The sequence below is a fragment of the Chrysemys picta genome, chromosome 17 (genome assembly GCF_011386835.1).
Source record: "Chrysemys picta bellii isolate R12L10 chromosome 17, ASM1138683v2, whole genome shotgun sequence".
Classification (NCBI taxonomy): Eukaryota; Metazoa; Chordata; order Testudines; family Emydidae; genus Chrysemys; species Chrysemys picta.
In genome coordinates, this window is record NC_088807.1 from 7257889 (window position 1) to 7329187 (window position 71299).

General features: G+C 49.6%; 2 protein-coding genes across 7 annotated transcripts in view; both read left to right on the top strand.

Annotated features, from left to right (window-relative positions):
- Positions 1-22515: 22515 nt before the first annotated feature.
- On the top strand, positions 22516-55423 carry NKPD1 (NTPase KAP family P-loop domain containing 1). The gene is made up of 4 exons (XM_005295697.4): positions 22516-22893; positions 29156-29324; positions 45649-45780; positions 53123-55423. The coding sequence occupies exons 1-4, from the start codon at positions 22792-22794 to the stop codon at positions 54820-54822; spliced, it is 2103 nt and encodes a 700-aa protein (XP_005295754.3). The 5' UTR covers positions 22516-22791; the 3' UTR covers positions 54823-55423.
- Positions 55424-63529: 8106 nt separating this feature from the next.
- The window catches only part of LOC103306706 (zinc finger protein 436-like), a 21228-nt gene continuing 13458 nt past the window's right edge, over positions 63530-71299 (top strand). The window contains exons 1-2 of one of the 6 annotated variants that reach the window (XM_065570719.1): positions 63530-63662; positions 71025-71138. In XM_065570719.1, the coding sequence (XP_065426791.1) occupies positions 71060-71138 (79 nt within the window). In that variant the 5' untranslated portion in view covers positions 63530-63662; positions 71025-71059. Of the gene's footprint in view, positions 63663-64806; positions 65114-71024; positions 71139-71299 lie in introns of those variants that run through there. The other 5 variants (XM_065570723.1, XM_065570718.1, XM_065570721.1 and 2 more) reach the window with 5 other exon arrangements.

Genomic DNA, 71299 nt, shown 5'->3' on the forward strand with positions numbered 1-71299 from the left:
TCCCGTAACATTAATTTGTCCACATTGCATATATTGTCTATTAAAGCATACATTTAAACAATGGCGTCATTAAAGATGGAACTGCATAACTTTTCCCCCCGCTATACAGTTCATTGTCAGGCAGGGAAGGAATCAGTCAGTGGCTGCCGCACTGGATCCCCTGCCTGGACAGTTGGGTGAAGGCAAGAAAAATCACACTCCTGCAATAGTCTCTTTAGTCTCACTCATTGCGAGTGAGTGGGGCTCTTTTGGGGGGCAATTCATTTTACCATAGTGTTTAAAATCTCCCCCGAGGGAGGTGAAGGGCATTTGAATCACACATTCCATCTCCCGCATGCAAACTGTTGCAGCTCCTGGCCTCTCCTGGTGCCTGCTTGGGCCTTGCAGTGAAAATAAGCAAGTGAGTGAGGGTGGGGGAGAGCGAGCGAGGGACGGAGGGGGGGGCATGGAGTGAGCAGGGGCGGCGCCTCGGGGAACAGGCGGGGAAGGGGGCAGGGCAAAGGTGTTCAGTTTTCTGCACTTAGAAAGTTGGCAACTCTAGGCTGATGTGGGGTGAGGAGTAACTGCAGTGGGGGCCAAAATCACCTACCAAATACATTTGGGAGAGTGGGCAACACTGAGGGTATGTCTACACTATGAAATTAGGTCAATTGTATAGAAGTCGATTTTTTAGAATTCGATTTTATACAGTCTATTGAGTATGTCCACACTAAGCGCATTAAGTCAGCAGAGTGTATCCTCACTACCGCGGCTAGCATCGACTTACAGAGCGGTGCACTGTGGGTAGCTATCCCACAGTTCCCGCAGTCTCCGCTGTCCATTGGAATTCTGGGTTAAGCTCTCAATACCTGATGGGGCAAAAACTTTGTTGCAGGTGCTTTTGGGTACATGTCGTCAGGCCCCCCCTCCCTCCGTGAAAGCAACGGCAGACAATCGTTTCATGCCTTTTTTCCGGGGTCCCGTCTGCCAGACCTGCTCAGCCCACTGCCTGCCTGGATGATCGGAACCCCAGGCAGGCAGCGGGCTGAGCGGGGCTGGCGGACGGAGCCCCAGACCGACAGTGGGCTGAGCGGCTCAGCACGCTGCCAGTCTGGGGCTCCGTCCGCCGGCTCCTGCCAACCGGGGTCCCGCTCAGCCCCGCTCAGCTGGCAGACCTCGGTGAAGTCGATCAGGGGCGCCTGGACAGACATGGCTATCCTCCTCTTAGAGCACCGAATGGGAGTGACTCCAGGTCATTCTCTTCTTTAAGTTTTGTCTCATGGAGATTCAGTCCTGCCTGTAATATCATGCGAGCTGGAGGCTTCTGCCTCAGGCTGCTCTCCCAGCTGGCAGCACCACGCAATCACACCTACCCCAGCCTGCCCCTTGCTCCCAGGGCTCATGAAGCCTGGACAGTAGTAAGGAGCAGTTCAACTTGTGGAATGACAAATCCAGAACGAAGGATTGCACTCTATGGGCCACGTTGAGATTATTTCAGAGTCCTAGATAGCATTTAGTCCCTATAAAAGGCTTCATGAAAATTTTCCCCCGCCCCTAACAAAAATGTTAATTTATCAGAGCAGCTGAAAGGGTAAGGAACCCGGAACTATGACTTAGAGAGAGCTTCCATATTATTTAACTCATAATTGATATAATTCGAAGTAAAATTTCACAGCGCGGTCTGTTCTAAGACTAAAAATGCAGGAGGGGAGTCAGAAAAAGGAACAGTGACCTGTTTCCGCCTGGTTTCAAACCAGGGATGTTTTGCATGTTAGGTGAATGGGATAACCACTATACTATGAGGCTTTTGTATGTTCAGTGAATGTGATAACCACTACACTATGGGGCTTCTCTTTTTTTGCCACAGACTTTGCCGAATGCACAGGAATGTTTTCTCTAGCTACAGAAGCTACCTAATGCAACGTCTATATCTATGGCCTTCCTGCTCACAAAGCGGTCATGCCCCTGCCCAAGGCTGACACAGCGTGGAGTGCATGTGACACAGCGACCTGGCTCAGGCCTCACTAGCGAGGCATGATACTTTTGCCGTTAAGCAAACACAGCAATTCTTTCCTGGCCTCTGTCACTGAATGCCTCCATGCATAATACTGTACCCTATCAATGCGGGAGGACTGCATGAGCTCGGAAAACATGTCATCGCGAGTGCGTTTTTTTCGCCTTCTAATCTGCGATAACCTCAGGGATGGAGATGATAGGGGGAGCGTAGAAACATTCTAGGGGGACTGCATGGTCACTTGTGCTGCTGAGTGCTGCTGAGTTCGCCACGCTGGCCAAACAGGAAATGAAATTCAAAAGTTCCCGGGGCTTTTCCTGTGTACCTGGCTAATGCATCTGAGTTCAAAGTGCTGTCCAGAGTGGTCACAATGGAGCACTCTGGGATAGCTCCTGGAGGCCAATACCATCGAATTGCGTCCACACTACCCCAAATTCAATCTGGCGATGTCTATTTCAGCACTAATCCCCTCGTCGGGGAGGAATACAGAAATCGACTTTAAGAGCCCTTTAAGTCAACAAAAATGGCTTCGTTGTGTGGACGGGTGCAGGGTTAAATCGATCTAACACTGCTAAATTCGACCTAAACTCGTAGTGTAGACCAGGGCTGAGTGTCTCACACACACTGGGGGGAGTTCAACAATCAAAAGACAGACCAAAAAACACAATGTAATCTTTCCTTAAAAAGTCTCAAGATTCAGGGGTCAATCTTGTGATTTTCTGGGAGTCTGACTCATGGTTTTTGAACCTTTGCTTTGGCCAACCGGTTATATGAACTAGGATTTATCTGCTCAACACACGTAGCTTGCTTCCAAGTTCATGATTTGTCCTAAGGCAATAGCTTGATCTTGTCAGTGTCTCCTAAGAACATAAGAACGGCCATACTGAGTCAGACCAATGGTACATCTAGCCCAGTGTCCTGTCTTCCGACAATGGCTGGTGCCAGATGCTTCAGAGGGAATGCACAGAACAGGACAATTTATCGAGTGATCCAGCCCTTGTCATCCAGTTCCAACTTCTGGCAGTCAGAGGTTTAGGGATACCTGGAGCTTGAGGTTGCATCCCTGACCATCTTGTCTAATAGCCATTGATGGACCTGTCCTCCAGGAACATATCTGATTCTTTTTTAACCCAGTTATACTTTTGGCCTTCACAACGTTCCCCTGACAACAACTTTCACAGGTTGACTGAGTGTTGTGTGAAGAAGTACTTCCGTTTGTTTTAAACCTGCTGCCTGTTAATTTTATTGGGTGACCCCTGGTTCTTGTGTTATATGAAGGAATAGATAACACTTCTTTATTCACTTTCTCCACACCAGTCATGATTTTATAGATCACTATCATATCTCCTCTTAGTCACCTCTTTTCTAAAGGTACGTCTACACTACTCGCCGGATTGGCGGGTAGTGATCGATCTATCGGGGATCGATTGATCGCATCTAGTGTAGATGCAATAAATTGATCCCCGATCGCTCTGCCATCGACTCCTGTACTCCATCGCAGCGAGAGGCAGAAGCGGAATCAACGGGGGAACGGCAGCAGTCGACCCCGCGCCGTGAGGATGCGAGGTAAGTCAACTTAAGATACGTCTACTTCTGCTACGCTATTCTCCTCCCCCCACCCCCAGTGTAGACCAGGCCTTAGACAAACAGTTTGCTTTTTGACTGCTACTGCACACTGAGCAGATGTTTTCAGAGAACTAGCCATGATGACTCCAAGGTCACTTTCTTGAGTGGTAACAGCTAACTTAAACCCCATCATTTTGTATGTATAGTTGGGATTATGTTTTCCAATGTGCATCATTTTGCACTTATCAACATTGAATTTCATCTGCCATTTTGTTGCCCAGTCACCCAGTTTTGTGAGATCCCTTTTGTAACTCTTCGCCGTCTGCTTTGGACATAACTATCTTGAATAGTTTTGCATCGTTTACAAATGTTGCCACCTAACTCTTTATCCCCCTTTCCAGATTGTTTATGAATATGTTGAATAGCCACTGGTCCCAGTACAGATCCTTGGGGGACCTCACTATTTACCTCTCGCCACTGTGAAAACTGACCATTTATTCTTATCTTTTAACCAGTTATTGATCCATGAAAGGACCTTCCCTCTTATCCCATGATTGATTACTGTGCTTACGAGCCTTTGGTGAGGGACCTTGTCAAAGACCTTCTGAAACTCCAAGAATGCTATATCAACTGAATTACCCTTGTTCAAATGCTTGTTGACTTCCTCAAAGAGCTCTTGTGCACTCACATAAGACCCTGAACTCAGGGGAATGTAACATTCCCGGGCATTGCCAGATGGTGCTATTATATATGGTCTTTCATTCACCCCTTTAAGAGCTTCAAAAGAAGGTGAATGAAACATGAAATCATCAGGCCTTGTGGGATTGCAGCTATTGCATGGAGTGCAGATATCGATTGCCAAGGAGGACTGTTGATAGCAGTAGGACTTAAATCATACTGGCCTGCTCCAGAACATTGTTCTGGCACTTTCGGGGGGAAGAGTGCTCGTACCAGAAGTGTGTTCCTGCACTTCTTTTTATAGTACTCACATGTTGGATGCCAAGCTATATGCCCGTGCTCTAGCGACAAAGGAGAAAAGTTAATTCCAGACAAATGCATCTTGTATTTCAGCTACATACACGCAGCCAAGAGCTCAGCCTAAAGAGGCTGCAATCCCTGAGATAAGAGCACCTGAAAATAAGAACGATCTTTGAAAAAATACCAGGGGCAGCTACTTACCATGCCAGGTTTAGACTATGCCTTGCAGAGTTTGGTCCACACTGAGAAACTGCCCAGACACTCCACGTTTCAAAGGGACTCCTTGCTAAAGGTGGGCGAAATTTCTTGGCTGAATAGTTTATTTGCTAACAATGTAGTTTGGGGATGATTGAAGCGGCTCGTGAATTTGTGTTGAATTAGTTGACCGAACCGAGAAAGGAAAAGGAGGAGGTAGCGCTGGCAGCACCCTTGTAACGCCAGTGGCTGCTAAGACATAGGAGATCCATGTTCAATTCCCCGCCCCGTTCTGCTAGAGCTGGAAAGTGGTTTTGAGCATGGGTCTCCTGCATTGCATGAGTGTGCCCTAACCAGTGGGCTCTGGGATATTCACAGCCAGGGCCTTCCCTACCCGTATGCAAAGTACACCACTACGACTACATTTCCTGGTGCCCCCACTGCCCTGTGCAGCTGTGTGCTGCTCCAGACCCTGCTCTCCCTCTTCCCCAGGGCCTCCGCCCCTGCTCTGCCCCAGCCCCGCCCCCACTCCCCTGAGGAGTGCAGCAGGGGGCAGGCACCCTGCACTCAGCCTGCTCCATTCCCCTGGCTCCCAGCCGCACTACTGGTGAGTGCTGGGAGGCGGTTCCCCCCTGCCCCCCAAGTCCCAAGGCTGGGAGTCAGGGGAGCAGAGAGGAGCGGGTTGGGGCCGAGTCACTCCACTTCCCGCCGCCCTGTGAGTGTGGGGTCGGGCCTGCCCTGGAATCACCGGGCGGCAGGACGTGGAGTGACCCGGCCCCAACCTGCTCCACCGGCTTGTGCTGGGGGGTGGTTCCCTCCTGCCCCCCAAGACAGTCCCCCCCACGGAGGCCTGGGGCCAGCCCCCCACCCCACCCCGCGGAGGCCTGGGATCCCACACAGCCCCCTCTGCAGGGGGGGCTGTGTAGGGCACCAAAATGGCCAGGGACAGCCCTGTTCACACTGGTGCTTTCTCAATCTCTTCTCTAGAAGGTGTGCTGTGTTTCATAAATAATTAGATCGGGGAGCAGGGCCTTGCACTTTAGTCTCCCATAGCCCAGGGGAGGGTCCTGACTATCCCACTGGAGGGTCATGCTCACTCCTGCCCTGCTCCAGTGGCTATCCGTTGCTGTTCAGAATGGCAAGTCACGTTAATGTGGACTCGACCTTTTTTTTTGACTTTTCAATTCACCAGAATATTTCAAACTACGTTGGTTTTGGTTTAACCCGCAACAATTTATTTTTCTGGGCTTTTTGGAATTAACAGTGAACTGAAAAAGCCGTTGCAACAGCCCACAAGTATCTTTGGGAGACCACAGTGTCTAAAATTTACAAATGGTTTATAGACCTGGGATTGTATGCAATTCCAGTGGGGGAGGGTTCCCACATCTCCTCCAGGAACTCAGAACAACCGGGGTTAATGAAGGCTAGTTGCTGAAACTGGAAACAATCCTAGAGAGGTCCCGCCTTTGCGGGTGATTTGCATGTATTGGTTCAAGTTGGGTGTTCAGAGACCAACAGACAGAGGAAGTACTTTCGGTATGAAAAGGCTGAGTTTAAATTGACACAAGGCCTTCTTTTGATTCAGCATAGGGCCAGAATTTTCTGTCCGGGGGGGGGGGCGGGCAGTCCCTCAAGGAGGGTTGGAAAAACTTTGGCTTACTATGGCCCCATAAGACTGATGGGAATGTTTATTGTTTTTTGTATGTTTTTTTTCTATAATGGTTTTACCCTAAGGATAACTGTATTAATGCCTACATCTGTAACTTTCACTCCATGCATCTGAAGAAGTGAGGTTTTTTACCCACAAAAGCTTATGCCCAAATAAATCTGTTAGTCTTTAAGGTGCCACTGGACTCCTGGTTGTTTTTGTGGATAGACTAACACGGCTACCCCCTGATACTTGTATTTTGCTTTGTGAAGGCTGGTTGGTAACTGGTGTACACTGTTGTAGCCCTTCGAGAAAGGTTACTCACAGGTGCTGGGCCCCAGTCAGACCTGTTGGGACCATCACAGTGAGATGAAGAGGGGGCCCCAAGCCTAAACCCACACTCCTGAGGGAGAGAGATGCAGATCTCTGCCTAAGAGGTGACATCTGGGAAGCCCAAAACCTTTAAGTGGGTGCCCTCAAGGAAGATCCCAGCTCTGGTAGTCCCTCCATGGGTAGCGGCTCTCTGTCCCATTCAGTCTCCAGGGTCAACTTGTCCTCAGCAGGGCCGGCTCTAACTTTTTTGCCGCCCCAGGCGAAAAAGAAGAGCGCCCCCCCGCCATACCCCCCCCCATGAGCGACGCACAGCTGAACCCGCCCCCACCAGCGCCGCCGAAATCCCCCACCCCTCCCAGCACCACGCCGCCCAAAGCCCTGCCCCCTGAGCGCCATGCAAGCCCCCGCCCCCCCAGCGCCGCACCGCCCGAAGCCCTGCCCCCTCCAAGTGCCGCGCCGCGCCCCTGCCCCCCCGAGTGACGCGCCATGTCAAGCCCCTGCCCTGCCTCTGAGCGCCATGCCAAGCCCCCGCCCCTCCGAGCGCCGTGCTGCCCGAAGCCCCACCCCCCAAGCGCCGCGCAAGCCCCCACCCCCCCCAGCGCCGCGCCGCCTGAAGCCCCGCCCCTCCAAGCACCACGCCGCCCGAAGCCCCCGCCGCCCGAAGCCCCTGCCCCCCTCCAAGCACCGTGCCCCCGCCCCCTCCAAGCGCCGTGCCAAGCCCCCGCCCCCACAGTGCCGTGCCGCGCCCCACCCCCTCCAAGCGCCACGCCACCCGAAGCCCCCGCCCCCCTCCGAGCGCCGCGCCCCACACCCCCCCTCCGAGCGACGCGCCGTGCCAAGCCCCTGCCCCCCCTCCGAGCGCCGCGCCAAGCCCCTGCCCCCCAAGCGCCCCACTGCCGAACCAAAATAAATAAATAAATAAATAAATACAAATCCTAGCGCCGCCCCGCTCCAAGGTGCCGCCCCAATCACGTGCTTGGTCGGCTGGTGCCTGGAGCCGGCCCTGGTCCTCAGCGGTTTGGAGCTCCAGAGGATTTCTGGGAGGAGCTGCAGCGTATGTCTCCTGGGTTGCCAGAACAATTTCTATAGTGGGGGTGCTGAGAGCCATTGAACCAAACTGTAAACCCTGGATATGATGGAAACCACTTTAAGGCAGGGGGTGTGGGAGCACCCCTGGTTCCAGCACCTGCGATGTCTGCTGTCCTCCTCGGCCAGCCCAGACTGAGTGGAGTTGCTTCCTTTTATATGCTCCCTCCACCTGGAGCATGCCCAGCAAGGGTGAGGGAGTGTGGCCTCTTGGGCCTAAAGAAATTGGTTAACCCCCACCTGACCAGTGCGGGGTTGGTACACCTCATCACGTCATGTTATAAGGTAATATTTAAGTGTTTGCTCTGTAACTATACAAATATTTGCTAGGACCAGTCAGGGAAGAAACATTAGCAAATGTGAAATACTTGTTTACCACAAGAGGCGTCATCTCCTGCCCAACAAAAGTAGCCCTAAAGACACCAGACAAGCCACTGTGGAAGATCAGTGGACAAAAGACTTGTAGATTGCTTCCCCCCAAACCCATGAAAGGGATATGTGTACAAGCCCTCACACCCTCACAGCTTGAGCACTGGGAGAAGGGACTAAAAATCCCTGTCAAGAAAATGCTGCTCTGAATTTGGAGAGGGCAATATTTCTAAGCATAAGTGATCTCCAAGCTGCTCGGCTTGGGTTAGCCCTAAAGGACATATAGAGCTCGCATATTATTGCAGAAACGATCACCTTTTGGAACCTAAGACTGTTTCTCATTTGCGTGTGTCTGTTGACCTGCTTTAATCTCATGAATAGCTCTCATAGCTTTTTCTTAGGGTATGTCTACACCCAGCCGCTAATTCGGCGGCTGGCAATCGAAGTTCTGGGTTCGACTTATCGCGTCTTGTCTGGACGCGATAAGTCGAACCAGGAAGTGCTCGCCGTCGACTGCGGTACTCCAGCTAGACGAGAGGAGTACCGCGGAGTCGACGGGGGGAGACTTCCTGCCGCGTGTGGACCGAGGTAAGTTCGAACTAAGGTACTTCGAACTTCAGCTACGTTATTCACATAGCTGAAGTTGCGTACCTTAGTTCGATTTGGGGGTTTAGTGTAGACCAAGCCTAAGTTAATAAATCTTTAGTTAGTGTTATCAGATTGGCTATAAAAAGCATTGTCTTTGGTTTGAGATCTGAAATACCCTTGACCTGGGGTACGTGACTGGGCCTTTGGGACTGGGAGTAACCTGAGTGTTGTTATCATTTTTGGTGGTCAGGAGCATCTATCACAAAGGCAGCTTTGTCTGGGTGGCAAGATAGACAGGAGTGCCCGAGGGGAGTGTCTGCGACTCCCTGGTAAGGCTGTTATCGTGCTTTAGGAGTTCATACTTGTTACTTGGTTGGTGAAATCTAATTCTAGACCATACCACCAGTTTGGGGTTCGTGCCCTGTTCCTTGTCAGTCTGCCCTGAGGTTATCACGCACACTCATGAGCTACTCTAGACAGCTGAAAAACAATGCAGAGAAAGACAGCTCCGCACAGCTAGTGACCTGCTATACTCTGAGGACCAGAAAAGGAATGATGGTCCAGGATCCCAGGAACCATCCAGCCCACTGGCAGAGAGTACAGCAGGTGGGGGGACTCTTGGAGACACTTCCTTAGATGGGTGCAGGGGAGAGGCTGAACAGATGCAACTGTGCTCCATTCAGATCAAATGCACCACTGCAGCAGCGGTCTGGAGAGATCTCCAGTCAGAGCAAGAGAAGCCACATGTGGAGAGGGATAAACTGATTCGGGAAGCCCAGCTGCGTGCAGACCGGGAGAAGCAGCACCAGCATGAGCAGGAAGAAAAGAACAAGGCAGATGCCCAGCAAAACTAGGGTTACCATATTTCAGCAAGCAAAAAAGAGGACAGAAGGAGCCCCACCCTAGCCCCGCCCCTGTCCTGCCCTAGCCCCGCCCCTGCACCTTCCACTCCCTCCCACTTCCCACCCTCCTCAGAACCCCCAACCCTCCCCCTGCTCCTTGTCCTCTGACTGCCCCCTCCTGAGACCCTACCCCCATCCTAACTGGCCCCCTAGGACCCTACCCCCTACCTGTACCCTGACTGCCCCAACCCTTATCCACACCCCCACCCCCAGACAGACCCCTGGGACTCCCACACCCCATCCAACCACTCCCCACCCCCTGACAGCCCCCCCCCAGAACTCCTGACCCATCTAAGCCCCTCTGCTCCCTGTCCCCTGACTGCTCCGATCTCTCTCCCCACTCCTGCCCCCTGACAGCCCCACCCCCAGAACTCCCAACCCCCCCCCCCCGCTCCTTGTCCCCTGACTGCCCCCTCCTGGGACCCCTGCTCCTAACTGCCCTCCAGAACTCTATCTAAGCCTCCCTGTTCCTTGTCCCCTAACTGCCCCCTCCTAACCCCCCCCACCCTAACTGCCCCCCAGGACCCTACCCCCTACCTGTACCCTGACTGCCCAAAATCTTATCTACACCCCCCCCTAGAAAGCCCCCCCCAACTCCCGACCCCCCCCCCCCATCTCTTGACTGTCCCCTCCAGAACCTCCCTGCCCCTTCTCCGAGCCCCTGGCCCCCTTACCCTGCCCCTCGTCCCGGCCCGCTGGGCAGCAGTGGAGGAACTCCAGACTGCCGGAGGTGCTCTGCGAATGCAGGGAGGGAGGGAGTGATCTCAGCTGCAGGGGAGAGGATGGGGAAGCGGAGGAGGGGCTCTCTCTGGCTGTCAGAGCCCCAAGTAAGTGGCACTATCCGGCCGGCTGCCCTGTTAGCTGCGCGCGCTCTGCATGGGGGGGAAGTCCGGACATTTACAAATTCCCCCCGGACGCTATTTTTAGCTCAAAAAGCCGGACATGTCGGGGGAATCGGGACGAATGGTAACCCTAAGCAAAACCTACTCCAGTAGGTAGTCAGACCTCACATATCTGTCCTGGTTGGTGGCATAGACTCCAAAGTGATTCCTCACTTTAGGGAAGGTGATGAACATGGGTGTGTTTCTAAATGCTTTTGAAATGGGATGTCAATTGAACAAAGTGGGGCAGCAAGATAGTCTGTGGAGCTAGAGGGAAGCACCCAGGCCATGGCGTGACCACTTTTAAGCAGCTACAAGGTGCCTTAGTGCTTGTTCAAATACTATCCTGCCAAGAACAATGACCAGAAGTTGCCCCAACCCTGCATTTAATATTGTCATGATACACTACATTTCCCATGGTGCTATGGGCCCTGGGATGACCACTGGGAGACACAGTCCAGGGATACTACATCTCCCATGGTGCTTCGGATCCTGCGGTGGCTGATGGGAGATGCAGTCCAGGGGACACTGCATCGCCTATTAGGCGTTAGGGTACCCCTTCTTTTTCTCTGCCCCCGCTCCCGATTTTTAGTGCTGCGGCATGGACTGAAACTTTCTGAACCTTCCCTTCCTGTCACATAATTTCTGTGCATCAGAGGTGAGGCGGAACAGCTCCTGCAGGCAGGGGCAGCTCTCGCTTTTTTGCCGCCCCAAGCACGGCAGGCAGGCTGCCTTCGGCGGCATGCCTGCGGGAGGTCCGCCGGTCCCGCGGCTTCGGCGTACCCGCCGCCGAATTGCCGCCAAATCCGCGGGACCGGCGGACCTCCCACAGGCATGCCACCGAAGTTTAAACTGACCCCTGAAGAATACAGGCAGGAGTTTCAGAGAGTTCATTAAAAGGGGATATGAGCTATGCTGAGATGTCAACCCAAATTAGGGATGATATAAGAAAATGGGGAATTGCGGGGGGGGGGGCGGTTAGCTGATGAGGCTTACAAATGTATGACTTTAGAACAATTCTACAAACTCTTCCCCCCCCAACCTAAAATCATGGGCAATAGACAAGGACAATTGGTGCAATAAAAGATATTAGCTCTGTCCCCTTATTAAACTCAGTGCGGGTGTTTTGGTTGCTAGCTCCCAGTACCAAAAGAAAGGGGAAGAGTTGGTGGGAAATCAGGCCTCTGAGACTGACAGTCCCCAGGAACAATGGGGAGAGGCCAATGCTCCAGGTCAGCCTGATTGACAGGGCAGGCAGGCTACTCAGGGAGTCAGGAGGCCAGGGGGGTCCCATCCCCCATGTGGGCTGGAATGGCCTGGGTCAGACAGAGTGGGGCCGAGCTAAGGAGAGAGCAGGGGCCCGAGCTGACTGGGGAGCAGAGCTGGGCCAGATCCAGCGGGGCCAAAAAGCAGCCCTGTGCTGGGAGCAGCGCTGCAGCCCCGAAGCCAGAGCACAGCCCAGAGGGAGCAGACCTGCAGCAACCGCCAGAGCCAGAGGGGCCAGAGAAGCGGCCCAGGAAGGAGGTCAGAGCTGGGAGCAGAGTCGCAGAAGCGGCCCACAGAGCAGACCTGTAGCCCAGGGAGCTGGAGGCCGAGCAGCAGCAGCCGTGCTGAGGCCGAGTGGAGCTGGAGCTGGGGCTGGAGCAGTCCGGAGCCGGGTGCAGTGAACAGCTGGGGAGAGGAGGGGGACCCTGGGCAGTGGGCCCACCATAGGGAGACGCCCCCAGCCAAGAGGCCTTGCAGGCCAGACTTGGAGGGGGATCGTAACCCTGACGGGGCGGAGGCGACGCTGGGAAGAAAGGTCCTGCCACCTAGAGCCTGAGAGCATGGGGCCACCGCCAGAGCAAGTGTTGCAGACCCACAGCATCCCTGCAGCACGGCCAGGGCCTGGGCAGGGGCCTGGGACTTGTGAGGGACAGACAGTGAACTGCCCTGACATCCCAGAGACGCTGGTTGTGACGTCCCCGTGCCACAGAGCGGGTGGCGGGTTTTCCTTTAACCTTTCCCATTTTTTCCTTATTTTTTGAAATGGGTTGCTGTTTAATACGTTGTATTTGCTTTGAACTGTATGTAATGATCAGTGGGGCAGGGAAGCATCCAGGGCAGAGAGAGCCCCCCGGAGTGGGGACACCCTAGCCCCTACCCTAAGTGACCACGACAAGGTTGGGGGTCGAGCCCCCCAGGAATCCTGGGCCCAGCCTTGTTGGGGTTACAAGGACTCTGCCAGACAGGAGAGTGGAAGGGGAGCCCTCAAGGGCAGGCAGGCCTCTGGGTAAAGGAAGTGGGAGCGAGGACTCGGATCCTTTCGCTAGCCCACTTCACCGGGGTAGTGTATAAGCCAGGAAAGTTCCCCACAATAGCGGGACCATTCCCCCACTTACACCTCACCCATCTTGTCTCTCTAAGGGCCCATGAGATACAACCATAGCTGGGAAATGCATAAGCTCTGACTTCCTCTCTATCCAGGGGGTGCTCAACCTTCACCCTGCCTCAGGCCTGCCCCAATTCCACCCCAAGCCCCTATCCCCGCCCCATCTCTTCCAGCCCCTACTCTGCCCCTGGCCTGCCTCTTCCCACCCCCTCCTCCAAGCCTGTCCCATCCCCGCTCCACCCCCTCCCTCCCAGTGCCTCCTGCACGCTGCATTCCTTGGGGAAGGGGAGTTGATCAGCTGGGCCACCGGCAGATGGGAGGTGCTGGGGGTGGGGGGGAAACGGGGAGCTGGCTGCCGGTGGGTGCCCTGAAGCACCAATAGAGTCGGCACCTATCGGGAAATGGGCTGACCATTCTGTGGATAGTTGGCCTGGGTTTGATAAAAAAATTTAAGGAGCGTGGCACAAAGGTAACCTCCAACCAGGACCTCCCCAGAAGGGAGAATGGGCTAAACTCAGACCTGTGCGGGGAGCCAAATCCCAGTCGGTGCCCAAAAAAGGAACCTGAGGATATGAAATGCTCTGGTTGCAATAAGAATGGTCATAAGGCGAAACGTTGTCCAGTGCTGTGGAGAGCAGAATGAGTGGTAACCATCTGGAGATCCAGATGGCAGTGACCCCACCAGATCCAGCCCTGATGGTCCAATCAGTAACCTGACCACGTCAGACCCAAAAGGGAAATTGACAACACATTGTTTCCCAATGGAGGAAGATGGGGTAAGGTTCAGGGTTGGAGGGACACTGGGGACCAAGCAAATCTGGTGGGCCCAGAGGTGGTGGACCCCTCGAGAATGATCTCCGATAGATTCCTTTCCAAATCCGGTGGCTCGGATCCGTCTGAAATGGGGTGAAAATCAAGGGCCTAAGGATGTGGCAGTGCACAGCTACCGGTAGAGTGCTGTGGGAGAATGACTTACTCCTGGCCCCAGGCTGCTTGTGTGATTACTTGGAGCCGAAAGCAGCAGCCCTTGGGGCTGACCCTGGGCTGCAAACTGACAGGCAGACAGACAGCTCTGAGCTGCTGCCAGACAACGTGAGTGCGTGCCCTGGCACTGAGCAGAGTCCCGCTGATGAACTGACCTGGCAGTGGGTCCAAAACAACGGTGCTGGAACGGGGGGGGGCGCATGGCAGGAGTGGAGCGGCACCAGCAGGGACCGCGCTGCGTGGTGGCAGAGCTGATAACAACGATCCGCTCCCCTGCCGAGGCTTGCAGTGGGGGGGAACAATGCCACCCCCTGCCCCCGAAACTACACCCATGTTAAAGTGGGGGAGCATGGCCCCCTGCCCCCCCGGTTCTGGTGCCAGTGGCCCTCCCACTTCTACAAAGGCTCCAGCACCCTGGTCCTAGGGAGCAGCCTGAGACTAGCCTCCAGCTCCTTGTGTGCAACTGAAGCAGGAACAATCAAATGACCCCCTCCATAGAAAAAACTAGGTCTGCGGCTGTCTCCTCTGGCAGCCCCCTGACAGCAGGGCACCTGGAAATGTTTCTCTGGGGTCTGGGGCTATTTTATAGACAGTGGATGCCCCCCCCCCCCGGCAATGTTGAGCCATGGAGAATATGGAGACAATTGGTGGGTCTATAAAAGTACCATCCTAGGCCACTCAGCCTGGCCTATGATATACCCATCTCAGGGCACATGGAAATACAGGTCACTAAACAGTATTCTACTGGCCTAGGGTTTTTGAGGAAGTGCAAAAATACTGCAAGTCCTGTGACCCCTGCCAGAGGCTGCGGAATGGCTCGGACAAGGGTCAGGCTGCCCTGGTCTTCCTTCTCATCATAGAGGAACCCTTTCAGAGGGGTGCTATGGACCTTGTGGGGCTCCTTAGCAAATGTACTTGTATGGGAAAAAAGTATATTCTGGTAGATTACACCACCCACTAGCCAGAAACAGCAGCTCTGCTCTCCATAGAGACAAATAAGGTGGCTGATGCCTTGCTAGAATTATTCAGCTGGGTGGGGTTTCCCCTGTGAACTTTTGATTGATCAGGGGGCAAATGTAAGTCTGCCCTGCATGACGATTTATAGAAATGGGAGGTTCAGCTCTTCCGATCATCTCCCTGCAACCCCCAGGCTAACAAGTGGTTTGAGAGATTTAATGAAACCCTTAGAATTATGTTGAAAACTTTTTTTGACCAACACCCTGGTGATGGGGCTAAATGCTTCCCTTACCTGCTGTTTGCCTATCAGGAGGTTCCCCTGGACTCCACAGGATTTTCCCATTTTGAAGTGCTCTCTGGGAGGAGGGTCCAGGGGCCCCCTAGACTTAATGAGGGCGGGTTAGAAAGGTATGGCCTCTCACAAGGGGGAGTCCGTGGTGGAGTACATGTTGGCCTTCCCGGAACAACTCACTGAGCTCTTGAGTGTCGCCCAGGAGAATCTAGTTAAAGGTCAGGAGAGACAGAAAGTTGGGTATGACCGAACCATGCATACTTAGACACATGGGAGAGGGGACCAAGCCATGGTGCTCATTCCAGTATGGCAGAATAAACTCCAGGCTGCCTGGGAAGGGCTCTTTAATATATTTAAGCAGCTCAATGAGGTAAACTGTGTGCCTGAGCTGTCTAATCACTCCCACTGGCACCAAGTGTATCATGGGAACGTGATGAAACCATATTATGACAGAGAGAGTCTGGGTCCTGGCTGTGTGCAGGCACTGGGAGGAGGAGGAGGGAGAAGATCATAGACCCATAGGGTTAGAAGGGACGGCAAGGGTCATCTAGTCTAACCCCCCTGCCAAAATGCAGGATTTGTTGTGTCTAAACCATCCGAGACAGATGGCGCCAGCCTCCTTTGGAAAACCTCCAGTGAAGAAGCTTCCTCAACCTCCAATGGCGTCTGTTCCATTGTCCTACAGTTTTTCCTGAGATTTAATCTAAATCTGCTATGCCCTGGCGTATAAAGAAGATATTCGTATCTTCAGTCAGACTTGGGAAGAGTACGTGACCCATGCAAGGAGGGTGCTTCACAGCATTCAGGCAGCAGGCCTGACTCTCAAGATGGAAAAATGCAAAGTTGAGATGGCAGAAGTAGGCTGTTTTGCTATAGGGTGAGAGGGCTGCATAAAACAAGGGCCTGAAAAAGTGGAGGCTCTTAAGAACCAGACAACTCCCTACACAAGAAAACAGGTTCAATCCTTTATTCCCGTCCTGACCACCCCTATCACTGATCTATGTAAAAAGGGTGAGCCAGACATGGTCATCTGGTCTGAGCCGTGTCAACAGGCCTTCTGCAAACTGAAGAAAGCTGTAAGTATTGACCCAGTTCTGGTAAGCCCCGACTTTGACAAGCCATTTAACGTGGGACTTGGGGCTGTGCTGATGCAAACTGATGAAAAGGGAGTGAGTGTATCTGAGCAAGAAATTGCTTCCCTGAGAGAAAAATGATGCAACCATTGAAAAGAGAATGGTGTGGGCCCTCAGCCCATTACAGCCCTATCTATTTGACAGCATTTCGCTGTATATACTGCCCACTCACCACTTACCTGGCTGCGTCAAATAACAGGACTAATGCCAAGTTGCTAAAATGGAGCTTGGTGCTCCAAGATTATGATATGGAAGTGATTCATGTCAAAAGGAATGCAAAGTTGGTTGCTGATGCTCTGTCCAGGAAATAAATCACCCCTGACGTGTTGGACAGCCACCTTTGCTGATGCCCACTTCTTTTGGGTGAGATGTGACAGATATTGCAGCTGTCTGCAGTATCTTTGGGAAATCAGAAGCCTAAAACCCATTGTGGAGGGACAGACCAAGAAGCAATGGGCTTAAACTGCAGCAAGGGAGGTTTAGGTTAGTCATTAGGAAAAAGTTCCTAACTGTCAGGGTGGCTAAACACTGGAATAAATTGCCTAGGGAGGTTGTGGAATCTCCATCTCTGGAGATATTTAAGAGTAGGTTAGATAAATGTCTATCAGGGATGGTCTAGACAGTCTTTGGTCCTGCCATGAGGGCAGGGGACTGGACTCGATGACCTCTCAAGGTCCCTTCCAGTCCTAGAATCTATGAAGCTATGAATGATTTAGGTATCACTGTTGGTCAGGGATTGTATGCAATTCCAGGGTGGAAGAGTTACCACAGTCCCCTCAGGAACTGAAAACAATGTGGGGTTGATTAAGGCTAGTTGCTGAAACTGTAAACAACCCCAGAGATGTACCACGCTGTGGGGTGATTTACAAATACTGGTTCCTACTGGGTTCTCAGAGACTAACTGACAAAGGAAGGGCTTTTGGTATGAAAAAGCTGAATTTAAACTGACACAAGGCCTTATTCCGATTCAGCAAACAGGCAGGAGCTTCTGTCCAAGGGGAGCGCAACCCTCGCAGAAGTGTTGGAAAGACTTTGGCTTACTAGGGCCCCATAAGACTGATGGGCGACCTCTGATAAGGTTTTATCAGGTGTATAGGCACGTTTATATGTTTTTTCTGTGATGCTTTTGCCCTAAGAATAAATGTATTTTGCTTTATAAAGGCTAGTTGGTGTAGCCCCTGGAGAAAGGTTAGCCACAGGTGCTGGACCTCGGTCAGACCTGTTCGGGAAATTACAGTGAGGTGAAGAGGGGTTCCAAGCCTAAAACCCATTGTGGAGGGACAGACCACATGAGGATCTCTATCCGACAGAGGTGACAACTGGGAAGCCTGAATCCTTTAAGTGGGTGCCCTGAAGGAAGACCAGGAGGAGAGTCAAAGGTCTAGTTAACTCTGAAGCTCTGACAGGGTTAACCGACACTGTTCATGTGTTTGTGTTGAGTTAACCAAATAGATTTGACCAAACTGAGACAGGAAGAGAAGATGGTGGTGGTGGTGCAACCATGCCTATAAGTTTTAGTCACGTGGTTAGGGCACTTGCCTTGGATGTGGGAGGCCCAGGTTCAACTCTTCCCTCTCTGCCGGATGTGGAAAGCAGATAACTGCTCATGTGGGCATATTTGCATACTGTGATATAAATAAGTAGGTGGGTCCATTCAAGCAAGGACCTGGGGCTGTGTGGCTGCAGGAAAGGAAGCTGGAAGTTTATTCATCCAAGGAAATAAACGATGGCAGCTTAAACAAGTGAGAACAGTTACAGTGATGTTTGGCCATAGCTTTTGGAGGAAACCATGATAAAGCCCCATGGCAGCACCTCTAAAGATCATGGTTTAGCAGACACCAGGAAAGGAGATACCAGTCACGATACCTCTCTGCCTTACCCTCTCTCTTCTGCCTAAGGGCTTGTCCACATTAAAGAAATGTGCACTGGTGTAACTTCATCAAAATAGGTACCATCGTACAAAGTCCTAAGGTGCTGCACCAGTGCGAAATGAGCTTATGCCCAATGTACCGTAATCTGGTGAATTACGCCTCCATGAGCCCTACCTTGCACTGGTGCAATAAGTCTAAATTAGGGGATTTCTTAATATAAACAAGCCCTAAACTGTGTCTTAGTTGGTAGATGCTGCCTACAGGCTACGCCCACACCAGGAAATCAAATATTACACAGTGCCAAAACATGACAAGCAACCATGACTATGGACAATTGACACAGCCTCCCATTCTTTTCCTCATAGGGGGACCAGATGTCCCGATTTTATAGGGACAGTCCCGGTTTTTGGGTCTTTTTCTTATATAGGCTCCTATTACCCCCCACTCCCTGTCCCAATTTTTTTCACATTTGCTGTCTGGTCACCCTATTTCCTCATTTGGCTGAGAGCAATGATTCAGACACAAAGAAATACAAAAGATCAGACTAGACAATGTAATGGTCCGTGTGGCCTTAAACACTATAAATGTATGAAATAAAACATCATTATTACTCTGATGGGAGTAGTTCTGGAAAGTGAAACTTGATATAGCAAAAGCTACATGACAGCACATTTCTTGTCTCTTAGTTGCGTGATATTGTATTTTTATACACTATCACCAAACCCAGGTGTTCAAATATTATGAATTGGGCCTAAAATAATGCGTTTAGCTTAATATTTATCATGAGATTTGAAAAATAATAATAATACATTTTGGGCTTCTGTTTTTTCTCAGATACAGTTACCCTGCCCTGGAGGGGACTGGAAGTTCTATGAGATCGGTATATCTCCATTTAAAAATAAATAGAAATGAATAAAACCCTTTTATTTTGAATGTGATTCATCTTTATTAGTTTACAACCCAGGGTGTAACAGTGCCTGCTGGTGTTGTCAGTTAGCTTGTATGTGTGTCTGTCCTTTCCGTGGGCTGTCCAGCTAGGGTGACCAGATGTCCCGATTTTATAGGGACAGTCCCGATTTTGGGTCTTTTCTTATATAGGCTGCTATTACCCCCAACCCACTGTCCCGATTTTTCACACTTGCTCTCTGGTCACCCTATGTCCAGCTCTGTGCAGAGAGCTGATTCAGTAGACCTCAATAGTACTACCCACCCCAACACTGTTCAAGGTGCTCAGTGCTTCTGTCCTTGAAGCTTCGACGTTAGTAGTAGATAGTACAGCATGTTAATTCAGCAGACCTTGATGTTACTCATAAAGAAAAACCACAGGCACAGTTCAGTGGCAAGGGTGCTCGACCAAGTTGATTGTACACAGAGCATTGTCCTAGTGCCCTGTCTCCGTGGTTACAGATACAGTAACACAAGTATGACCATTACAGTGGACTCAGATCAGTCAGCAGCGGGACTTTTCGCTGCCTTCTCGGCTGGACAAAAGGTCAAGGCAAAGTACCCTGCCATTTATAGCCTGAGGCAAACAACTGGAATACACAACACACACACACAACCTTACGTATTTCATGACCTCTGTTTGTTACCTCCCCTTGTTCCTGATATCTTGGACAAAACATCCCTATTCCTTTTTTTGTCAAGCCATCTCATCTTGTACTAGTTTGGGATGTAGCTGTACTAGCTGGAATATATTCACGTAAACAGCAAGGGCTTAGTATACTAACATCCAACTTCGCCAAGCTCATGTACTGGACAGTGAACTTGTAAGCATCTGCTTTCCTACATGGTCTGACGTTGGTTCATGGCCTCTGATCCTGCACCAGGCCCAGTGCTCCAGGCTCGCTCTCTCTACTACAGCTGGCAGTGAACGTAATGGTCTTGTACGCTCACAACCCATAGGACCAGTGCCAAACAGCCTAGTTGTCATAAATGTACAGCAGGTATATGATGGTGCACACTCTCCCCTCGTGAGCGCCTCCTGTCAGTCGGTGCAACCTGCACTCTGCTCACGGTGCCCCCTGCTGACTGTTGCCCTCGTCAGGCGATGCCTCCGCCCTCCGGCTCAGTCACACACAGTCTAAACACATTAAGGAATCCCTTCCAGGGTAATAGGTCCAACAGTTACTATCTTTAGCCCTGTCTCTGGGCTCCGTCCTCAGCCCCTTCTGGGCTCACTTTAAGTTCATGTCTGCCCTGGTATAGAGCAGTGCCCCCAGGGCTTCCTCGCTGGAGACTCTTTAAGTCCCACCCTTCACTTGGGCTTCTAAACAAGCCTTGTCCCTTTCTTGGGGTGTAGGCCACCCTGCCAGTGGCCAGGGCGATGGGGGAACTTGGGCCCACCCACTAATGCAGGTCCTGACCCAGGCCAAGTGCTGCTTCCTGTAATAGCTACTGCTGCTATTCCCTAGGCCACTTCCTATGTAGCCCCTTCCTCTTCATCCTTACTCAAGGCTGAAGATCTCAACTCCTCCCCTTCCTCACCCTTCTGGTCCCAGCCAGCAACTGACCTGCTCAGGCCCAGAAGCGCCGTTTAACAGAGCCTGCTGTGCTCTGGCTGCTTCCCTGAAGCCTTTCTAGGCAAGGCTGGAGAACCCACCTTCACTGCTTCTTTCCTGGAGTGGGGTGTGGAAGGACCATGAGGACTCCAGCAGGGGGCCTCAAAGGGCCTAGTACACCCCATCACATAGTACCCCAGTATTATTAGTTGTACTATTATTGGTATATATGCACAGAAGTGCAGGAAGCACCACACCGTTTCTAACAGGTTCCCACATTGCAGCACCAGGTTGAGCACAGTAGCCACCGCACGTTACTGTGGCTCGCTGTTAAAGTGCTCTTTCAAAGCCTCCCCAAGCCATATACCGCCTCGTTCAGCTCCGTCCAATAGCCCTTGTGTCTGTCTGTTCAAATGCAGCAGACAGCCGCTCCACCTCCACCCCTGCGGCAAGTTCTCCACCTTTGCCTCACAAATATTATGCAGGACACGGCAGACAATTATAACCATTGGGATGTTTACATTCTTTGGTGAACCAGAATGTACATACCAGAATCAGGAGATTCCTGTAATCCCTCTGTACCCCCTTGTCAGTCGGTATTATGAGGTTCTTGGGTTCACCATCTAGTAATGGATCAGTACCATTGTTAGGATGCTTTTTGTTCCTAATATACTTAAAAAAAACCTCTTTCATATGGTCCTTAAAGACTCTGCTGACAATAGATTTCGCCTTGTGTCCCTTTGCTTCCCTTATCAAATTTCTACAATTCTTAGCTTCTGATTTTTACTCATTACTATCAACTTCCCCATTCTTGCATTTGTCATATATTATTTTTAATTTTTTATAGCTGGTTTCACTTCCCCTCTAAACCAGGTCAAATTTTTAACCAATATGGCCTTCTCCCACAATTGTGGCTTTTAGGGTCTCTACTTAAGTGTTTTTAAACAATTACCAATTATCATTCACATTTTTCTGGTTAAATTGTTCCTCCCAGTTGATTGGCTCATAACTGTTTTCAGCTTTGTGAAACTGGCCCTTTTAAAGCACCAAGTATCTATATCACTGTTCTGGTCTTTATTCTGTTTGCACGTTATAAATGTGATCAAGTCATGATCACTGATAACTGAATTACCATTACTTTTTAGCTTTGTAATCAGTTCCCCTTTATCTGTCAAGAGAAGATCTAACAGAATTCCCCCATGCTGGAAGCAATACTTCTTGTGTTAGGAAATTGTCATCTATAATATTTAGAAATTCCAAAGATGTTTTAGTACTGGCAGCATGAGACATCCAGCATGTGTCACTCAAATTGAAGTCCCCCATGATCACTCATCTTTCCCCCCCTACACATTACTGATCGGCATGCAAGGAGCTGGTCATCCTGTTGCCTAGTGTGATTTGGTGCTCTGTAGAAGACAGCAACTAATACCCCATTTTATGCTTTATCTGTTAGGACATGGATCCATAAGCATTCAAGATCATTTTCTTCTGAGTTATCAGTGACTTGGAAACAAGTAATACCATTTTTTATATACAGTGCCCCACCCCCCGCCCATTTTATTCTTTCTAAATAGGTTATAACCATTGATTTTAACATTCCAATCATGGGACATATCTCAGCAGGTTTCAGTAATACCAGCCAGATCCAATCTATCTAATAAACGAGCAATTCCAATTCTTCTTGTTTCTTACTCAAATTTGTTTGTGACAAATGCCCACTATTCCCAAGTCTCACAACTCCAGTTAATTCCAGACATCCCCCCTCTGGACAGAGATTGCACCTGATGATGAACGGTAGGAGGAAAGGAGCTTTCTTCATAAAAGGAGGAGAGGGCCAAACCAGGTACCCAAATTTAGCGGTGTAGTCTCGACTGCAGTTCCCCTCATGGAGACATTTCTATCTCCTGACTCAAGTTCAGGGGAGGGGAGTTCTTTCTGTGCTCAGCGCTCTATGCTGCCACTTGCACAGCCGGAATTTCTACCTAATCCCTAGCTAATTATTTCCTTTGAGAGGATTCTTTTCTTAGTGTCGTCAGATGTTTGTCAGACAATTCCCCGGAGGGAAAACAAAGAAGGTGTGATAGTAATTAAACGAAAGAAGCCAGCTTGTGACTATGTATAAATTCAGAAGCGCAGCAGGAACATGAAAGGAACCATAATTGTGGGCAGAGGAGAAAGACTGAAGAGAAGCAAAGATCACTGGATGTATTCAGAGGCAGAGGGACACCTGAAACCAAAGTCGAAGGTAGGCGCACACAGCAGCTACTCCCTCAAGGAGTCCCTGCTAATTGGAGAATGGGAGAGGATTGAGTGAGAGAGACAAAACTCTGCTCAATGGGCCAGGAAAGATTCCTTGATGTTTCCCATCCCAGAGCTTCTCCTGGAGACCTTCTGGCCACCCATAAGGATCTACTTGAGGAACCAGGCATAGGTAGTTTCTAAATTATCCCACAATGACTTTTGTTTGTTGTAATATCTCCCTGATGAACAGGAGAAACATGAGACTTTGTTCATTCATGTTTGTGAAATGTTTTTAGCGCCTGGGATGGAAGAAGCTAAAGATATGGAGGTCTAGATACCTTAGGCTTGTGAAAATCAGGCCCTATCTCCCAGAGGCTACTGCAGCCACACTGGGAGATTTGGGGTGCTAACAGTCTTGTAGTGCAGCAGGGCTAAGGCAGGCTTCCTGCCTGCCCTCTCTCCACATTGCTCCCGGAAGCAGCCAGCACCGTCCCTGTGGCCCCTGGGGGTGGGGGTAGGGGGTCTCGGCACGCTGCCCCCGCCCTGAGTGCTGACTCCACAGTTCCCATTGGCCTGCATCCAAACTCCCTCCCAGAGCCCACACCCCGCACTCCCTCCTGCCCCAGGCTCAGCCTGGAGCCCCCTCCCACACCCAAACTCCCTCCCAGAGTCCACACACCCTTCCGCACCCCATCCTGCACCCCAACCCCAGCCCCAGGCTCAACCCAGAGCCACCTCCTACACTCCGAACTCCTTGGCCCCAGCCCAGAGCCCACACCCCCTCCCGCACCTCAACCCCGTGCCCCAGCCCTGTGAAAGTGAGTGAAGGTGGGGGAGAGCGAGCAATGGCGGGAGGGGGGCTGGAGTGAATGGGGTGGGGCCTTAGAGAAGGGGCGGGGGCTTGGGGAAGGGGCGAGGCAACAATGTTTGGGTTTGTGTCATTAGACAATCGGCAACCCTAGATACTATTGTGAATGGTAGCCTATAAATACCAGAGAGAGACAAGAACAAATGTTATTTTAAGGTGCCAGAATCTAAACCCCAGTCAGACTTTGGTGAGTCACGATGGAAGCATTTTCTATTCAGCTTCCTGGTTGGCAGTTTTGTGGAAGTTATGTGCTTATTTGCACTTGGAAATTTGATGTTTAGTGTTTTTCTGGCATTTTCTTTTCTGAAGATGCTGCTTTGTGTTTGACCTTGATAACGAGCAGGTAATGCTTTCCTGGAATGTATGCCATGGCAAACTCACCTCTGATTAGAGGAATATTGAAATACACAAGTGCTTAACAACCAGGGGAGTGGCAGGAGAAAGGGGGCTTCTTGGTAACAGGTCAATCAACAGAATTAGTTTAGCATCTCTGGTTTTCCCTATTTCAGCCCAGTTGAACAGTGTGTGTGAACCTACTCCCAGTTCAGACTTAGACAACAGGAAACTGGTCAGAGAAGGTTTCAGGGTGCTGATGCAATTCATACACAACACATGGGTGGAGGCTACAAGAAGGAATGTGTCGCAGCGATCTGATCAGCAAAGCACCACAGGCCATTTGTCTGGTTTTAAGATGGACGGTCTTGTTTTAGAATGGTTTGTCCCCTGACCAGTACTTATAAAACCAGATGTGGTTATTACACACAGAGAAGGCCATTCTGTGGAGGGCACCACACGCTCCCAACAGCATGACCTTGAACACATGAACCACCCCAAGCACCGCCAGCCCTGTCACTGTCCCACAGCTCAGCCCTGTCAGTGTGTCCCACAGCTCAGTTCCACCCCCAAGCACCGCCAGCCCTGTCACTGTGTCCCACAGCTCAGAGCCCCCCAGCCCCAACAGCCCTGTCAGTGTGTCCCACAGCTCAGCTCCACACACACCCCCAGCACCAACAGCCCTGTCAGTGTGTCCCACAGCTCAGAGCCCCCCAGCCCCAACAGCCCTGTCAGTGTGTCCCACAGCTTAGCTCCTCCTCCCCCCCCGCACCACCAGCCCTGTCAGTGTGTCCCACAGCTCAGCTCCACACACACCCCCAGCACCACCGGCCCTGTCAGTGTGTCCCACAGCACAGTCCCTCCCGCCAGCCCTGTCAGTGTGTCCCACAGCTCCGCTTCCCTCCAGCACCGCTGGTCCTGTGAGACTGTCCCACAGCTCAGCCTCCCAAAACACTCTTGACCTGTCCATATTTCACCCCCAGAGTGCAGCACCCCCACAATCAGCCCAATATATTCAGTGATATTCCTCCTACTGCTCCGAGCCACCGATTATCCTCCCATTTCTATATCCCTGACACAATCACACAGGAGAAATGCCAATGTGTGGCTGGCTGTCGACTCTATGGAACATTCAGTGTGGGGGTTGATGAGTGGGCGTTTGTGGTGGGTATCAGTAGATCTAGGATCTGAAGGGTGCCGAGATCCAGAGGTCAGGATTGGCAATCATTTATAGTTAAAGTTAGAGCGATCATCTAGAGTTAAAGTCAATTTGAATATCCGGGTATTTAGAGTCAGCTCTGATTCTGGACCAAACTCTGTGGCTTTATGCAAAGAGCAAATGGAAACAGAAAGGCCAAAGTGCAGCACATTACAGGCCTCCTAGCTAGGGAGTATAGGAAAAGCAGACATATGGTACAGAAATTGAGAATGCCTAAGTGTGAAGGTAGCATTATAAGGAGGTGCAAAACATGAGAGAACCAACATGGGGTGACGCTGACCTGATTTTACAGCACCATGGATGTGAGGACGGGAGGGACTTTGGGGCTGGCAATCATGAACTCATCACATTTATGCTTCAAAGAACAGTTCCAGAATCAGTGGGCAGGACTAGACATAGATTCATACGTTCAGTTATTATAAGGCCAGAAGGGACCATTGTGATAATCTAGTCTGACCAATGTTCCCTCTAATTTTTTACATCCATGTGCGGAATGAATTTTGTTATGCGCACCAATATGGAGGTGATGTATGGCGGGGCTGGGGTCGAGGGGTTCCGAGTGTGGGAGGGGGCTCAGGATTGTGGCAGAGGGTTGGAGTGTGTGTGTGGGGGTGAGGGCTCTGGCTGGGGGTGCAGACTCTGGCGTGGGGCTGGGGATGAGGGGTTCGGAATGCAGTCTGCCCAGTGCCGCAGCGGGGAGAGAGCGCTCCCCTCAGCCCTCTCCCCGGCCACAGCAGCTCCGGGGCCGGGGGGAGAGGCGCCTCTCCCAGGCCGCGGCAGCTCTGGGGCTGGGGGGAGAGGCGCCTCTCCCCGCTGCGCTCCTGTGCTGCCCTCGATAGCCTGCTGTGCAGTTGCACAGCTTAGAGGGAATTTAGGTCTGACTACCTGTATAACGGAGTCCATAGGACTTCCGTGAATCAAGTTCTGTTTGAACTAGAACATATTTTGGGTCCAAGCTGTGGATTTCACAGCTAGATACCGATTTGATCTTGAATCTGTACCAATTTCCAAGATTGTTCAGGTCAAGGGTTATGAGTCAAACCCATGACAGATATGGGCCTCAGTTGTGAGGTTTGGTTCTGAATCCCAATCAGAATATAATCTTTCCCAAATTGGAAGGGTTAGATGTGTACTGCATCCAGCCCATCTCTAATTAGGAGACTACCGCTTAAGTCAATGTAACTTATGTCACTCAGGGGTGTGAAAACAACACCCCTCTTAGTGATGTAAGTTACATCTACTTAAAGCCGGGTGTCCACACCACACTATGTTGGCAGGAGACGCTCTCCCACCAACATAACTTCTGCCTCTCGCAGAGGTGGAGTAATTATGCTGACAGGAGAGCACGCTCCCATTGGCCCAACACGTCCTCCCCAGACGCACTCTAGCTGCGCCAATGTAGCGTGATAGTGTAGACTTGCCCCAAACCTGAACCCGTACATGCAAGCCATCCCCAGAGGGGCTTCTCCGGAGTTGTTTACAATTCCGGGCATAATCAACTCTACTGCTTGTCATTCTTGTAGGAGCTGTAGTAACCCTCCCCCAGGGCGCAGAACACAATCACACTGAAACGATTCATAAATGTCACACAGTGGTCCCCACAGACAGTGCATGGCATTGCACTGTCCCTGTATTATTATTATTATTACTATATGTTATTAATTCTTACAGTAACACATAGGAGTCCCAGACATCGACCAGACCCCACAGCCCAAGGCATTGTACAAAACACCGAACCAAAAGATGATTCCTGCTCTATGAGCATCTAAGGATAAGACAAGAGACAACAGCTGGAGAGAGACAGAGAGATGAGGGAGCACAAGGAAAAATTAAATAAGTCAGGAAGAGAAGCAGCTGCCTGTTAGCTGCCTGCCTGGCTCACACTGCAGCTGCACCCAGTCTGTGACTTCACCCCTTCCCCCAATCTATGGGCCCGGCTACACTTCAAGCTGAGGGTGTAATTCCTGGCTCTAGGAGACATACCCATGGTACCTCTGATTGCATTAATGCACTAAAAATACCATGTAGCCGCAGCGGTGCAAGCGGCAGGAGGGACTAGCCGCCCAAGTACATACCCATCCAAGACCCTAGCCACGTACTCAGGCGGCGAGCGCCTCCTTTCTGCTCATTCTGCCACAGCTACACTCTAGTTTCAGCATGGTAGCTTCATCAGAGCAGGTACGTCTCCTCAAGCCAGAAATTACACCCACATCTCGAAGTGAAGGTGTACCCGAAACACGGTACCAGGCCCAACACTGACACTTACGAGGCCCCTCCCACCCAACTCAACACACTGTTCTCAATCCCTCCGGAGTTGGTTCTTTAGCCAGTTTGCAGAGCATGTGGCCGCACACCTCGCTGACCCAGTCTCAATTCACATTGCCAGTAGGATTTCATGAGGAGAGGTATCAAATACTTTGTTAAAACCCAGGTATATTATAGCTACTGCCTTCCCTTCATGCCGTCATACTGTAGTTCAGTCACAATCTAGTTTATATGTAGGGGCCTACCAATTTCACGGCATGAAAAACATGTCACGGACTGTGAGATCTGATCTCCCCGTCTGCTGGGAGCCCAGGGCTCCTAGTTGCTAGTCTGGACATGCTGGGGAGGGACAGGAGTTGTTTTTCCCCTGCATGGCTGCTCTTGGTGAGGAAATCAGACCCACCTCCAGAGGCAGCACAGAAACGAGGGTGGAACACCCTCACTTGTGCGCTGCAGCACGGCTCTGGGCTTCCGTTCCCTCCCTCGCCCCGTGGCTCCTGCCGCAGCTCCCAGCACCAAGGTCGGGGCTCCTGCCAGGCTGGGGGTTTTTGCTCCCGGCGGCTGCAGCTGGGACAGCCCAGGTTCTGGCCTTCTGCCCCCCTGCCACACACCTTGTGACTCCTGCCATGGCTCCGGGCACCGAGCTCAGGGCTTCCTTCCCCGGAGGCTCCTGGGACTGGAGGCTTCACTCCTGCCAGCTGCAGCCGGAGCAGCCTGAGCTCAGGGCCTCCCCCCACTCCAGCCAGAGCTTGGGGCAGGCCAGGCTGGGGGGCTTCCACCCCCCAACAAAGGCAGCCCAGGCTCTGAGCTTCTGCTCCCTGTCATGCCGGCTGGGGGAGCCGGGGCTTAGGACACCCCCCACCGCTCTAGCTGGGTCAGCCCGGGATCGGGACTTCTGCCCTCCCCTCACCCCACAGCTTCTGCCGCTGCTCCGGGCTTCCTCCACCAGCGTCTCCGGCCGGGGCAGCCCGGGCTCGGGGCTTACACACACACACACTCCCCAGCCAGGGCTTGGGGCAGTCTGGGGTGAGGTTTCCACCCTGGGGCTTCTTCTAGGGTTGGGGCACCCATTTTTCCGGGGGCCTGCCCAGATTGGCTGGGGACCCCTGCCTTAATCTGTCACTGGCCTGGACTAGCAGCTAGGAGCCCCCGGCTGGGGCGCTCCTAGCAGTATGCGAGAGATCCTACCCCCCTCCAGCTCCGGGAACCTCCTCTAACTGCAGGAAGCTCAGAGGCTGCTGCCGAGGCAGTGCAGAAGTGAGGGTGGCAATCTTGGGACTCCCCCACCCCCCAAACAACTTTGCAACCCCCCCATCCCATTTTGGGTCGGGACCCCCATGGTTACAACACCGTGAAATTTCAGATGTAAACATCTGAACCTGTGAAATTGACCAATTAAAAAACTCTCTGGCCGTGAATTTGGTGGGGCCCTATATATATGTTAACCCTGTGATGCTACTTACTGCTCCGTCAGCCCCTCCCAACTCACCGGCTTTTCTTTTATATCTGTGTTCGTTCCATTACTGATTAGGGACTAAAGGCAGCTATTAAACTAATTGCCGTGATTGTTCTTTTCCCCAGTCCTCTGCCTACCTGGGAAATCTTGTGGACAGATCTCCTGATCTAACACCGATGAGTTCTAGTGACGAAGAAATCTCCTGCTTAGAACATGTTGAGGAACCTCCTGGAGTCGGCTCTAAAGGCTCGAAGGGGCAGATCTACTTCATGGATCAGGAACCCAACAACAAAGGTACAGCCAGATACAGACATGCTGTAATGCCCTGTCTCTGTTGTGTCCAGGAGAAAGCTGAGTGACTTTACATGCTCTGGAAGTCACATGCAAGAGCCCATTAGCACCAACTTTCCAGACTCTTTGTTTCTTCTCATTACTATTTCTATGTCTTACCCTCAGTGCCAGAACTGTAAATATCCTTTCGTAAAACAAGCAACGGCAACGATTGCAATTAGGAGAGGAACACAATGCAGGCAGGGGCTTGGGGACAGGACGAGGGCAAAGATGATACGAATGGGTCCTTGCCTGGGAGAATAATAGGAGTATCTAGGGAGTTTTCCTTTCTTCCTTTTGTAAACTGCTCCAGTTCTGGAGGAGTGATAGCAACTTCCCAGTGCAGGTTCCACCAAGGTTTCTGTTTAATGCTGATTTTTCAAATTGCTCTAAAATCCACATACATAGGTAGATTGCCTTGAAAATAGCTATGCCACCCTAGGGCCCCTGGTAGAATTTGTGGTACAGATTTGGGGTCATTTGACCAGGGGGTTCCCAAGATACAGGGCCTCCAAACTCATCATCTTCTAACAGGTTTTGCAGAGGGATTTAGAGACAACGGATGGGAAGATCCAAACGTATATCCCGGGACTGCCCTTATGATGATCTAGTGCCAGCACCAGGCTCACTCCAAACAGTCATTATTAAAGTAGCTGGTGTATTGTGTCCAGTTCTGGGCACCGCATTTCAAGAAAAATGTGGAGAAATTGGAAAGGGTCCAGAGAAGAGCAACAAGAATGATTAAAGGTCTAGAGAACATGACCTATGAAGGAAGACTGAAAGAATTGGGTTTGTTTAGTTTGGAAAAGAGAAGATTGAGAGGGGACATGATAGCAGTTTTCAGGTATCTAAAAGGGTATCATAAGGAGGAGGGAGAAAACTTGTTCACCTTAGCCTCTAAGGATAGAACAAGAAGCAATGGGCTTAAACTGCAGCAAGGGAGGTCTAGGTTGGACATTAGGAAAAAGTTCCTAACTGTCAGGGTGGTTAAACACTGGAATAAATTGCCTAGGGAGGTTGTGGAATCTCCATCTCTGGAGATATTTAAGAATAGGTTAGATAAATGTCTATCAGGGATGATCTAGACAGTATTTGGTCTTGCCATGCGGGCAGGGGACTGGACTCGATGACCTCTCGAGGTCCCTTCCAATCCTAGAATCTATGAATCTGTGAAAGGTTACTAGTTGTTTGGGTCACTTCTGCTGAGCAAACCACTTTTGGCTTGGGCTGTGATCTGGCTCCATGCTGAACTCCGCAGCTTAGCAAGCAACCTACAGAATATCCTCTTGCCTTGGGGAAAGTCCACTGGCTTTGGAGACTGTGAGTCTGAGTGTTCTTCTACTGACATCTGTTAGCTGTGAAGTGAACAGAAAGGTTCTTTTTCTCCAGTAAGATCTTGTACTCCCAACGGAAGGCAAGCACCGGTCCCAAATTTTGCAGAGACGAGATTTTGCAAGTTCAGTTGAGGTAGAGTTAGGACTAGAATCCAGGGATGACAGTCCCTAGACTTAGCCCACTTAGCCACACTGCCTTTTGCAATGCCTGGGCCGGATCAGCTAGTCACCTGTGACGGAATATCAAAGTAACACTTGTGTACAGTGAAGAAGAGAAGGGCTGCAAATATGATTTTGTGGGGAAGGGACTGGATTGGGACACACAACACCGGAGTAACCGCTGCAGATTATTTATGTGATGTTGGGCAGGTCACTTAAACCACAGTCTTTTGAGGTGGCTACCTTTCTGAGGTCTGTTTAAAGACACCCCCACACTGTGAAGCACACTTCAGTTCTGTGCCTGATTCCCCATTTGACCTTATCCAAGCTGTATAAACTTTCTGTGCTCAGTTTCCCAGCTACAATTTGTTTTGGCTGACTGTTTAGGAGACAATTTTGGCTGATTTGGTGCTAAGAAGCCCTCTGAAGCTTTGTAGAATCCATGTTCACGGTCGGTCACCCTCTACTCTGGTAGGAGGGGAGGTTGGAGAGCAGCAGGCCTGGGGGATAATGTATTTTCAGGTTGTAGAAGGCTCCCAAGCCAGGGTAAGAAGCAACAGGAGTTCTGCTAGCTCATCCCCTTATTGGGAACCTTGCAGGCTGTCGCTGGGCATGTGAGCCCCCTGGGGCATGCGGGTGTGAACACCTGAGGTTTGTGGGCATTGACAAAACAGGGAAGGCAGAGTTACCGCCCCAAAGCTGCCAAGTTCTGTGCAGCTCCATGTGTACCATGGTATGCGAATCAGTCAACGAACTAATCTGCACATAACCCTAAACTCTGGCTTTATGAAAACTGTGTGGATTTAGTGCTCATGCAGTCCTGGTGAGTGAAGCCCTCCGTTTTTCTACAGGGGAGGAGAAAGGCAAGCTTCCCGCACAAATGGCCCTGCCAGCGTGCCCCATCCCTGATCTGGGAGTACTTCCTGTAGGGATCACAAGGTTGCTCACTCCCCATGGCCCCGGCAGTTCTTGGCCTCTCTGCTGAGTCTGCAAATTTAGTACAGAGCCCAGTGGTGAGTTTGGAGGTGCCACTGAAACCCACTAAACACATCTCATGTAGAGGCCACTAAACATCCATTAAAGGAGAACAACTTTTTATCTGCTTGGTGTCCCCCCCTGGATCCCTGATTCTTTACCTCTGACAAAAAGAAGAACAGGAGGACTTGTGGCACCTTAGAGACTAACAAATTTATTAGAGCATAAGCTTTCGTGGACTCCAGCCCACTTCTTCTCGCCCCGCTCCGTTTTTTTCATTTATTGTCCCCCTCGTATTCAATTGATGCCTGGGTCCAGTGGTTCCTCCCCCTTAATTGAAGGGGAGAGCTTTTAATTTTGGGCGGGGCTACACTCACCCGTCCCCCGTACTTCAAATAATACAAACCCTGTAATAGAGCTGCCCTGTCCTCTTCTTAAAGAGACAGCTCCCATTAAGAGTAGGTTAGATAAATGTCTATCAGGGATGGTCTAGACAGTATTTGGTCCTGCCATGCAGGCAGGGGACTGGACTCGATGACCTCTCGAGGTCCCTTCCAGTCCTAGAATCTATGAATCTATGAATTAACCAAAACACAAACACTACAAACGCAACAATAAAATGAACATTAACACAACATCCAAATTCCCCACTTAATATAACACTTTGCAACATGAAGTCATTTTAAGAATTATTCCAGGGCCTTCACACTAGCTTACAGAGACTTTAATGAGTTATCATCAAGGTTCAAACCCACAACTGCACAGCACAGACCACCTACACTTCAGTGCTAGGAGCCCCAGTGGTACAGTCCTGTCTGCTGCAAGGAGCAGTCCAGAGAAAGTGACACCACTATCGGAGAACTAGATGTTGGGTACCAGGGTTCTTGGGCTCTGCTTGTGGCAGCAGAATATGATCTAGTGGTTAGAGACAACATAACGCCAGCTCTCTTTGGGCCATTTGCAGGAACGGAAGCTGGGATCCCTAGATCTAAAAGCCTGAACTTTTACCACAAGCTCTTCTACTGACTGCTTTTACTACTTCTATGCACTGTGCAATCCTTATTGAAAGGGCCTCATTTCCTGGCCATAAGGAATAAACTTAATTCTCCATCTTACAGATAATAGGTTGGATAGGCAGAACTGAGACTAGAACCCCATGTCTCTAAAATGAGAACCCACAATCGTTACCGTCCTGCCTTTCAGATGAAATGGGCCAAATTATCAATTCAGGGTGGTTAAACACTGGAATAAACTGCCTAGGGAGGTTGTGGAATCTCCGTCTCTGGAGATATTTAAGAGTAGGTTAGATAAATGTCTATCAGGGATGGTCTAGACAGTATTTGGTCCTGCCATGCGGGCAGGGGACTGGACTCGATGACCTCTCGAGGTCCCTTCCAGTCCTATAATCTATGAATCTATGAATCTATGAATCTCCTTATGTAACCCATGCTAAAACAATGTGCATCTTTGTCCCTCCCTAGTGGCTAGGGGACATATAGAGGTTTTTGAGTCTGCTTCTGCCATTCCCAATAGCAAAGAGGCAGTGAGAGACTAATGGTTCATGTAGATTGTAGTGACGCCTGATGCTGCAGAGGTCTGGGCATGATGCTGTTTCTGCTGTTCCATCATCCTTTCCGGATGTCACCCATTCTCCCCACCCCCCCTTTGTGCAGAGACATTTTGAACACAAGCCCCACCATTGACACCTCATGTGAGCAAGAGCCTTTCTCAACTTCAGCCATCCTGGGTTTGCTTTTATTAATGAAGACATTAATAGCAAGATATCTGTGGGTTCAGCTCTAACCTCCCTCACATTCTAGATCCCCTCACTCCAGAGACCCACTTCTGTCTCCCTCCAAATGGGGTAATAAGTCACCCGTTGACTCACTGAGACAGCACTCAGAATCACTCCCTGCTAACGGGATGGGAAACGTGGCCAGCCAGCACTGGGGAGCAGAGTAACCATATATTTTGCCTGATGGTGATGTTGGTATGACATTCATCTAGTAGCTGCTCCTAGTCCAATGGGTAAGGACAAAGGGATTAGCTACTCTTGGGTCCCCTGGTTCTGCAAGCAGCATTTCTGATGCTATTGCTGATTTTCCAGGGATACAGGACAGCGGCACAGCTGGTACCAAGCAGGAACATGACCCTGGTTGGCTTTCACTGGAGTGTGCGACATATGACCTGGGAAGAAGACACTTCCGTATTTTGCAGATTAGGTCATAGACTCCCAAATCTAAGAATTTAGACATTAAGTTCCCAACGAGGGAGAAAGATCTGGGATTGGGGTCATTGAGTCTCTCACTATGAGGCAGGTTTGCTAATCCTTGAATCAGTCTTATGGCTCTTCTCTGAGCCCACTCCAATTTACCAGCACCCTTCTTGAAGGGATGAACCTAATTGTCCCTTCAGCCCTTAAACTTTATGAATCAAGAAACATGCGGTGGCGGATTTAGAGTTAGTGGGGCCCTGGGCTCGGCTTCATTTTTGGGGCCCCCGCTCGGGACCCAGCCAAGAAAAAGACCATTCTCTCTTATCTCCCCCACCCCTGTTTTTCATTCTTTTTTTCTTCCTCCTCCTCCTATATTATAAGTAATGGGAAGTAAATGAAAATAAAGTGAGGTACCTCGATTGGTTTTCTAGTCTAACTTTTTTTTCACAGACCACTTGAAAATTGCTAAGGGTCTCGGCGGACCACCTAATGATCTTTCCAAATATTGTTTGTACTATTAGCTAATTAGTGTAAAGTGCTTTGGATAAGAGCGCTTTATAAAAAAAACTTAAAAAAACATTGGGGTGCATGGTCTGACCAGGAGTTAGGATGTGGGAGGAGGCTCAGGGTTGGGGTGTGGGGTCTGGGAGGGAGTTAGGGTGCAGGACGGGCTGGGGGTTGGGGTGCAGGGTCTGGCCAGGAGTTAGGGTGTGGGAGGGGGCTCAGGACTGGGGCAGAGGGTTGGGGTGTGGAGCTCTTACCTGGGACAGCTTCTGTTTGGTGCGAGGGGTGCAGGTGGGGATGGTGGGGGTGCAGGAACTCCCATTTGGTGCTCAGGGAGGGGGTGGGGAGGGGGGGTGCAGGAGTCAGGGCAGGGGTTGTGGAGTGGGGCTGGGTGTGTATGGGGAGACAGGAGTGAGGGCAGGGGACTGACAGGTGTGTGTGTGTAGGGGCCAGCCCCCTGCCCTGAGCGGCTCAGGGCAGGAGGCTGGGGTGTGTGTGTAGGGGGCAGTATGAGGGCGGGGGGGGGGGTCGGGGCTGGGGAAATCCCAGTCGTGGCCGCTGGGTTACCTTACCTGGCTGGCTGGTGGACGTGTCCCTGCCCCGCTGCTGCTCCTGTTCACTTCCAAAGGCAGCAGCACGTGAGAGCAGAGACCCCCCTGGCCTGCCGCTCCCTTCCCCCGGCCTTTTTCCAGGGCCCGCCAGCAGCAGTGCACGCCAGGGACTGCACCCGTGCTGCCCGGCGTCCAGAGAAGCCGGGCAGCAGGACAGGCACGGGCGGACGCCCCACCGGGGAAGCATGCCCGTCTCCCCTACAGCGCGCCCCCAGCCAGCCCCTCACCTGCCTGCCTCGGCTGGCCACCAGCGCCAGCCAGCAGCACGAACCTGCTCACCGTCTGGGAGAACGCACCGCACGCCGCACCTCAAGCACGGCTCTTAAATGGCTCCCTCCCTGCCTGCTCTCCCCCACAGCTTCCGCCCCCCACAGGGGGTGCTGGACGGTGCTGGGCTGCCCGGCCCTGTGGCCCGTGTCAGGGCACTGTGTATTTCATTGTAAATCCGCCTCTGGGAACATGAATCCAAATTAGCACCTTTCTCTGGCTCTCCCACTGTATCCCATCTATCAATGTCTTTAGACCTGAAGGGTTAGCTTCACAAAAAGGACTGGGGCTATGTTAAGCACCTAAATCCCAGAATGAGGTTCCATTGGAAATCACAAAATCCCCGCTTAGCTGGCACTGGACTATAAAGGTGCCTAAACTCACTCGGTGCCTTTATTTTTGCAGTACAAGTTCCATAGGTACACAAGTTTCTGCCTCTAGGTACGCGCACTGCTGCCTGTCTCTAAATGTCTGGACACCTAAGCCCCAGTGTGATGCAGGAACCAGGGGAAGACAGTTGTTCCTCAGGCCTCCTAACTGGCCTATGAGGCCTGATCTGGTAGGTGTGCTAAGAGGCCACTAAATTTCACTCATCCACCACTGTACTGAGCCCAATAACTTGTGTCCAGATAAAGCCTGTCTTCCAGAAAGACATGGAGACTCCATTAATTCCCTTGGTAGTTTGTTCCAATGGTTCATCACACTCACTGTTAAAACATTGTGCCTCGTCTAACCTGAATTTGTCTGGCTTCAGCTTTCAGCCATGGGTTCCTATTCTGTCTTTCTTTGCTAGATGAGAGTCCTTTAGTACCTGGTCTTTTCTCCCTGTGAAGGTACTTATACATTATAACCAAGTCACCATACAGAAGTAAATAATAATAATTAAAAAAATAATATAATAATTAATGGAGATATCCCATCTCCTAGAACTGGAAGGGACCTTGAAAGGTCATCAAGTCAAGCCCCCTGCCTTCACTAGCAGGACCAAGTACTAATTTTGCCCCAGATCCCTAAGTGGCCCCCTCAAGGATTGAACTCACAACCGTGGGTTTAACAAGCCAATGCTCAAACCACTGAGCTATCCTTCCCACCCAAAGTATAAATGTATTACATCTCTGCAGTTACCTTAACAACCAAACTTGTAATCTCATTTAAAAATGAAATCATTATTGTTTGGCAAGATCTATTTTCCATAAAACCATGTTGACTTGTATTAATTATATTCTCATCCTTTAATTCTTTATCAGTTGAATCCTGTATCCATTTTTTATTATTTTGCCCAGAATTGGTGTCCGACTAACCAGCCTACAGTTACCTGGGTCCTCCCACTTTTGTCCTTTTTGAACATTGGCACAGCATTAGCTCCAGTATTACAAGATTTATTACAAATTAGCGTAAGTGGGTCAGAGATCTCCTTAACCAACTCTTTTAGGATTCTTGGGTACAAGTGATCTGGGCCGGCTGATTTTTAAAACGTTTACCGCTAGTAAATGTTGTTTAACAGTCTCCTTATTTGCTAATGGACTGGAAAGTTCTTCCTCAACCTCATCTGATATGAGTACTTCAGCGTGCTGTTTTCCAAATATAGAGCAGAAATATTTATTGAACACTTCTGCCTTCCCTGTGGCATTATTAACAACGTTACCATCTCCATCTAGTGAAAGATCTGTACCACTGCAAGGATTTCTTTTGTTCCTAATATACTTAAAGAATTCCTTATTTCCTTAGTCCTACCAGCCATGGATTATTCCCTGATGTCTTTTGGATTGTACCTAGCTGTCTCTGGCATTGATCCAGCCCCCATTACGGGGCCTCACAGTTCTTTAAAGCATCTAGCCTCCCTCTTCAGGCAGGGCAGTACTATCATCCGCCATCTTCAGCTGGGAAACTGAGGCACAGAGCGATTGAGGCTTGCTCAAGATCTCACAGGAAGTCTGCAGCAGAGCAGGGAGTGGAAGACAGGTCTCTGGCTAGCGAACTATCCACTGGATCACACCCCTCTCTAATAAAGTGCTGTGTTGAAGGCAGCATAGGATTGAGTTATATGTTAGTGCTGGGCTCTTGCAGACGAAATGTGTGTTTAAGAGGGAAGCGCATGGCTGATGCTCTGAGCCTGGGAGGCCAGCAGCTGCCTTTTGTATGCACTGGAGAGGAGGGAATATGGTTCAAGGTTATACAGTGACTTCTTTTTTTAAATGGAAGCGGAATGACATGAATCCAGGAGCTGGAGCTTAAAAAAAACCCAGTATTGCAAAACTCATGATAAAACCATGAGAGTTGCGAACACTGAGCAATTTTCCATTCCATTCATAGGTTCTAAAACCAGAAGGGACCATTATGATAATGTAATCTGACCTCCTGTATAACCCAGGCCAGAGAACTGGCCCTCGATAATCCCTAGAACAACTCCTAACACAGCTGATCCCTACTCTTCTGACTGTAGCTGCATGTCAAGCAAGGGTTTTCATTGAGCTGCCCAGGTCTGGGTCAGGCAGATTTTTTTGGTTACAATATACCGTCCAACATCCAGGAGTCCACAATTGGTACCTCCCCTGATGGCTCTCTGCCCTCCAATTCCTGAGTTCCCCCCCTCCATGTTCTAATACAGGGGTGCTCAAACTTTTGTACTGGTGACCCCTTTCACATAGCAAGCCCCTTATAAATTAAAAACACTTTTTTATATATTTAACACCATTATAAATGCTGGATGCAAAGCGGGGTTTGGGGTGGAGGCTGACCGCTCGCAATCCCCCATGTAATAACCGCGCGACCCCCTGAGGGATCCCGACCCCCAGTTTGAGAACCCCTGCTCTAATAGCAATACGGCTCCCCCCTCCTCCCTTTCTAAAAGCTGCAGAGAAGAGGCACTTGTAGGTTGAGTCATTAACCTCTTAGGGTCTGTCTATCCTGCAATTAAAAACCTGCGGCTGGCTCATGCCAGCTGACGCAGACTCACAGGGACTGTCTAATTGTTGTGTAGGTGTTTGGACCCGGGCTCTAGGATCCTGCGAAGTGGGAGGGTCCCAAAGCTTGCTCAACCGGGAAACTCTACACCACAATTAAACAGCCTCTTAGCCAGAGTCCCCTAAACTGAGTCAACTGGCATGGGCCGGCTGTAGGTGTCTAATTGCAGGGCAGACCTACCCCTCGGGTCACACTGACGTTCAAGCTTTGGCAGATCACAGGCCCTGCTGAGCACACAGTCTGATCTCAAACAGAGCTGGTAGGAAGCACAGCTCAAGGTGCTCCCTGCCATGACCTGCCTGCACTGACAGCATTCGAAAGGCAAGGCCCCTCTGTGCAAAAATAAATCCTTCTGGGTTAGGCATTTAACACTCTGGCCAACCATGGTTCTGGCACGCCATTGGGGAAAAGTAGAGGGAGGGGAGCGAGAGGTTGGTGGCACTGGGGGAGAAGAGAGACCGAGGGAATGTGGAAATAATAAATATAGGAAGAAAGAGCAGAAGAAGAAGGTTTAAAAGTCTGGCTAAAAATCACAGTCTAGAGTGTTTTGCTTCTGTGCATAATCTGCATGCAATGTGAATGCACCATTCACAGGAATTCTGTGTTAATATGTCCACTTAGTCCCACTGTCTAATAACTGGTCATTTGCACATGCAGTTCCCTGACCAGGCACACAATTGCTGTCACTGCTTGTGTAAATTAAAAGCATGCATTTTTGTGTGGGGGCAGTTTACAGGTCCATACATTTTTACAAAACTAAACTTCCTTCTCTGCATCACTAATAAACCCTCCATTAAAACTGAGAAAACCTCAGACAAGTCCCTCTTCTAGTGTAAATAATCAACAGGAGTAATAGAAAAAAACGAGAGTAGTAGAAATGGGATAAATGTAATAGTGCAAACTGCAAGGTCATGCATTTAGAGGCTAAGCTGAGGACTTATCAATTGAAAGTTATAAAGGTGGACAAAGACCTGGGTGCATTGGTTCATCACAGGATGATTAGGAGTAAGGCTACGGTTTTGTCATGGGTATTTTTAGTAAAAGTCATGGACAGGTCACAGGCAGTAAACAAAAATTCACTCATGACCTGTCCATGACTTCTACTATATACCCATGACTAAATCTTGGGGATGGAGGGGTAGCCCGGCGGTGCTGCAGGCGATTGGGCGGCGGCGCATAGCCCGGTCGGGACCCCTGCTAGTGCTGGGGGGAGGGGTTGGCGGGGCCGGCAGGCTCCCTACCTGTCTCCACGCCTCCCCGGAAGTGGGGACATCCCCCTCGCTCGGCTCCTAGGTGGAGGTGAAACCAGAACGCTGGTTTCGCAGCTTCCATTGGCCAGGAACCGTGAATTACTACAGAGAATTCTTTCCAAGGTGTCTGGCTCATGAGTCTTGCCAACATTCTCAGGGTCCAACTGATCGCTGTATTTGGGGTCAGGAAGGAATTTTCTTCCAGGTCAGATTGGCAGAGACCCTGGGGGGTTTTCACCTTCTTCTGCAGCATGAGGCACAGGTCTTTTGCAGGTTTAAACTAATGTAAATGGTGGATTCTCTGTAGCTTAAAGTCTTTAAATCATGATTTGAGGACTTTAGTAACTCAACTAGAAGTTATGGTCTATTACAGGAGGGGAGGGGTGAGGTTCTGCGGCCTGTGATGTGCAGGAGGTCAGACTAGATGATCACAGTGGTCCTTTCTGGCCTTAAAGTCTTTGAGCTCCTGGAGTTACGTTGGCATTTACATTGGAATTATGTTGGTTTACATCAGAGGAAGATCTGGCCCTTTGACTCACTAGTTGTCTTTATTGTTTACTTTTTTGTAGGGCTGTCAATTAATCGCAGTTAACTCAAAAAAATGAGTCGGAATTAAAAAAATTAATCACAGTTTTAATCACACTGTTAAACAATAGAATACCAATTGAAATTTATTAAATATTTTTGGATGTTTTTCTACATTTTCAAATATATTGATTTAAATTACAACACAGAATACAAAGTATACAGTGCTCACTTTATATTATTATTTTTATTACAAATATTTATACTGTACAAATGATAAACAAAAGAAATATTATTTTTCAGTTCACCTCATACAAGTACCGTAATGGAATCTCTTTATCGTGAAAGTGCAACTTACAAATGAAGATTTTTTTTTTTGTTACATAACTGCACCCAAAACAAAACAACGTAAAACTTTAGAGCCTACATGTCCACTCAGTCCTACTTCTTATTACCCAGTCGCTAAAGTAAACGAGTCTGTTTACATTTACAGGAGATAATGCTGCTGGTTTCTTATTTACAATGTCACCTGAAAATGAGAACAGGCATTAGCATGGCACTTTTGTAGCCGGCATTGCAAGGTAGTTACGTGCCAGATATGCTAAACATTCTACTGCTCACAAACAGGGAAGAATTGGCAGGGGAAGTAGAAGTGGGTGGCAACCTGGGCAGCAGAGACCATGAGATGGTCGAGTTCAGGATCCTGACAGAAGGAAGAAAGGAGAGCAGCAGAATACGGACCATGGACTTCAGAAAAGCAGACTTTGACTCCCTCAGGGAACTGATGTGCAGGATCCCCTGGGAGGCTAATATGAGGGGGAAAGAAGTCCAGGAGAGCTGGCTGTATTTTAAAGAAGCCTTATTGCGGTTGCAGGAACAAACCATCCCAATGTGCAGAAAGAACAGCAAATATGGCAAGTGACAACTTGGCTTAACAGAGAAATCTTCGGTGAGCTTAAACACAAAAAGGAAGCTTACAAGAAGTGGAAAATTGGACAGATGACTGGGGAGGAGTATAAAAATATTGCTCGAGCATCCAGGAAGGGCCAAAGCAGAATTGGAGTTGCAGCTAGCAAGGGTCGTGAAGGGTAACAAGAAGGGTTTCTACAGGTACGTTAGCAACAAGAAGAAGGTCAGGGAAAGTGTCAGACCCTTAATGAATGGGGGAGGCAACCTAGTGACAGATGAAGTGGAAAAAGCTGAAGTACTCAATGCTTTTTTTGCCTTGGTCTTCACAGACAAGGTCAGCTCCCAGACTGCTGCACGGGCAGCACAGTATAGGGAGGAGGTGAGCAGCCCTCAGTGGTGAAAGAACAGGTTAAAGACTATTTAGAAAAGCTGGACATACACAATCCATGGGTCCAGATCTAATGCATCTGAGGGTGCTGAGGGAGTTGGCTGATGTGATTGCAGAGCCATTGGCCATTATCTTTGAAAATTCATGGCGATCTGAGGAGGTTGGAAAAAGGCAAATATAGTGCCCATCTTTAAAAAAGGGAAGAAAGAGAGCCCAGGAAACTACTGACTGGTCAGCCTCACCTCAGTCCCCAGAAAAATCATGGAGCAGGTCCTCAAGGAATCCATTTTGAAGCATTTGTAGGAGAGGAAGGTGATCAGGAACAGTCAACATGGACTCACCAAGGGCAAGTCATGCCTGACCAACCTGATTGCCATCTGTGGTGAGATAACTGGCTCTGTGGATATGGGGAAAGCAGTGGATGTGATATACCTTGACTTTAGCAAAGCTTTTGATATGGGCTCCCACAGTATTCTTGCCAGCAAGTTTAAAAAAGTATGGATTGGATGAATGGACCATAAGGTGGATAGAAAACTAAATAGATCGTCGGACTCAACGGATAGTGATCAACGGCTCGATGTCCAGTTAGCAGTCGGTATCAAGCAAAGTGGCCCAGGGGTCAGTACTGGGGCCGGTTTTGTTCAACGTTTTCATTAATGATCTAGATGATAGGATGGATTGTACCCTCAGCAAGTTCGCAGATAACACTAAGGTGGGGGGAGAGGTAGATATGCTGCAGGGTAGGGATAGGGTCCAGAGTGACCTAGACAAATTGGAGGATTGGGCAAAAAGAAATCTGATAAGATCAACAAGGACAAGTTCAGAGTCCTGCCCTTAGGATGGAAAAAACCCCATGCACCGTTACAGGCTGGGGACCGACTGGCTAAGCGGCAGTTCTGCAGAAAAGGAACTTGGGATTACAGTGGACGAGAAGCTGGATATGTGTCAACAGTGTGCCCTTGTTGCCAAGATGGCTAATGGCTAATAACCCATAATCAGCATGGACGCATGTTCTCTGGAATGGTGGTTGAAGCATGAAGGGACAATATGAATCTTTAGTGCATCTGGCACGTAATTATCTTGCGACACTGGCTACAACAGTGCCATGTGAACACCTGTTCTCACTTTCAGATGACATTGTAAACAAGAAGCGGGCTGCATTATCTTCTGAAAATATAAACAAACTTACTTGTTTGAGTGACTTGCTGAACAAGAAATAGGACTGAGTGGACTTGTACGCTCTACATTTTACATTGTTTTATTTTTGAATGCAGATATTTTTTGTACATCATTCTACATTTGTAAGTTCAACTTTCATGATAAAGAGATTGCATTACAGTACTTGTATGAGGTGAATTGAAATATACTATTTATTTTGTTTTTAACCGCATAAATATTTGCAATAAAAATAAATATAACAGTGCAATCCATAGTAATTTTTTTAATCGCTTGACAGCCCTACTTTTTTGCTTTTCACTCATGTTGAACAATCTCATTGTAGTTTTTAATCAGTTTCACATTCTCATTTGCACGCATTTGCAAAAGGCTCTTGGCTTTAGGTTACAACCCTGCTAGGGAAAGTTTAATTCCACAGGAAAACCCTGTCTGCACGGGAAGTAAAGAAAGGCAGTATGGAAACCATTCTACTCACTTTAAATTGTTTAAAACCTTGGTTTTGTAAACCCTAATTGTGGGGCCCAAACTGACCTGTCTGAGAAGGAATTGAATTTGGCAAAGAAAATCAGAGGGAAGGAACACAATACATATTTAAAATAAAAACAAATGTTGGAAGGGTGTAACCTGCCTTAGCAGAGGAAGCAAGTAGGGATTGGGTTTGGAATGAAATGTTTTCAGTTGACATTAATTTGCATTGTTTTGGTTATAAAATAGCAAGCCGTTAAAGCGTGGCTCTGCTCTGAATAGAGACTGTAATGATAGAGGCATCGGGCTTCACGTTTATTGTCTAAGGGCTTCTCTCTATACAAAGCGACAAAGAGTCCTGTGGCACCTTATAGACTAACAGACGTATCGGAGCATGAGCTTTCGTGGGTGAATACCCACTTCGTCAGATGCATGTCGTGGAAGTTTCCAGAGGCAGGTATAAACATGCAGGCAAGAATCAGTCTAGAGATAACGAAGTTAGTTCAATCAGGGAGGATGAGGCCTTCTTCTAGCAGTTGAGGTGTGAACACCAAGGGAGGAGAAACTGCTTTTGTAGTTGGCTGGCCAACTACAATATACTCTATAGACAGTATTTGTCCAGTGCAAAGCCCTAACATGGACGCCCTTCTCCCAGTGTAAACCACCTTCTATTGGTTTGCAAGCTAAACTCATAGAACGAATATTGCACTGGATTAAGCCTGTCTATCCAAGCTACGGGTTTGCACCCATTTACCTTAACTGGTTTTTAAATGATTTGATTGAATCTGTGCACCGCCCAGTTCTCAGGCTCTAGATCAAATGGGCCAGCCTGAGATCTGACAATCTATCAGGACTCTTTTCTTCTCCTCCCCAAGTGACACCTTGTCAGTGGGTTTGCTCGGGTGTAGCCTGTTCCGATTTTATACCCAAGTCTCTGGATGACGCACCAGGAGAAGAATCCCGCTGTCTCCTTTTTAGCTGTGTTAGCTTGGAGATACCGACCGGTAAAAACAATCAAAAAGGATGAGTTACTGAAGTGTGCAACTCTGACTGAGAACCACAAAGGGCCAGATTCTCAGTAACGTTCCAGCCCCTCAGCAAAGGGTCCAGGAAACATTTGGATCTATCCACCTGAGAATTGCCCAGGCATGAGGGAGCTCTCGGCAGGCAGGCAGCCAGCGTAGCCCGTCACTGAGCCACCCCTCACGTGCAGAGTGAAGAGGGTGCATGGCCAGGGATGTGCGTTTCTATATGGTCGCACAGGGACTATAGCCAGCTGGCACAGATTAGAGCAGCCCCTAGGCTGCTGTAACCAACATCAGGGCGCAGGGTAGTATACTCACTTCTGTGCCAAACAGGAACAGAAAATGCAGCCCAAGGAGCAGATCAGCTAAGAAGGGGCCATTCCAGAGAGTCACTCTTTAGAGTGGCACGGCGTATTAAAACGACACAGATTTCTTCTCCCACATTCATGGGGGAATTCCAGCAGATGCACAACGGAGGCATAACTCATATCGTTTCTGTAGGTTGTATACAACTATCAAAGATCTGTTCAAAGTCCTTTCCCTCTCTGTGGTGATCAAGATCAAGGGAACACTAGGTGTTCATTACAACCGATGTTCATTTATAGACTTTAATAACCTCTGTAAATGCTGTGCAAACAAAGATCTCTGTACCCAGGCTGTCTGCCTATGCAGGGCACAGGGATCCGCTCCAAAGTTCACTCTATCCCAGAAAGCAAACAAGGCTCCCAAAGAACAACACACCTGCTACATTCATAGCTCGGAGGCCCAGGGCTTCTGGGTTTAAGCAAACTCTGCAGAGCTGCTACACAGCCATCGCCTATGCGTGGCCCGGTGGGGAGGATTCCTCCCACAGGGCCAGATTCTTTTCTGCATCCACCTTATGTTGGGTACAGCAGCAGTGGGAGCTGTCAAGGAGCCAGCAACCTGATCCTCGGCCCAGGCCCATTTTAGTGCAGCCCACTGGTTGTGGCTCCCTAGAGACTATACACCCTCTGGGGATTTGTGCTCTTGCCACTCTCCCTGCCTGCCCCTCCTTGCTACTGACATGGCTTCGGCACTGGGGGCTCCAGGGAGGACAGCTGTACCAGCTCTGCCTACCGGCAACTCCTCCAGCTGGGGAGTTCCTGGCGATTTCTGCTCCCATTGCACTGCTTGGGCGCTGAAAAAGAGTGCCACAGACCAAAGACTTTGGCCTGAAACATGTATTCTCTCAGCGATGGGCTACTTGGCTGATTAGCAGGTGCTGAACTGAGGCTCCCGAAGGACGAGCTAAAAACATTTGTTGTTCTGAAGAAAGCGTAAAACGTGTCCCTGGAAAAAGATTTGCTGCGTGGAGCTTCTTATGCTACTAAAGAGACTGAGAACAGGGTCACAGCCACTGGCCCTGTGCATTCCCAAGGGCGCTCTCACATCCTGTCCAGCCCAGCCACTCCTGGCAAACAGCCAAACCGATTCGGGGGGAGGGCGGGGGCACCGGGTATGTTTATTTCTCTGTGTTTACGGATGCCTCCTCTTCCCCAGATTTTCTGACTGAAGATGATATTTACTGCTGCTGCCTCTCCAAGACACTGCTGCACACCTCTACGCCCGTGACCATCGGCTTCTACTGTCCCGTTGGGAGCCGTTTTAATTCGCTGCTTGATAAAATAACAGGTGGGCTCAGGGATGCTTTGGGGTTTCCCCAGCCAGGAGAACTGGTGCTTTCAGACAGGCTAGAATACCTAGGAGGCGCTGGGTGGAGCATGGCAGACTGGCACAAGACAGGCTGCTGGGAGAGAGAGAGAGGAACGCCAATATTCTCCCGCCTGGCCCGGCAGTGAAGAGGTATGACCTGTACCTGATCCACGGCAGGGCGCTGCGAGTGCTATGGGATGCCAGCTCCTAGGTGCCTGGTAGCATGGTCGGAGGCAAGTGCAGTGAGTGATCCAAGCAAGGGGCTCTACAGGCCTCAGGGGGTTCCCCAGACTGTGTGCATGCTGCGAGTCGGACTCTGGACTCTGGGCACAAAGGGGCTATTGCCCTGGGCACGGTGGCTTTACCATACAAATGAAACACGATAAACTCAGCCCCTGCCAGGCCCCAGCACAGTCCCTTGCGGCTTCCACCACAGTCCTTTTCCCTGATGCCCTCCTCCTGCTCAGAGCTGGCCTCTGCATCCTGCTGCAGCTACTGATGGGCGCGGGCCCCTGTAGCCTAGCCCCCATGTCCTCCAGTCCCATCTCCCGTGCTGTAGGTTACCCAGCCATTTCCTTCATGAGCAGCTGCTCCCTGCTCTACACAGTCGCCAGCCCCTTCTTCGGCCCAGCTGCCCCCGCACTCCCGACCCTTCCCATCCTTTGGAGATTATGGAGCCCTCTGATGGGCAAACGGTAAACAACGGGTTAACACAGTAGTGTCCAGTCATGGGTGGCGGGTCAACCAGCTGTTGGAGCAGGCTAGCTCCCGGCCCCTCCCCTTCTGCCTGAGGCCCCTCCCCCTCCTCTCCTGCCCTCCCTCCCCCACTGGAGCCCAGAGCACTCCACTGTGGATGTGCCCTCCCCTCACCCCCCCAGCCCTGGGCCATCTGAGCGCCCGCAGCCCCAGAGCGCCGGGGGCATCCCGAGTGCCCACAGCCCCGGAGTGCTGGGTGGGCGGCACATGGGCGGGGCCATACTGGGCTGTTCGGGGAGGCTTAGGCCCCCCCCCCAGCCTACATAGCCACCACCCATGTGCCCAGTGATGAGTCGGCAGACTTATTACCGTACTAAAGGTGTCCCAGCTCGAACAACTTCTGGTCTGGTGTAACACGTTGTTCTCAGGCTGGCCAATACAAAGTCTTTGTACTGATTTAACTACAGTAGAACCTCAGAGTTATGAACCCCTCGGGGATGGAGGTGGTTTGTAACTCTGAAGAAAATGGTCTCTCAAAAGTTCACAACTGAACATTGACTTAATACAGCTTTGAAACTTTAATATGCAAAATAAAAATGCTGCTTTTCCTTTACTTTTTAGAGGTTGACATTTAACACATTATTGTGCAGTATTAGCCTCTCTTTTTTTTTGGTCCCGGCTGCTGCCTGACCGCATACTTCTGGTTCCAAATGAGGTGTGTGGTTGACTGTTCAGTTCGTAACTCTGGTGTTCGTAACTCTGAAGTTCTACTGCATATTGGTTTTGAAAGTGTCCATAATGGTAAAACTTATTTCAGTAAACAGAAGTTATATGTTTGTATCAGTGTAACTGAGGCCATGCGGGGGAAGTATCAATATAGTTACATCCATTTCTAAAGGAGGTATTCCTGCTTTTTCTGTATCAGTTTCTTTATTGGTTATAGCTTATTTTTACCAAAATATACACTAACAATATAAATGCTTTTAATCAGCTGCCAAGTCGCCTTTCAAAATGGGACTTAGGCTCCTCAGTCACTTAGGGCCAGATATAGGGAGGGATAGCTCAGTGGTTTGAGCGTTGGCCTGCTAAACCCAGGGTTGTGAGATCAATCCTTGAGAGGGCCACTTAGGGATCTGGGGCAAGATTAGTACTTGGTCCTGCTAGTGAAGGCAGGGGGCTGGACTCAATGACCTTTCAAGGTCCCTTCCAGTTCTAGGAGATGGGATATCTCCATTCATTTATTTAAAAGGGGGGAGGGATAGCTCAGTGGCTTGAGCATTGGCCTGCTAAACTCAGGGTTGTGAGTTCAATCCTTGAGGGGGCAATTTATGGAACTGGGTCAAAAATCTGTCTTGGGATTGGCCCTGCTTTGAGCAGGGGTTGGACTAGATGACCTCCTGAGGTCCCTTCCAACCCTGATATTCTATGATTTAGGCACCTAAAGATGCAGATAGGCATCTAGCCCCAAATTTTTAAAGATATTTAGTAGGACTGTCAATTCATTGCAGTTAACACAAGTAATTAATGCAAAGCAAATTAACTAGATTAAAAAATAGTTGCCATTGATTGTAGTTTTAATCACACTGTTAATAATAGAATACCAATTTGAATTTAGTATAAATATTTTCGGTTTTTCTATATTTTCAAATATATTGATTTCAATTACAACGCAGAATGCAAAGTGCACAGTGCTCGCTTTGTATTATATTTGTTATGACAAATATCTGCACTGTAAAAAAGAGAAACAAAAGAAGTAGTTCTCAATTCACCTCATGCAAGTACTCTAGTGTAATCTCTTTATTGTGAAAGGGCAACTTATAAACGTAGACTTTTTTTTACATAACCGCACTCAAAAACAAAACAGTGTGAAACTTTAGAGATAATGCTGCCCACCTCCACCATTTTGAAGCACTTGGAGGAGAGGAAGGTGATCAGGAACAGTCAACATGGATTCACCAAGGGCAAGTCATACCTGACCAACCTGATTGCCTTCTATGATGAGATAACTGGCTCTGTGGATATGGTGAAAGCAGTGGACGTGATATATCTTGACTTCAGCAAAACTTTTGATACGGTCTCCTACAGTATTCTTGCCAGCAAATTAAAAAAGTATGGATTGGATGAATGGACTATAACATGGCTAGATTATCGGGCTCAATGGGCAATGATCAACGGCTCGATGTCTAGTTGGCAGCTGGTATCAAGCCGAGTACCCCAGGGGTCAGACCTGGCGCCAGTTTTGTTCAACATCTTTATTAATGATGTGGATGATGGGATAGATTGCACCCTCAGCAAGTTCGCAGATGACACTAAGGTGGGTGGAGAGGTAGATATCCTGGATGGTAGGGATAGGGTCTTGTATGACCTAGACAAATTGGAGGATTGGGCAAAAAGAAATCTGATGAAGTTCAACAAGGACAAGTGCAGAGTCCTGCACTTAGGACGGAAGAATCCCATGCACTGCTACAGGCTGGGACCAACTGGCTAAGCAGCAGTTCTGCAGAAAAGGACCTGGGGATTACAGTGAATGAGAAGCTGGATATGTGTCAGCAGTGTGCTCTTGTTACCAAGCAGGCTAATGGCATATTGGGCTGCATTAGTAGGAGCATTGCCAGCAGATCGAGGGAAGTGATTATTCCCTTCTATTTGGCACTGGTGAGGCCACATCTGGAGTATTGAGTCCAGTTTTGGGCCCCCCACTACAGAAAGGATGTGGACAAATTGGAGAGAATCCAGCAGAAGGCAAAGAAAATGATCAGGGAACTTGGGCACATGACTTACGAGGGGAGACTGAGGGAACTGGGCTTGTTTAGTCTGCAGACGAGAAGAGTGTGTGTGTGTGTGGGGGGGGGGGGATTGGATAACAGCTTTCAACTACCTGGAGGGGGGTTCCAATGAGGATGGAGCTCGGCTGTTCTCAGTGATGGCAAATGACATAACAAGGAGCAATGGTCTCACGTTGCAGTGGAGGAGGTGTAGGTTGGATATTAGGAAACACTATTTCACTAGGAGGGTGGTGAAGCACTGAGTCCCTTGCAGCTGACAGTGTGAACACATGGAAGCACTTTCTCTGATGCTATCTCCGAGGGCTAGTTTAACTCCTGGCACTCTACATCTGCAAGTGTAGACAAGGCCATAGAATATCAGGGTTGGAAGGGATCTCAGGAGGTATCTAGTCCAACCCCCTGCTCAAAGCAGGACCAATACCAACTAAATCATCCCAGCCAGGGCTTTGTCAAGCCAGGCCTTAAAAACCTCTAAGAAGGTCCTCCTTGCTTCTTCGCAGCTGCTTCCTGAGTCTGTGCAGCCTTTCGGCCCTTGATAACAAGGACGGCTGGATCTCAAGGTTGCATTTGTAAAGCCAAAATGCAACATTTAACAGCGGCAGCATTGTTCACACTAGACAGAGCAATGATTCGGCCGAACTTCAAGACAAGCACAGTGCACACAATAACACAAACTGCCTGTCCCAAGGCGAGCGCACATTACCCACAAGAGCCCCGAAATGGTGAGTAACCACAGGGGCAGGGGGGACTGATTGTTCCAGGACCATACTGTTCTCTGGGATCCTGTGCCTTGGGGAGAGCCAACAGCTGCAGGGGGCCCCTATCCTGAACACTGTCCCCACATTTTCCACAGGATGGGTTAGATATCTGGAAGATATCTCACTGCTGAGGGTGACCTGGGAAGCAAGGGAGGGCCTTCTACTACGATGCGGCTTCTGCCCTGGCCCATATTCAGCTTGCCTGTGTGCAGCAATGGTCCCCCACCCCTCACAGCACATTGGTGTGGACATGTTAGCCTGACTGGAACAAGGAGCACGGCAGCTCTGCCAAGGAACCTGCGCAAGCGGATTGCCCAGCGTCTGCATGAGACCTTCAATGAGATCACTGAGGCCCATTACCGCGATGTGCGAGACTACACCAACGCCCTATTCCGCATCTAGGCATGCACGCAGCCCTAACCCTCCTCGCCCCAACAGCCCGCACCCAACAACTCCCTTCTCAAAATCAAAGCCGCTTACCAGGCACCTCCTCTGCTGTTTATTCTTCCCCAAGCACCGTCCGCTGCGACTGGCTACCTTCCTCCTGGCTTAAAAACAGCTCCTGGCTGCAGGCATCTAGGGAAGCCAGGCTGTCCTCTGGCTCTGGGCCCCCCTCCTCCTCAGTACCCTTGCTCCCGCTTTCCTCCTCCTGCCTTGTTGCACTCTGGGCTGCCACGGCCTCTGAAGTGTCCATGGTGCTCTTTGGAGTGGAGGTGGGGTTGCCCCCAAGTATCTCGTCCAGCCCTTTGTAGAACCGACAGGTTGTGGGGGCAGCACCGGAGCGGCTGTTTGCCTCCTGCCCTTTGTGGTAGGGGTTCCGCAGCTCCTTCACTTTAATCCTGCACCACACTGCGCCCTGGTCATGCCCCCTTTCTATCATGGCCCTTGATATCTGCCCATAGGTATCGTAATTCCTACAGCTGGAGTACAGCTGGGACTGGACAGCTTCCTCCCCCCAAACACTGATGAGGTCCAGCACCTCGCCATTGCTCCATACTGGGGATCGCCTGGCGCCTGGAGAGATGGTCACCTGGAAAGATTCGCTGAGAGCACTCCACGCCTGGCTGAGCAAACAGGAAGGGGACTCTCAAAATTCTCAGATAATTTAAAGGGCAGGTCTGAAGATTGGTCACCTGAGGGCAGGGCAGTAGACTTCAAAGTGATGACCAGAGTGGCTAGAACAGGCATTGTGGGACACTTCCTGGAGGCTGATCAGAGCGCATTAATAGACCAGGGCGTCCACACTGGGACGCAGAAAGCTCTATGCTTCTCGTGGAGGTGGATTACCAAGGGCGCTCCAGCCGCGGAGTCCGGGCACTCTACGTGCCAGTGTGGACACCTCAGGAGTTAGGGCGCCTGGGGCTGATTTAATGCGCTCCAACTTGCAAGTGTAGACAAGCCCTATGAGTCTATGATTCTTATTTACAATGTCAGCTGAAAGTGAGAACAGGTATTCATACGGCATTGTAGCCGGCTTGCAAGGTATTTACGTGCCAGATATGCTAAACATTTGTATGCCCTTTGTGCTCCCACACACAGACAGCTAGTGAGCTGGCTTGGTTAGGTTAGTGCCGTCACAGCGTATGTTCCTCCTGCCCAGTTAGAAAGGTTCAGGGATGTTGCAGTCTTTAACAAGGGGGCTGAACAGAGAAAGGAGATCAGCGGCAGCTCCAGGCACCAGCGCACGAAGCGTGTGCCTGGGGTGGCAAGCTACGGGGGGGGCGGCCTGCCGTTCGCTCCGAGGGCGGCAGTCAGGCCGCTTTGGGCGGCATGCCTTCGGGATGTCCGCCGGTCCCGTGGCTTCAGTGGCAATTTGGCAGCGGGTACGCCGAAGGCGCGGGACCGGCGGACCTCCCGCAGGCGCACCGCCAAAGGCAGCCTGACTGCCGTGCTTGGGGCAGCAAAAAAACCAAAGCCGCCCCTGGAGGAGGTTACTCGGACACTTCGCATGAGGAGGATTGTAATACATAACTAAAAGTCCCCCAAACACCCGGTTATAAGAGTCAGGTGACAATCACAGCCCCCATTCTCTCTGGGTTTTTCAGTGATTTTTGTTTCAACCTACTATATTCTGCAAATTCTCTGTTTTCATTTATAGAAACGAACTGTGTTCTGCCTTCTTTACTGCCAGGATCCCCATGGAAACTACTGGGCAGTTGCCTTCCAGCAGTCTGTCCCCAAACATATCATATTTCAGCAGCAAAGACAGGAGCCCATCCCACCATTCTCACCTGAATAGAATGCACATGGAGCTATATGGGGCCATGGACATACTATGCTGGGACCCAGATCCTGGAGACTTCCAAGTCTTTCAATTTTCACTCAGGCAAATACTCACTGGAGTCCAAGACTCCAGGATCTCATGCATTTCATGCAATTTCCTCCAAAGCAAAACAAGGAAGTTAAATATGAAATAAGCCTCCATTAAAACTCCAGAAAGTCAGGAAACACCATAGTTAAGATTCCAGCAGCAAAGTTAATTCAGCTACTTTGCACACCTGTGAACTGAACACAACGTCCCAGGGACAGTTGCATCCAAGCCAGGTCCCCCTGCTCTGTAGTGTGATTCTTTGCGTATGCTGCCCACATGTGCAATGGTCTCGTCTGCTGCCTTATAACATTTCAAGCTCCTGTCTAATTTGCTGCCCACTGCCACACACCAACCTTCCCTGTCACCCTTGGAGTATATGTGTTTGGGATACTTTCCCTGGGATTCACTGGCTGCATCTTTCAAGTTTAATCCATTTTATTTTTTCTGACTCTTCTCCAAATCTCTCTAGGTCCCTTCATGTTATTTCTCTGGCCTCCAAGTTTGCAGAACCTCTCCGTTTAAAATCATCTGCCATTTTTTCTAATATGCAATTTATCCCTTTTCTCCAGATCATTAATGAAGATGTTAAATTAAGACAGACCAAAGCTAGCACAGATCCCTATGGCACCCTATTAAACAGTTTATTTCAGCAACCCAGTAAGACAACAAATCAGGGCCACGTGACCTGTTTGGAAGGGCCTCCCCACCTCCCCTTAATGTGACATGGTGCCATACAGCAGGGTAACCAGTTGTTTTTTCTGCTTCTCCAGCCTGCATGCTCAAAGAATCCATTCAGAGAGAAGAAGAGGAGCTGAGAAAATCAAACCAAAAGCCAAGAAGACCTGAAGGTTGGGGCTATTTTCTTCTTCTGTGGTATCTGCTCTTCTACCAGCCAGTGATCACTGAAATCCACCTGAGGAGGGAGAACATTCAGTTCCTCTTCATCAGATTTAGTGCTTGGCAATATGCCGGCAGCGACAAGCTGTGGGCAGGGCTGGTCACCACACTCTGTCAAAGCATCCGCAAGCACTTTGGTGCCCTGCCTTTGAGCTTTTACCACGTGATGGGGAAAAGGCCCAGATTTGCCTCTGGCTTTAGCCAAGACGAATGGCTTCTCAACAAGCGGACCTGTCTTACGTTAGGAGGCCTCGTGTTTGTCCTAGTGTCGGGCGTAAGCCTGCTCTCAGTGGCGATCTTTGTTCCAGGAATAAAAGACAGCAGTGCGTTAAAGGTCATTGGCAGTGCTACCACCGGCCTGTCTGGATCAGGAATATTAGTGACTGTTTTTTCTGTGGTTAAGAACATGGTTATCAGCCAGAAGCAGAAAATTGAGAAGATGACAGACAGTGAGAAGTTTAGCAGTCACCTAGGCTTCATGAGCCAAGTGAAGAAGGAAATCGAGATGCTGACCAGCTTTGTGTATTACATGGAGATCTATCAGAGACGGCGGCTGCGCATAGTGCTGGAGATCACCAGTTTGGATATGTGCTACCCAGAGAGGGTCGTTGGGGTTTTGAATGCAATAAACACTTTGCTCTCGGACACTAACGCCCCGTTCATTTTCATCCTGGTGATAGATCCCAGCATCATTGCATCGTGTTTGGAACAAACCAGCTGCATGAAAGGAATGGCCGACAACGGGTACCTGTTCCTGAACCGCACGGTGACTTTGCCTTTTTCAATACCAGAGATGGGCACAAAGTCCAAACTGCAGCATTTGCAAGATGCTGTCCAGAGCCGGGAGGACCTGATGTACAAAATCATCACAAAAAACATGGAAAGGGGAGTCAGGAACGTAAAGGGGAAAATGATAAAGCTGGTAGATATGGAGATGTCCAGTGAATTGGACCAAAGCCAAATCGATGCTCAAGCTGTGAGGTATATTCATGAAGCATTTCATGCTCTGCACGATGACACTGATTGTCTCTATAAATACATTCCAGATAGCATTATTCAAATGAAAAGGATAGTCAACACAATTCCCATCACCATCAGACTCATGCTGCAGCAGAACCTTATGAGACATACAATGTCTCCAAGGTCCGTGGCTGCATGGGTGGTCATGGCTAATCAATGGCCATGCCGCTTGAGTTGGGTGTTGCAGTGCCTTGAGGACAGGCTGCAGATTCGACCAACAGAGGAGTACAGGAACCAGTCCTTATGGGGAATCTTCGTGGAAAACTGTAAAGAGCTGTACTCCATGCACAAAGTCCTCCAGAACATCTTGGCCTTGGATGGGGACCCAGAACTCTTTGGGAATTTTTTGTCTAATGATTTTCCTTTCACAGTACAGGAGGCCAACACCTTTCTAAAGTCCACAATCAATCTGGACCATTCAATAAGGCATAAATTGGGACTAATACGAGGAGTTAATTCACTGAATAAGGCAAATGATACAAGCGTAACTAAGTTTTCACCTGTCCAGGTGTCTACGGGTGTGCAGTGTTCTGGTATAGAGGAATGCAGTTAAACAATTGAAAATACTTCAGTTATTTGCCTTAGAGAGGAAAAAAGGAAGAAGTTACCATCTATAAACTGTTGAATGATTCAGTGAAAATCACTCTGGTGCTTCTACTGACTAAATTTGCATCTACCCTCACCTAGGTAGTTAAGTCAAAATGCTGCCAGCTCTCATGTTTGAGGGTACACAGTGCTTATCTGAGCCAAAGTAACAGACTAAGTCCTCATTTTTAAGAGAGTCTTAGCCTGGCCTCTGACATTGCAGGCCCACATGATTGTGGCCTCATCTCAGCACAGCGATTCTAACTACCTGCTTGCTGGCTGCAGCCACGTAGCTAAAGCCAACATTTTTTTGGGTGCTCAACTTTAGGTGTTTTAAGCTGGGCACCCAAAACTTGAGGCAACAAAAGTCAGGGCCCATTTTTGAAAACTTTTCCCTAAATATTTAAGTACAATAAAATGTCACTCACAATTCTTGTCACCCACAAAATTGCAGATGTAAATTTGGAAGCAAGTTTTCAAAATCAGGCTCTAGACAAACACCAATTGTTTCCTCTAGAACAGTGGTTCCCAAACGTGTTCTGCCGCTTGTGCAGGGAAAGCTCCTGGCGGGCTGGGCCGGTTTGTTTACCTGCTGCGTCCGCAGGTTCGGCCAATCGCGGCTCCCAGTGGCCGCGATTCGCTGCTCCAGGCCAATGGGAGTTGCTGGAAGCGGCGGCCAGTACATCCCTCGGCCTGCACCGCTTCCAGCAGCTCCCATTGGCCTGGAGCAGCAAACCGCAGCCACTGGGAGCCACGATCGGCCGAACCTGCAAACGCGGCAGGTAAACAAACCGGCCCGGCCCGCCAGGGGTTTTCCCTGCCCAAGCGGCGGAACAAGTTTGGGAACCACTGATCTAGTATTGTAAATACTGAGCTAAAGCCTTCCCTTAGCCACTCCCATACAGCTTGGCTCTCTTGGATCTAGTAATGAGCAGAACTTGCCCTGGACCAGATGTGAGGTGTGTAAGTGAGCGGTAACTGATCCTAATTCTCAGGTATACTCAGGTCACTTTACAGGGCTCTGGCAATGTCAAGGGCCCTAAAGTGGGAGAAACTGATAAGGACCCCCAGAGCACTATGTCAATGGGAATCAATTTACTGGGTACAGCGTATGGAGATGTGTCCCTGCAGTGGAGCAGGGCGGCAGCGATCCATGTGTGATCAGTGAGTAAGTCTGTGACTAGGAAGGTTGGTACATTTGAAGGGATGCTGGTATGCAGGTACAGTGTGAAGGTGCGAAGTGTTGTAATTATGGTGCGAGTGTGCTGGTCGAATGATGGTCAGCTGTGAAGGTATGAGCTGTGTGTGTGTGCGCACGCCACAATGAGTTGCGTAAGCAGGCCTCAGTGATTTGTGCAGCCCGTAGGCATGAGGTGTTGTAGTATGACATAGGTGCATGGAGTTCTAGCACGCTGCTGATTTTAACATTATAATCACCTATTAGCTCCATCTCTGCATCTCTCTCCCTTTAAATTTAGATGAATAGAGTGAAACAAGTCTCAATCAGGCTTCTGTATAGAATACCTACCAGGGCATCTCATTTCTTGCCTTACAATGCCATCATGTGGCCGGTTATTTTGCTGATTTAAAGCTACACAAAGCTCCGGTCTCACGGTTTATGACGCTTTTACTACTTCATTATACTCTCGTTTTCTCTGTTGTTCTAACAATCAGTTTCCCAGCCTTTGGATGTTTGACTGTTTATCTTCCACGGGTACAGATCCGAGAAGCACCAGCAGCCTGTCCCCAATCTGGAGTGGTGCTGCCCCTATGGGGATGTTACCCAGGAGGAGCAGAGAACTGTGATTCTTTCTATCTAAGTTTTATTTTTGTAACTACTTGCAATCCGCAGACAGGACAGGTTTGTTTGGGTTTTTTTTGCTTTGCTCTGTAATCCTAGCTAGCTAGCTGACCCTCTGTCCCCTCTCTGGTCTCTGGCACCCAGCTTGTGTCCTGACCCTCTTGCCCTTCTCTGCTTTGGGGTGGAACTTTGCAACTCTCCCACTCTTAGCCCTGCAGACTTGACTGGGTTTTTCCCTTGGGGAGCCTGAGACGGGTGATAGTGACCTACGGGCTCCTTAAAACAAAGTGTATTTATCTAGCTAGCAGTTGGAGCGAAGCATTAGAGAAAAATTGATTTTAAAGCAATAGCCTTCATGCATATTTAGTCGCGTCTAGTCTCACACCTCGCTATAAGCTAAGCCAGTGGTCTCCAAGGTGGGCTGCGCACACCCCAGGGGGTGTGCAAGAGGATCCTTGGGGGTGCGCGGCAGGAGGAGCGCTTTCTTTCTTTCTTTCTTTCTTTGCTTCGGCAGTTCGGGAGTCTGAGCGGCTTTTTTTTTTTTTCCCCTTCGGCAAAAATGGTAGAGCCGGCGCGGCAGGGGGTGCGTGCTCAAAATTTTTTACTGATAGGGGTGCACAATCAAAAAAGTTTGGAGACCACTGAGCTAAGCTAAACAGGCTTTCCTCTTGATTTACAGGAAGAGAACTGACCCAATTATTATTCTCCTAGCCCACCCAGATTCCCTTGCATCTGTGGGTCTCTCAGGCCTCGGCTTCACGACTAGAAGAGTGTGTTGTTTTTTACCTTGGGGTAACTAGTGTGGGTGAACGATCCCAATGTAAACACATACTGAAGACAAGGCACTTTCTTTTTACTGCAAGGTCAACTAGGTGATGACAGCACTAGACCCCTGCCTGGGGCTGCTCCTGTGGTCACATATGGTCAGCGAGAGGAATTGGAGGCAGGAAAAACCTGACTGTCCATGGCCCTGTACCTTGTCCTTTAAGCAGCACGATGTGGGTGTACAGTGCCACCATCCTGTTTGCATGGATGTCAATGGCTGAACAAGGTGGATTTTTTTTCTTGCTATTTAGCCTAAAGTTCATCTCTTGCCTCTTCTTAACCAAGGGATGCGGTTCCCCTGCTGTTTAGCTGTTCTAATGCTTGCACACACTTATCCTCTGCCCCACAGTCGTCTTGTGGTCAAGTGACCCACAGCAAGTTCTTTCCCAAAGTAAAGATCATCCAGGCTGGAGGGAGGGGTGCTGCCCTGACCTCGCCCACCAAACCACAGCTCCCTAAAAGAGCAGCGTCCCAAATGTGCAGAGGTTCCTGCCCATTTGGAGAGGACAGGATGCCACATTGCCTCAACCCACCCCCCTCCGGACAAGCTTTGGGCCCAAGGAGCAGGTTTCCTGCTCCAGTCGTCACCCGCATGAGAAAAGGCGGGAATGATCTGGTCCTACATTTGCTTCCTGCCCAACAACCCGTCTGGGTCATATTACTGCTGTTGTACTCTTTGCCCACACGGTAAAGGTCCCTGGGCCCAGGGAAAGGCCTGACGGCAGCTCTGTTAAAGAACCTTTTTTGCAGGTTTCCCATTGTGTCGGGGTGCTGCTGGGGAATCCTCAATCAGCCCCTGCCACTCCAGCCCCAATCAGAGGAAATGGATTGGGGCTGGGTAAATAGCTCAGGGTTGCCAAATCACTGACTGCACCTGCCAGCCTCATTAGGCAGGAGCTATAAGGCTTGGAGGAAGTGAGTGAAAAGGGGCGGGGTGGGGAAGGGAGAGGAGCCGAGCCGAGCCGAGCCGAGCCAAGCCGAGCCGAGCCGAGCCGAGCCAAGCCAAGCCAAGCCAAGCCTAGCCTGCTACGCTGTTGCTGACCAGGCCTGTGTTAGGCCAAGCCTGTATATAGTAGGAAACTGGTGGTGGGAAATGGACACAAATAAAGAGCCTGGGAGTTGCACCTGCTTGGAGTATCCCTGAGTCCATGTGGAGCGGGTCCAACGGGCTGAATACGCCGGGGCACGCCGTGCATCCCATTATATCCATGCAGGAAGTCGGGAGAGCATTACTCTCTAAAGATAGGGAAAACCTCCGTTTTCTGGTGGTGTCCGTTGTTGGGTTTTTGTTGAGCCGATCAGTCCCAATGTACGCGATAAGAAGATGAGCGTTGCCTATCAAGCTGCCCTCCTAATGGAGCAAATACAAGGAGACGAAAGCCTCCTTCCAGTGTAAATGGTGCGACTCCATTGCAGCCAGTGGAGTCAAACCCATTTATACCAGCTCTGCACTTGGTTCTGCCGTACATATATTTGTGCACGTCCACAGATGCTCACGCTATTGGAGTTTTACTTTCAAGCATTTCTATAGCCTAGTCAATGTATGTCTTTATATGCCAGCACTGTACCATCTGAGGGCTGAATGGTACTTGCCCACATTCACCCACAGCACCTGGTCCTCGGCGGCCGTGTTCTCTTCATGTTTCCCCGTGCTGAGAGCCGTGTGACATGTGAGTTGTGATCCGCCAGTTATATAATCTCTTTGTGCCTGGCTGCAACTAAATTGCTGACCAGTTTTTTTGTCTCATGACTGAACATGTAACCTGCAGGGAATTACTAGTCTAGATGAGAGCATGAGGGGGAAGGGCTGGCGACATCGCAGAGCATCAAATGGCTCCACTCAGAGCCAAAAGTCTTTAATAGTGACACACTCAATGGTAATGTGCAGCATGGTCCCCTTGGCAGGACTCAGAGACAAGATAAGCACCCGCAGCTCCCATAGAAATCAATGGAGCAGCACATGCCCGCACCTCTGAGCAGAGCTCAGTACAGGAATCACTGGATGAAATTTTCTGGTCTGTGTTATACAGGACGTCAGACTAGATGATCTAATGGTTCCTTCTGGCCTTAAAATCTATCAATCTGTGGAAACCTCTCAGGGTAAAATACCATGTCACCAAAAGGCAGCTTCTCAGCTTACACCTGCTCTCTGTAGTTCACCTGGATTCTGTAAGAAGTGGCTGAAGACCAATGCTAAGCCAAGAACCATAGAATCATAGAATATTAGGGTTGGAAGAGATCTCAGGAGATCATCTAGTCCAATCCCCTGCTCAAAGAATGCACCAGCTGTGAATCCCATGAAGAAAACTAACCACAATAGTAAATGTAATATTAAATGTAAACTATGAAGCACACTACAATCAGGAAACACGATGTTACGGTTAAATGATCAGTCTCAACTCTGCCTCATTGAGTGTTTGCATTCAAAGAAGGCTCTCTTTATTTCATTGCATAGAACTTGTCAGGTATTCGAATATAATATCACAGCATGGAAATGGAAAATTTAGCTTACAGATGTACCGATTTGTGTACATGAGCTCCTAGTGCAATCCTGTGCCGAAAAGAGATCACACAACACGTGGATGTATTAGTAGGGGAATTTGAAGTAGGAAGAGAGAGGTGGTAGAAAGCAATGAGGAGAGCAGTCCTCGAATACTTTGTCTAGTTCTCATGCCCACACTTTAAAAAGGATGGTGAAAAATTAAAGAGGGTTCAGAAAAGAACTATAAGAATCTCAGTGAGACTAAAGGAACTCAATCTACTTAGCCTATTGAAAAGAAAGACATATCATGACTTGACCGTGGCCTCTACATGAGAAGCTATTTAATCTAGCAGACAATTGGTAAAACTTTGCTACGTGCCTATGTGACTTAGGAGCCTAAATCCAATTTTCAATATGTGGGGAGTGGGATCCTAAATTACTTGGGTACTTTTGACATTTTTACCCGTTTTACTCATTGAAAATGGGATTTAGGTTACTAAGTCACTTAGGCACTTTTGAAAATGTTACCCCCATATGTGAATTTAAAGGACACAAGTCATGGAGAATTTCTCACGTCCCTTTGCAAACTGTCGCATGGTTAATTATGCTCACGGTGCAAAATGTGTGTCTTACATCCTGTCCGAGCATTGCTGACTTCATCTTCCAGCTATTGGATCTTCTTATGATTTTGTCGGCTAGATTAAAAGGCCCTCTCCTATCAAATATCTGCTCCATATGTGGGTACATATAGACTGCAATCAAGTCTTTCTAAACGATCCGTCCTACTAGCTCATCTACAAGTTGTTGGGCTGTCTGCAGGAATTACTGAATGGAATTCTCTGGCATGTATTATTCAGGTCAGACTAGGTGATCATAGTGGTCCCGTCTGGCCTTAAGATCTATGTACGAGGGTGCATTGCTGTAATATGATTATGTCTCAGTTGAAATATACCAATTTTGTTTTTAGAGAACAAAACTAAGTAAGCAAATAAAGCAAAGCCTTGTGATTTCTGTAAATACATGTAAAGTATCCAATCCATAGTGAAACACACTTTTAAACTACATAATTTATACAGGAAAATATTTATTTTGATGTATGTGCACTGGTAGTGTATGGTAAAACAGGGTGTACATCTAACTCAGGAAAAGCTACCGGAGTCTCCTTTGTTTGCTAGTCATTTGTCAGTCTGAATAAAGAATGTTGAGAATAATTGTTCACAATGCTTCATGCTTTACTCCTGTATGTGTGGGATGCGTCAAGTTCCTTACCAGCCATATTCAGTGAGCAGGGAATGGGATCTGCAAACCAGGCCTGTTTAAATTGTCTCTTCGTTAACAGGCCTTACAGCTGGAGCCACAGATCATCTCCACAGGCCAACTCCAAGCTCTCTACAGTCAGCCAGGCCCTGTAGAAAATCTTTAGGGGTGAAGTTGTGGCCCTATTGAAAGTCTATGGCAGTTTTCCCTTTAACTTTAATAGGGCTAGAATTTCCTCCTATTGGTTTTCCTCTTCACCACATCATCAATCCAGCCCTGCTGTGCCATGCACTTTCTGTTAGTTTTAGCAAGATGATTTCTCGGGCGCTAGTCTGTTCCCAGTTCTCAGAGTTGAGATGGGGAGGTTTGATTTATTTACACTTTTGAAAGCATTAAAGCCACACAATGGGTCTGGAGGCAGACCTTGCCCTGGAGATCTAAATCAGATTCCTGGTGCTATATCAAGAAGCCCTGATCTCCACTGGTTCCCCTCTGTAGCTATTACTAGAATTGGTCAAGAATTCCCAACTGGATTACTGTTCCAACAGAAAGTACCTTTTTCACAGAATTAACATTTTTCTGGGGAAATTTCAGTTTTCCTGAGAAATTTCAATTTTCTGTCAGAAAAATCAAAATGACAGCTTCCAGGCTGCCTAACTGGAAGGGCTGTATCGATTTCTGCATCCCGGGGAAAAGGAATTCAAGAAGAGCCTGCCCAGCAAGCCACGGGCCGTCTGAAAAGTTCCATTTTTGGTTCTGCTGAAACAGTGTTTGTCTGGAAATTACTTCCTGCAAGAAATTTTCAATTTTTGACTTTTCATCCTGGTTTTGGGCAGAAAAATTCTCAAAAATGCCAATTTTGGATTTCCATCTTCCGGCCACCTCTAGTTGCTACTGCAGGCCACTGGGGATAGAGGCAGTGACTCCTGAAGGGGAGTGGGAGCCAGAAGTACAGTGCAGTTGCCAGCTCCAATGTAATAGTATCTGGAGATCCCTGAGCTATGCAGGTTCATAACACCTCCCTGCATAGGAGTCTCCGTGCACAATCTCTCCCCGGGGTCATAATACCATAGTGTGACCAGTGCTCAGGTTGGATGCCCATTGATTGAAAGTCCCAGAGCTCCTATGCTATGTGCAGATCAGATAGCGTGAGCCATTTGCTGTGGTTTGTTTACTGTAAGGTGCTGCAGAGCGCTACTAGATCTAGCAACACCAAACACTATCAGCAAATGAGATTTTTCTGCCCCGGCTTTGAGCTCTGGGAAGACACAATAACCCACCAGGGACATCTACGGACATCTGAGCTCTGAGAACACACAGTGACCCCTGGGGCCATCTGATGAGGTTCAACGAGGACAAGTGCAGAGTCCTGCACTTAGGAAGGAAGAATCCCATGCACTGCTACAGGCTGGGGACCGACTGGCTAAGCAGCAGTTCTGAAGAAAAGGACCTGGGGATTACAGTGGACGAGAAGCTGGATATGAGGCAACAGTGGGCCCTTGTTGCCAAGAAGGCTAACAGCATATTGGGTTGCATTCGTAGGAGCATTGCCAGCAGATCGAGGGAAGTGATTATTCCCCTCTATTCGGCACTGGTGAGACCATATCTGGAGTACTGCGTCCAGTTTCCCCCCACACACACACACACTACAGAAAGATGTGGACAAATTGGAGAGAGTCCAGCGGAGGGCAGCAACAATGATTAGGGGGCTGGGGCACATGACTTATGAGGAGAGGCTGAGGGAACTGGGCTTGTTTAGTCTGCAGAAGAGAAGACTGAGGGGGGATTTGATAGCAGCCTTCAACTACCTGAAGGGGGGTTCCAAAGAGGATGGAGCTCGGCTGTTCTCAGTGGTGGCAGATGACAGAACAAGGAGCAATGGTCTTGCACTGGGGAAGGTTTAGGTTGGATATCAGGAAAAACTATTTCACTAGGAGGGGGGTGAAACACTGGAATGCGTTACCTAGGGAGGTGGTGGAGTCTCTTTCCTTGGAGGTTTTTAAGGCTCAGCTTGACAAAGCCCTGGCTGGGATGACTTAACTGGGGTTGGTCCTGCGTTGAGCTAGATGACCTCCTGAGGTCACCCGGATCGTCTCTGAGTCTATGACACAGGGACTCCCTGGGGACATTTAGTGCCATCCCAGCCCTTGTCTTCGACTCCCTGGGCACGTCTAGGGCCATCCCAGCCCCGGGCCCCGGGGACACACAGCGACCCCCCGCGGACGTTTCGGGCCATCCCAGCCCCGGGCTCCGGGGACGCTGACGCCGCCTCGCGGGCCTCTGGCGCGTGATGGGTTAAAACCGGTCCAGCCGCCTGGGCGGGGGGAGGGGGGCAGCGCGGTGGGAACTTCCGGCCTCCACCGGAAGTCGCGGTCCAAGGCCGCTTCCGGGACCTCGGAGGCCCCCGGCCCTCACCCTGCGCGCAGCCCCCGCGGCCGGAGCGGTGAGTGGGGGCGGGGCGAGCCCCCGGGGGGCGGGGGAGCCTCCCTCTTCCAATGGCGCCTGCAGCCCCCACGGCTGGGGAAAGGGGCCCCGCCCCCCCGCTCTGCCGGGGCCCCCTTATCCCCCCCGCGTTCAGCCGCCCCCCCATTCCTCCCCCCCGCTCTGCCGGGTCCCCCCCTTCCTTTCTCCCCCCCCCCGCTCGGCCGTCCCCCCCTTCCTTTCTCCCCCCCCCCCCGCGTTCAGCCGCCCCCCTTCCTCCCCCCCCCGCTCGGCCGGGTCCCCCCCTTCCTTTCTCCCCCCCGCGTTCAGCCGCCCCCCCTTCCCCCCCCGCTCTGCCGGGGCCCCCCTTCCTCTCCCCCGCCCCCCCTTCCTCCCCCCCGCTCTGCCGGGGCCCCCCTTCCTCCCCCCCACCCCCCCTTCCTCCCCACCCGCTCTACCGGGGCCCCCCTTCCTCCCCCCCACCCCCCCTTCCTCCCCACCCGCTCTGCCGGGGCCCCCCTTCCTCTCCCCCGGCCCCCCTTCCTCTCCCCCGGCCCCCCCTTCCTCCCCCCCGCTCTGCCGGGCTCCCCCTTCCTCCCCCCCGCTCTGCCGGGGCCCCCCTTCCTCCGCCCCCCCGCTCTGCCGGGGCGCCCCTTCCTCTCCCCCGCCCCCCTTCCTCCCCCCGCTCTGCCGGGGCCCCCCTTCCTCTCCCCCGCCCCCCCTTCCTCCCCCCCGCTCTGCCGGGGCCCCCCTTCCTCCCCCCCACCCCCCCTTCCTCCCCACCCGCTCTACCGGGGCCCCCCTTCCTCCCCCCCACCCCCCCTTCCTCCCCACCCGCTCTGCCGGGGCCCCCCTTCCTCTCCCCCGGCCCCCCTTCCTCCCCCCGGCTCTGCCGGGGCCCCCCTTCCTCTCCCCCGGCCCCCCCTTCCTCCCCCCCGCTCTGCCGGGCCCCCCCTTCCTCCCCCCCGCTCTGCCGGGGCCCCCCTTCCTCCGCCCCCCCGCTCTGCCGGGGCGCCCCTTCCTCTCCCCCGCCCCCCTTCCTCCCCCCGCTCGGCCGGGGGCCCCCTTCCTCTCCCCCGTCCCCCCCTTCCTCTCCCCCGCTCGGCCGGGGCATCCCCCCTTCCCACTTGGTCTGTCGGGGCCACGGCCTGCCCACCCCCTTCCTTGCTCCCCCCCCGCTCGGCCGGGGCGCCAGCTGGCCCTCGCCTCGCCCACTTCGGTCAGGCAAATGAGCAATGGGCTGGCAGAGGAGGAGGAGAAGGGGACTGGATCTGAAGGAAGGAGCAGGACGGGGAGGCCAATATGGCTCCATGAGGGGCACGTTCCTAACCTGTAAATCAAAAAGGAATCCTATAAACAGTGGAAATGGGGACAGTTTGCTAAGGGGATGTGCCAATGAATAGCACAAGCCTACAGGGACAAAATCAGAAAGGCGAAGGCACGAAATGAGTTATGCCTAGCACGGGACATAAGGTAATGAGAGGAGTTTCTAAATTACATTAAGAGCAAGAGGAAAGGTGAAGGAAAGTGTAGGTCTGCTACCTAGCAGGGAATGCGAGCTAATAACAGGTGACATCAAGAAAGCTGAGATGGTTAATTTCTGTTTTGCTTCATTCTTCACTAAGATTGTCAGTTTCAGGGTAACTGCACCTGTATTCCCTCTCTGTGGTCCCTCAAGGCACCCACTTAAAAGTTTCTGGCTCTGAGACATCACCTCTCTTGGACTGACATGCATGTCTTATTCTCTCTTGACCAAGGGTTTTAAGGCTGCACAGCTCCCTAGATTTCACTGTGATGTCCCCAGCAAACTGTCTGCCTGTCTTAACTTCCATAATCCTTGGAGAGCAATCACACAGCTCTTTCTAAGCAAGAACATTTATTCTTTAGATAAAAGAAAAAAAAATTCCTATTCATTGGGCTACTTATCCAGAAGTCCATTTTTTGTCTGTTGGTCTGTGGAGAATCCGGTTTGAATCAGAATATATGAGCTTCCCTAGGAAATGGTACCTCTCTGGAGATGTTATAACATGAGTGATTTGTCTTAATCATTTATTATTGTTTTCACTTCCTGGAGGAGCTGTGGTATCCATCTCCCCACGATGGAGTGTATACAATCCCTGGCCCACAATGATACATAAACCATTTATATACTTAATATGATATGGTCTTCCATAGCTATTGTAGGAAGTTACCTTGTCTGTCTCATCTCCTCCCTAAATAAGTGGGTGTAACTGTGGTGCTTGACCGGCATCCTAGAGGAATCCACGGGTTTATTCCCTGAATGGAGTTTAAGCCATTACCTTTCATAAGGTAATATTTCACCTATGCATGTAATAAACATTCTGCTAGCAAGTCAGCATACATCCCTCAGAAATGTTGTTTAACAATCATCCTGTATAATTTCTCCTGTTAGGACTACAGGGTGAAGCTCCTGCTTTCCCCCTCTTGCCCTTGTTCCCCCAAAACCTTTGGGTGTGAACTTGGGACCTGGTCCTCCCACTCCCACCTTCCATCTGTTTTTTAGGGAGCGTGTGTGGTGTCCCTTTGTCCCTCAAGGTATCAGCTCCTCTGGCAGTGGGCTGAGTCCCCGCGTATTCTTCGGACAAAAGAGAGAAATCAAGCAAGGCTGCCTCCCTGTGAAGCGGCTCTCAACCAGGCGTTGCTTTAACAGCAGAGGGGTTGGACAAGAGAGATTCTTGAAACATCCCCCATGGCCAAATTCCTTTCTCTAGGCCACCTCCTCAGAGGTTGGGGCCCCGGGGACTCCTGTGGCTTTACTTCAGCTTCTGTGGGGGAATGGGAGGAGTATTGATCCTCCATCCCGATGGGGTGGCCTGTTCATCTCTGTATATTAGAATCATAGAATATCAGGGGTGGAAGGGACCTCAGCAGGTCATCTAGTCCAACCCCCTGCTCAAAGCAGGACTAATCCCCAGACAGAGTTTTGCCCCAGATCCCTAAATGGCCCCCTCAAGGATTGAACTCACAACCCTGGGTTAAGCAGGTCAATGCTCATATTGAGTCAAGGAGTGCAACAGATTTTCCTCCACCAGGCTCAGGGTCCTTTACATTTTCACAGACCATCAGGCAGTCACAGACTCTGGGGAGAATTTCCCCGTCTTTCCTGGCTGTAGTTACTGTTGTCATCTCCCAAGCAGCTGTCTTACACTTGGGCGTGTCATAGATTGAGCAGTGCACTGGATTTGCTTCAGTTTCCCTACTTTTGGCTGGAGTCACTGCCATCCCCGTGCTCTGTACTTCCTCTGGTTCCCTGATAAGAGTAGTCAGAGAAGTTATTTCCCTGGCGCGGGCTTCAGGACCCAGAGGGTTTCCCTTTAATTCAATAGGTCTCCTCGCTCCCCTGGAGTAGGTGGCTATCTCACCCACCCTCTCCTCAGGTATTTGTTTGCATATACTGAGAAAATAACCTGATTCCTCTTGGATACTGGCAGGGAGGATATGACCCTTCCCTACTCCCACCCCCAACACCACCTTTTCAACTACTCCGTTAGCATTCTGGCTAACACAGTCCCTTGAAGGCCTGGAGTTAGCAGAGGGGGTCTGATTCACCCCTTCTGTTTTTAGAGTCATATTATTCCCCAAAGCAAAGAATATGGATATATGACAATGCACCTACCCTTTGTGCCCTGACCCTTCCTGAGTCTGTATAGAAACCTGTGGTATAGGTTGAGTGAAGGCTCTTATACCAGGAGTTTTTACCCACATTTCATACCGAGCTTAACTATCTCTCCTGGTATCTCTCCATTCAGTGAATGTCTCCCCATTGACTGCCACCTTCTATTCCCACTGAGGGTCCAATGGGTCTGCACCTAAGAGAGTGCAGCAGGACACATGGGCAGTAGTTCGGGGTGTGACTGACTCAGCATGAACATTGTATGCCATCAGTGTTCTATGTGACTCCCTCCCTCTGGAGATTGTCACCCAGTTAACTCTGTGAGGTTGGGGTTGCAGCTGGCTTTTCGAGCATTGCACTGGGCGGAGCAGGCAATCCCAGGCAAATTGACCTGGCTGATCACAGATGAGACACTACTTTGTCCGACCCATCCCACGGCTTCCCTGCTGCCAGGTGTGGGCCTCTGCTTGCATTCAATCCCTGTGATCTGGTCCCATTCCTTCATTGCTAGGTTTTCTATCAAACCCAGGTTGACTCTCCACATAATGGCCTGCCAATTTCCCAACTACGGTTTTATCTCTGTGATCTTTGTCTACTAACCCTGGTTTTAGGTCAGGATAGCAGAGTTTATAGAATTGTTTTAAACCCATTATTTTGTAGGCCTCATGTGTTGTGGCAAGCTGCCACAGTCATTAATACAATATGGGGTCTCCCAAAGATATTGTAGAAAGTTGCCCTCTGATGCTTAACACAATTTTAACAACAAGGGGGAAGGTACACACGTCAGAATAGGGAAAGAACATGTTAAAGAATAACATTTAGATAAGTTAAATGTATTCAAGTTGGCAGGGACTGATGAAATGGACCATAAGCCTATGGATGATGGGATGGATCGTGTACCCTTAGGATCAAGCCTATGGATGATTACTGGGGCTCTTTGGCAACGTATAGTGGTAAATTCTGGCTCCTTCTCAGGCTCAGGTTGGCCACCCCTGAACTAGATGAAGCAATCTTAGAGAACCATTAGTGATTATCTTCAAGAGCTCAGGGAGAAGGGGGTGAGGACCCAGAGGACTGGAGAAGGACCCAAACATAATGCCTATCTTTAAAAGGGGGAACAAATAGGACCTGAGGATTTATCGACCAGTCAGTCTAACTTTGATACATGGGAAGATACAGGAATAAATTATTAAACAATTTGTAAACACCTAGAGGAAAATAGGGTAACCAGTAATAGCCAACATGGATTTGTCAATAACAAATCATGCCAAAACAAACTGTCCTTCTTTAATGGGGTTATGGCCTATGGACATAAGACTGGCCATACTGTGTCAGATCAATGGTCCATCTACCCCAGTATCCTGTCTTCTGACAGGGGCTGGTGCCAGATGCTTCAGAGAGAATGAACAGAACAGGGCAGTTATCAAGTAATCCATCCCGTTGTCCAGTCCCAGTTTATGGCAATCACTGGTTTAGGGACACCCAGAGCAAGGGGTTGTGTCCTTTACATCTTGGCTAATAGCCATTGATGTACCAATCCTCCATGAACTTACCTCATTCTTTTTTGAACCCAGTTATACTTTTGGCCTTTACAATATCCACTTTCAATGAGTTCCACAGTTGACTGAACATTGTCTGAAGAAGTAGTTCCTTACGTTTTCTTTTTAAATCTGCTGCCTGTTAATTTCATTTGGTGACCTCTGGTTCTGTTTTTGTGTGAAGGGATAAATAACACTTCCTTATTCACTTTCTCCACACCAGTCATGATTTTATAGACCTTTATCATATTCCCCCTTAGTCATCTCTTTTCTAAGATGAACAGTCTTTTAAATATCTCCTCAGATGGAAGCTGTTCTATACCCCTAATCATTTTTGTTGCCTTTCTCTGTACTTTTTCCAATTCTAATATATCTTTTTTGAGATGAGATCACCAGAACTGCATGCAGTATTCAAGGTGTGGGCATATCATGGATTTATGTAGTGGCATTAGGCTATTTTCTGTCTTATTATCTATCCCTTTCCTAATGGTTCCTAACATTCTGCTATCTTTTTTGACTGCGGCAACACATGGAGTGTATGTTTTCAAAAACTCCATGATGACTCCAAGATCTTTTTCTTGAGTGCTAACAAATAGTTTAGACGGCCACATTTTGTATATGTAGTTGGGTTATGTTTTCCACTGAGCACTTTGCACATATCAACATTGAATTTCATCTGCCATTTTGTTGCCCAGTCACCCAGTTTTGTGAGATCCCTTTGTAACTCTGCAATTAGTTTTGGACTTAACTATCTTGAGTTATTTTGTATTGTCCGCAGTGCAGTGTTCACCTCCGTTTCCAGATCATTTATAAATATGTTGAACAGCACTTGTCCCAGGCCTTGGAGGACCCCGCTATTTACCTCTCTCCACTGTGTAAACTGTCCATTTATTCCTGCCTTTTGTTTCCTATCTTTTAACCGTTTACTGATCCATGAAAGGACCTTCCCTCTTCTCCCATGACTGCTTACTTTGCTTAAGAGCAAAGAGTAGATGGGGGAAGCAATAGACCTGATTGCTTTATGGGAATGTCATATGGGACTGTGCCAAAAGTCAAGCTAACTAGGGAAATGTGGTCTAGATTAATTTACTGTAAGGTGTGTGCATAACTTGTTGAAAGACAAAACTCAAAGACTAGTTATCAGCGGTTCATTGTCAGACTGGGATGACATTGTCCTGGGTCTGGTACTATTCAACATTTTCATTCATGATTTGAATAATGGAGTGGATAGTATGCTTATAAAGTTTCCAAGCAGCACTAATCTGGTAGGGGTTGCAGGCACTTTGGAGGACAGGATTAGAATTCAAAATGATCTGGACAAATTGGAGTCTGAAATCAGTAAGATGAAATTCAATAAAGACAAGTGCAAAGTACTACACCTAGAAAGGAAAAATCAAATGCACAGATACAAAAAGGGGATTAACTGGCTAGGCTGTAAGACACTGGAGGTAGTTGTTCTACTCTACTCAGCTGAAATATCATGTCCAGTTTTGGGCACCACACTTGAATTGGAGAGAGTCCAGAGGAAAGCAACAAAAATGATAAAAGGTTTAGACAGCTTGACCTATGAGGAAATGTGTGGGGGGCGGAAATCTGGCCATGTTTAGTCTTGAGAAAAGAAGACAATGGAAATATGAGAAGTCCTCAAATATATTAAGTGCTGTTATAAAGAGAGTGGTGATCAATTGTTCTCCATGTCCACTGAAGGTAGGACAAGAAGTAATTGGCTTAATCTGCAGCAAGGAAGTTTTACGTCGTATATTAGGAAAAAACTTTCTAATTATAAGGGTGGTTAAGTATTGGAACAGGCTTCCAAAGTTGGTTTTTAAGAACAAGCTGGACAAACACTTGTCAGGGATGGTCTAGCTATGGTCCTGCATGGGGGGCTGAGGAGGGGCTCAGCTGAACTAAATGAGCCCTTGAGATCACTTCCAGCCCTACATCTCTATGATTCTTGAGACCTATTGCAAGGGTGGGGGCAGAATGTCCCATATCTGCTACTGTGGGGTTCTTACATCATCCTCTGAAACATCTTTTACTGGCTACTGTTGTAGACAGGGAACTGGAATAGATGGACCTAGTTTCTGTATCCATTTTCCCGTTTTTGCAAATACATATCGACCTCCACCCATGAAAGGGATGAGCCTACATCATGGACCACTGCAGGTAAAATCTGTTTGGGGAATACTGAACGGGCCTCTTTGCTTTGCAGTGAGTGGAATTGCTGACTCTGCTGTGCTCATCCAAATGGCAAAATGGGAAGATCTATGGGTCCCAAGTTTCCAGGACTTCAAGGAAAGGAAACTCTCAAAAGACACCCACACAGGTGAGGAAGAAGTTAAACCAACTGAGAAAACATCTCCCTGCCAAGTATAAAGCTGGAATTCCAGCAACGCTATTGCAAACTCCATAGTTCTCTCACTTAATCTTGTTCATAGATTTTAAGGCTAGAAGGGGTTAAAAAATGAAATAAATAAATCCAGATAA

What these genes read in the sequence shown, in the direction of transcription:
- NKPD1 (XM_005295697.4), top strand. Translation starts at nt 22,792, where the DNA reads ATGAAAGGAACCATAATTGTGGGCAGAGGAGAAAGACTGAAGAGAAGC. An exon ending in ACCTGAAACCAAAGTCGAAG is followed by an intron (nt 22,894 to 29,155) that starts GTAGGCGCACAC and finishes TCTTTTCCCCAG; the next exon opens with TCCTCTGCCTACCTGGGAAA. An exon ending in TCAGGAACCCAACAACAAAG is followed by an intron (nt 29,325 to 45,648) that starts GTACAGCCAGAT and finishes CCTCTTCCCCAG; the next exon opens with ATTTTCTGACTGAAGATGAT.